Source organism: Macaca mulatta, chromosome 3 (assembly GCF_049350105.2).
Source record: "Macaca mulatta isolate MMU2019108-1 chromosome 3, T2T-MMU8v2.0, whole genome shotgun sequence".
NCBI classification, from domain to species: domain Eukaryota; kingdom Metazoa; phylum Chordata; class Mammalia; order Primates; family Cercopithecidae; genus Macaca; species Macaca mulatta.
The window spans coordinates 42,874,186-42,946,081 of NC_133408.1; the positions used below are offsets into that span (position 1 = coordinate 42,874,186).

At 53.4% G+C, this 71,896-nt stretch overlaps 1 protein-coding gene across 1 annotated transcript; it reads right to left on the minus strand.

The window, feature by feature from the left end:
* Positions 1-19,482: 19,482 nt before the first annotated feature.
* On the minus strand, positions 19,483-37,024 carry LOC106992329 (SH3 domain and tetratricopeptide repeat-containing protein 1-like). The gene is given in 10 exon segments (XM_077996073.1): positions 19,483-19,880; positions 22,654-22,850; positions 23,813-23,969; positions 24,670-24,792; positions 28,518-28,668; positions 29,843-30,023; positions 33,692-34,487; positions 34,490-34,808; positions 34,810-35,368; positions 36,734-37,024. Coding segments are annotated over 10 exon segments (2,886 nt in total). The 5' UTR covers positions 36,879-37,024; the 3' UTR covers positions 19,483-19,622.
* Positions 37,025-71,896: the final 34,872 nt, after the last annotated feature.

A 71,896-nucleotide genomic window follows, 5' to 3' on the forward strand; every position in this document is an offset into this window, starting at 1 on the left:
GGTGGGGACCAGTAGCCACCCCCTCTCCCCCCCTTGGCTATTGGGCGCCACCTCGCAGGGGGGTGAGCCACCCCCCGCGAGGTGGGGACCAGTAGCCACCCCCTCTCCCCCCCTTGGCTATTGGGCGCCACCTCGCAGGGGGGTGAGCCACCCCCCGCGAGGTGGGGACCAGTAGCCACCCCCTCTCCCCCCCTTGGCTATTGGGCGCCACCTCGCAGGGGGGTGAGCCACCCCCCGCGAGGTGGGGACCAGTAGCCACCCCCTCTCCCCCCCTTGGCTATTGGGCGCCACCTCGCAGGGGGGTGAGCCACCCCCCGCGAGGTGGGGACCAGTAGCCACCCCCTCTCCCCCCCTTGGCTATTGGGCGCCACCTCGCAGGGGGGTGAGCCACCCCCCGCGAGGTGGGGACCAGTAGCCACCCCCTCTCCCCCCCTTGGCTATTGGGCGCCACCTCGCAGGGGGGTGAGCCACCCCCCGCGAGGTGGGGACCAGTAGCCACCCCCTCTCCCCCCCTTGGCTATTGGGCGCCACCTCGCAGGGGGGTGAGCCACCCCCCGCGAGGTGGGGACCAGTAGCCACCCCCTCTCCCCCCCTTGGCTATTGGGCGCCACCTCGCAGGGGGGTGAGCCACCCCCCGCGAGGTGGGGACCAGTAGCCACCCCCTCTCCCCCCCTTGGCTATTGGGCGCCACCTCGCAGGGGGGTGAGCCACCCCCCGCGAGGTGGGGACCAGTAGCCACCCCCTCTCCCCCCCTTGGCTATTGGGCGCCACCTCGCAGGGGGGTGAGCCACCCCCCGCGAGGTGGGGACCAGTAGCCACCCCCTCTCCCCCCCTTGGCTATTGGGCGCCACCTCGCAGGGGGGTGAGCCACCCCCCGCGAGGTGGGGACCAGTAGCCACCCCCTCTCCCCCCCTTGGCTATTGGGCGCCACCTCGCAGGGGGTGAGCCACCCCCCGCGAGGTGGGGACCAGTAGCCACCCCCTCTCCCCCCCTTGGCTATTGGGCGCCACCTCGCAGGGGGGTGAGCCACCCCCCGCGAGGTGGGGACCAGTAGCCACCCCCTCTCCCCCCCTTGGCTATTGGGCGCCACCTCGCAGGGGGGTGAGCCACCCCCCGCGAGGTGGGGACCAGTAGCCACCCCCTCTCCCCCCCTTGGCTATTGGGCGCCACCTCGCAGGGGGGTGAGCCACCCCCCGCGAGGTGGGGACCAGTAGCCACCCCCTCTCCCCCCCTTGGCTATTGGGCGCCACCTCGCAGGGGGGTGAGCCACCCCCCGCGAGGTGGGGACCAATAGCCACCCCCTCTCCCCCCCTTGGCTATTGGGCGCCACCTCGCAGGGGGGTGAGCCACCCCCCGCGAGGTGGGGACCAATAGCCACCCCCTCTCCCCCCCTTGGCTATTGGGCGCCACCTCGCAGGGGGGTGAGCCACCCCCCGCGAGGTGGGGACCAATAGCCACCCCCTCTCCCCCCCTTGGCTATTGGGCGCCACCTCGCAGGGGGGTGAGCCACCCCCCGCGAGGTGGGGACCAATAGCCACCCCCTCTCCCCCCCTTGGCTATTGGGCGCCACCTCGCAGGGGGGTGAGCCACCCCCCGCGAGGTGGGGACCAATAGCCACCCCCTCTCCCCCCCCTTGGCTATTGGGCGCCACCTCGCAGGGGGGTGAGCCACCCCCCGCGAGGTGGGGACCAATAGCCACCCCCTCTCCCCCCCTTGGCTATTGGGCGCCACCTCGCAGGGGGGTGAGCCACCCCCCGCGAGGTGGGGACCAATAGCCACCCCCTCTCCCCCCCTTGGCTATTGGGCGCCACCTCGCAGGGGGGTGAGCCACCCCCCGCGAGGTGGGGACCAATAGCCACCCCCTCTCCCCCCCTTGGCTATTGGGCGCCACCTCGCAGGGGGGTGAGCCACCCCCCGCGAGGTGGGGACCAATAGCCACCCCCTCTCCCCCCCTTGGCTATTGGGCGCCACCTCGCAGGGGGGTGAGCCACCCCCCGCGAGGTGGGGACCAATAGCCACCCCCTCTCCCCCCCTTGGCTATTGGGCGCCACCTCGCAGGGGGGTGAGCCACCCCCCGCGAGGTGGGGACCAATAGCCACCCCCTCTCCCCCCCTTGGCTATTGGGCGCCACCTCGCAGGGGGGTGAGCCACCCCCCGCGAGGTGGGGACCAATAGCCACCCCCTCTCCCCCCCTTGGCTATTGGGCGCCACCTCGCAGGGGGGTGAGCCACCCCCCGCGAGGTGGGGACCAATAGCCACCCCCTCTCCCCCCCTTGGCTATTGGGCGCCACCTCGCAGGGGGGTGAGCCACCCCCCGCGAGGTGGGGACCAATAGCCACCCCCTCTCCCCCCCTTGGCTATTGGGCGCCACCTCGCAGGGGGGTGAGCCACCCCCCGCGAGGTGGGGACCAATAGCCACCCCCTCTCCCCCCCTTGGCTATTGGGCGCCACCTCGCAGGGGGGTGAGCCACCCCCCGCGAGGTGGGGACCAATAGCCACCCCCTCTCCCCCCCTTGGCTATTGGGCGCCACCTCGCAGGGGGGTGAGCCACCCCCCGCGAGGTGGGGACCAATAGCCACCCCCTCTCCCCCCCTTGGCTATTGGGCGCCACCTCGCAGGGGGGTGAGCCACCCCCCGCGAGGTGGGGACCAATAGCCACCCCCTCTCCCCCCCTTGGCTATTGGGCGCCACCTCGCAGGGGGGTGAGCCACCCCCCGCGAGGTGGGGACCAATAGCCACCCCCTCTCCCCCCCCTTGGCTATTGGGCGCCACCTCGCAGGGGGGTGAGCCACCCCCCGCGAGGTGGGGACCAATAGCCACCCCCTCTCCCCCCCTTGGCTATTGGGCGCCACCTCGCAGGGGGGTGAGCCACCCCCCGCGAGGTGGGGACCAATAGCCACCCCCTCTCCCCCCCTTGGCTATTGGGCGCCACCTCGCAGGGGGGTGAGCCACCCCCCGCGAGGTGGGGACCAATAGCCACCCCCTCTCCCCCCCCTTGGCTATTGGGCGCCACCTCGCAGGGGGGTGAGCCACCCCCCGCGAGGTGGGGACCAATAGCCACCCCCTCTCCCCCCCTTGGCTATTGGGCGCCACCTCGCAGGGGGGTGAGCCACCCCCCGCGAGGTGGGGACCAATAGCCACCCCCTCTCCCCCCCTTGGCTATTGGGCGCCACCTCGCAGGGGGGTGAGCCACCCCCCGCGAGGTGGGGACCAATAGCCACCCCCTCTCCCCCCCTTGGCTATTGGGCGCCACCTCGCAGGGGGGTGAGCCACCCCCCGCGAGGTGGGGACCAATAGCCACCCCCTCTCCCCCCCTTGGCTATTGGGCGCCACCTCGCAGGGGGGTGAGCCACCCCCCGCGAGGTGGGGACCAATAGCCACCCCCTCTCCCCCCCTTGGCTATTGGGCGCCACCTCGCAGGGGGGTGAGCCACCCCCCGCGAGGTGGGGACCAATAGCCACCCCCTCTCCCCCCCTTGGCTATTGGGCGCCACCTCGCAGGGGGGTGAGCCACCCCCCGCGAGGTGGGGACCAATAGCCACCCCCTCTCCCCCCCTTGGCTATTGGGCGCCACCTCGCAGGGGGGTGAGCCACCCCCCGCGAGGTGGGGACCAATAGCCACCCCCTCTCCCCCCCTTGGCTATTGGGCGCCACCTCGCAGGGGGGTGAGCCACCCCCCGCGAGGTGGGGACCAATAGCCACCCCCTCTCCCCCCCTTGGCTATTGGGCGCCACCTCGCAGGGGGGTGAGCCACCCCCCGCGAGGTGGGGACCAATAGCCACCCCCTCTCCCCCCCTTGGCTATTGGGCGCCACCTCGCAGGGGGGTGAGCCACCCCCCGCGAGGTGGGGACCAATAGCCACCCCCTCTCCCCCCCTTGGCTATTGGGCGCCACCTCGCAGGGGGGTGAGCCACCCCCCGCGAGGTGGGGACCAATAGCCACCCCCTCTCCCCCCCTTGGCTATTGGGCGCCACCTCGCAGGGGGGTGAGCCACCCCCCGCGAGGTGGGGACCAATAGCCACCCCCTCTCCCCCCCCTTGGCTATTGGGCGCCACCTCGCAGGGGGGTGAGCCACCCCCCGCGAGGTGGGGACCAATAGCCACCCCCTCTCCCCCCCTTGGCTATTGGGCGCCACCTCGCAGGGGGGTGAGCCACCCCCCGCGAGGTGGGGACCAATAGCCACCCCCTCTCCCCCCCTTGGCTATTGGGCGCCACCTCGCAGGGGGGTGAGCCACCCCCCGCGAGGTGGGGACCAATAGCCACCCCCTCTCCCCCCCTTGGCTATTGGGCGCCACCTCGCAGGGGGGTGAGCCACCCCCCGCGAGGTGGGGACCAATAGCCACCCCCTCTCCCCCCCTTGGCTATTGGGCGCCACCTCGCAGGGGGGTGAGCCACCCCCCGCGAGGTGGGGACCAATAGCCACCCCCTCTCCCCCCCTTGGCTATTGGGCGCCACCTCGCAGGGGGGTGAGCCACCCCCCGCGAGGTGGGGACCAATAGCCACCCCCTCTCCCCCCCTTGGCTATTGGGCGCCACCTCGCAGGGGGGTGAGCCACCCCCCGCGAGGTGGGGACCAATAGCCACCCCCTCTCCCCCCCTTGGCTATTGGGCGCCACCTCGCAGGGGGGTGAGCCACCCCCCGCGAGGTGGGGACCAATAGCCACCCCCTCTCCCCCCCTTGGCTATTGGGCGCCACCTCGCAGGGGGGTGAGCCACCCCCCGCGAGGTGGGGACCAATAGCCACCCCCTCTCCCCCCCTTGGCTATTGGGCGCCACCTCGCAGGGGGGTGAGCCACCCCCCGCGAGGTGGGGACCAATAGCCACCCCCTCTCCCCCCCTTGGCTATTGGGCGCCACCTCGCAGGGGGGTGAGCCACCCCCCGCGAGGTGGGGACCAATAGCCACCCCCTCTCCCCCCCTTGGCTATTGGGCGCCACCTCGCAGGGGGGTGAGCCACCCCCCGCGAGGTGGGGACCAATAGCCACCCCCTCTCCCCCCCTTGGCTATTGGGCGCCACCTCGCAGGGGGGTGAGCCACCCCCCGCGAGGTGGGGACCAATAGCCACCCCCTCTCCCCCCCTTGGCTATTGGGCGCCACCTCGCAGGGGGGTGAGCCACCCCCCGCGAGGTGGGGACCAATAGCCACCCCCTCTCCCCCCCTTGGCTATTGGGCGCCACCTCGCAGGGGGGTGAGCCACCCCCCGCGAGGTGGGGACCAATAGCCACCCCCTCTCCCCCCCTTGGCTATTGGGCGCCACCTCGCAGGGGGGTGAGCCACCCCCCGCGAGGTGGGGACCAATAGCCACCCCCTCTCCCCCCCTTGGCTATTGGGCGCCACCTCGCAGGGGGGTGAGCCACCCCCCGCGAGGTGGGGACCAATAGCCACCCCCTCTCCCCCCCTTGGCTATTGGGCGCCACCTCGCAGGGGGGTGAGCCACCCCCCGCGAGGTGGGGACCAATAGCCACCCCCTCTCCCCCCCCTTGGCTATTGGGCGCCACCTCGCAGGGGGGTGAGCCACCCCCCGCGAGGTGGGGACCAATAGCCACCCCCTCTCCCCCCCTTGGCTATTGGGCGCCACCTCGCAGGGGGGTGAGCCACCCCCCGCGAGGTGGGGACCAATAGCCACCCCCTCTCCCCCCCTTGGCTATTGGGCGCCACCTCGCAGGGGGGTGAGCCACCCCCCGCGAGGTGGGGACCAATAGCCACCCCCTCTCCCCCCCCTTGGCTATTGGGCGCCACCTCGCAGGGGGGTGAGCCACCCCCCGCGAGGTGGGGACCAATAGCCACCCCCTCTCCCCCCCTTGGCTATTGGGCGCCACCTCGCAGGGGGGTGAGCCACCCCCCGCGAGGTGGGGACCAATAGCCACCCCCTCTCCCCCCCTTGGCTATTGGGCGCCACCTCGCAGGGGGGTGAGCCACCCCCCGCGAGGTGGGGACCAATAGCCACCCCCTCTCCCCCCCTTGGCTATTGGGCGCCACCTCGCAGGGGGGTGAGCCACCCCCCGCGAGGTGGGGACCAATAGCCACCCCCTCTCCCCCCCTTGGCTATTGGGCGCCACCTCGCAGGGGGGTGAGCCACCCCCCGCGAGGTGGGGACCAATAGCCACCCCCTCTCCCCCCCTTGGCTATTGGGCGCCACCTCGCAGGGGGGTGAGCCACCCCCCGCGAGGTGGGGACCAATAGCCACCCCCTCTCCCCCCCTTGGCTATTGGGCGCCACCTCGCAGGGGGGTGAGCCACCCCCCGCGAGGTGGGGACCAATAGCCACCCCCTCTCCCCCCCTTGGCTATTGGGCGCCACCTCGCAGGGGGGTGAGCCACCCCCCGCGAGGTGGGGACCAATAGCCACCCCCTCTCCCCCCCTTGGCTATTGGGCGCCACCTCGCAGGGGGGTGAGCCACCCCCCGCGAGGTGGGGACCAATAGCCACCCCCTCTCCCCCCCTTGGCTATTGGGCGCCACCTCGCAGGGGGGTGAGCCACCCCCCGCGAGGTGGGGACCAATAGCCACCCCCTCTCCCCCCCTTGGCTATTGGGCGCCACCTCGCAGGGGGGTGAGCCACCCCCCGCGAGGTGGGGACCAATAGCCACCCCCTCTCCCCCCCTTGGCTATTGGGCGCCACCTCGCAGGGGGGTGAGCCACCCCCCGCGAGGTGGGGACCAATAGCCACCCCCTCTCCCCCCCTTGGCTATTGGGCGCCACCTCGCAGGGGGGTGAGCCACCCCCCGCGAGGTGGGGACCAATAGCCACCCCCTCTCCCCCCCCTTGGCTATTGGGCGCCACCTCGCAGGGGGGTGAGCCACCCCCCGCGAGGTGGGGACCAATAGCCACCCCCTCTCCCCCCCTTGGCTATTGGGCGCCACCTCGCAGGGGGGTGAGCCACCCCCCGCGAGGTGGGGACCAATAGCCACCCCCTCTCCCCCCCTTGGCTATTGGGCGCCACCTCGCAGGGGGGTGAGCCACCCCCCGCGAGGTGGGGACCAATAGCCACCCCCTCTCCCCCCCTTGGCTATTGGGCGCCACCTCGCAGGGGGGTGAGCCACCCCCCGCGAGGTGGGGACCAATAGCCACCCCCTCTCCCCCCCTTGGCTATTGGGCGCCACCTCGCAGGGGGGTGAGCCACCCCCCGCGAGGTGGGGACCAATAGCCACCCCCTCTCCCCCCCTTGGCTATTGGGCGCCACCTCGCAGGGGGGTGAGCCACCCCCCGCGAGGTGGGGACCAATAGCCACCCCCTCTCCCCCCCTTGGCTATTGGGCGCCACCTCGCAGGGGGGTGAGCCACCCCCCGCGAGGTGGGGACCAATAGCCACCCCCTCTCCCCCCCTTGGCTATTGGGCGCCACCTCGCAGGGGGGTGAGCCACCCCCCGCGAGGTGGGGACCAATAGCCACCCCCTCTCCCCCCCTTGGCTATTGGGCGCCACCTCGCAGGGGGGTGAGCCACCCCCCGCGAGGTGGGGACCAATAGCCACCCCCTCTCCCCCCCTTGGCTATTGGGCGCCACCTCGCAGGGGGGTGAGCCACCCCCCGCGAGGTGGGGACCAATAGCCACCCCCTCTCCCCCCCTTGGCTATTGGGCGCCACCTCGCAGGGGGGTGAGCCACCCCCCGCGAGGTGGGGACCAATAGCCACCCCCTCTCCCCCCCTTGGCTATTGGGCGCCACCTCGCAGGGGGGTGAGCCACCCCCCGCGAGGTGGGGACCAATAGCCACCCCCTCTCCCCCCCTTGGCTATTGGGCGCCACCTCGCAGGGGGGTGAGCCACCCCCCGCGAGGTGGGGACCAATAGCCACCCCCTCTCCCCCCCTTGGCTATTGGGCGCCACCTCGCAGGGGGGTGAGCCACCCCCCGCGAGGTGGGGACCAATAGCCACCCCCTCTCCCCCCCTTGGCTATTGGGCGCCACCTCGCAGGGGGGTGAGCCACCCCCCGCGAGGTGGGGACCAATAGCCACCCCCTCTCCCCCCCTTGGCTATTGGGCGCCACCTCGCAGGGGGGTGAGCCACCCCCCGCGAGGTGGGGACCAATAGCCACCCCCTCTCCCCCCCTTGGCTATTGGGCGCCACCTCGCAGGGGGGTGAGCCACCCCCCGCGAGGTGGGGACCAATAGCCACCCCCTCTCCCCCCCTTGGCTATTGGGCGCCACCTCGCAGGGGGGTGAGCCACCCCCCGCGAGGTGGGGACCAATAGCCACCCCCTCTCCCCCCCTTGGCTATTGGGCGCCACCTCGCAGGGGGGTGAGCCACCCCCCGCGAGGTGGGGACCAATAGCCACCCCCTCTCCCCCCCTTGGCTATTGGGCGCCACCTCGCAGGGGGGTGAGCCACCCCCCGCGAGGTGGGGACCAATAGCCACCCCCTCTCCCCCCCTTGGCTATTGGGCGCCACCTCGCAGGGGGGTGAGCCACCCCCCGCGAGGTGGGGACCAATAGCCACCCCCTCTCCCCCCCTTGGCTATTGGGCGCCACCTCGCAGGGGGGTGAGCCACCCCCCGCGAGGTGGGGACCAATAGCCACCCCCTCTCCCCCCCTTGGCTATTGGGCGCCACCTCGCAGGGGGGTGAGCCACCCCCCGCGAGGTGGGGACCAATAGCCACCCCCTCTCCCCCCCTTGGCTATTGGGCGCCACCTCGCAGGGGGGTGAGCCACCCCCCGCGAGGTGGGGACCAATAGCCACCCCCTCTCCCCCCCTTGGCTATTGGGCGCCACCTCGCAGGGGGGTGAGCCACCCCCCGCGAGGTGGGGACCAATAGCCACCCCCTCTCCCCCCCTTGGCTATTGGGCGCCACCTCGCAGGGGGGTGAGCCACCCCCCGCGAGGTGGGGACCAATAGCCACCCCCTCTCCCCCCCCTTGGCTATTGGGCGCCACCTCGCAGGGGGGTGAGCCACCCCCCGCGAGGTGGGGACCAATAGCCACCCCCTCTCCCCCCCTTGGCTATTGGGCGCCACCTCGCAGGGGGGTGAGCCACCCCCCGCGAGGTGGGGACCAATAGCCACCCCCTCTCCCCCCCTTGGCTATTGGGCGCCACCTCGCAGGGGGGTGAGCCACCCCCCGCGAGGTGGGGACCAATAGCCACCCCCTCTCCCCCCCTTGGCTATTGGGCGCCACCTCGCAGGGGGGTGAGCCACCCCCCGCGAGGTGGGGACCAATAGCCACCCCCTCTCCCCCCCTTGGCTATTGGGCGCCACCTCGCAGGGGGGTGAGCCACCCCCCGCGAGGTGGGGACCAATAGCCACCCCCTCTCCCCCCCTTGGCTATTGGGCGCCACCTCGCAGGGGGGTGAGCCACCCCCCGCGAGGTGGGGACCAATAGCCACCCCCTCTCCCCCCCTTGGCTATTGGGCGCCACCTCGCAGGGGGGTGAGCCACCCCCCGCGAGGTGGGGACCAATAGCCACCCCCTCTCCCCCCCTTGGCTATTGGGCGCCACCTCGCAGGGGGGTGAGCCACCCCCCGCGAGGTGGGGACCAATAGCCACCCCCTCTCCCCCCCTTGGCTATTGGGCGCCACCTCGCAGGGGGGTGAGCCACCCCCCGCGAGGTGGGGACCAATAGCCACCCCCTCTCCCCCCCTTGGCTATTGGGCGCCACCTCGCAGGGGGGTGAGCCACCCCCCGCGAGGTGGGGACCAATAGCCACCCCCTCTCCCCCCCTTGGCTATTGGGCGCCACCTCGCAGGGGGGTGAGCCACCCCCCGCGAGGTGGGGACCAATAGCCACCCCCTCTCCCCCCCTTGGCTATTGGGCGCCACCTCGCAGGGGGGTGAGCCACCCCCCGCGAGGTGGGGACCAATAGCCACCCCCTCTCCCCCCCTTGGCTATTGGGCGCCACCTCGCAGGGGGGTGAGCCACCCCCCGCGAGGTGGGGACCAATAGCCACCCCCTCTCCCCCCCTTGGCTATTGGGCGCCACCTCGCAGGGGGGTGAGCCACCCCCCGCGAGGTGGGGACCAATAGCCACCCCCTCTCCCCCCCTTGGCTATTGGGCGCCACCTCGCAGGGGGGTGAGCCACCCCCCGCGAGGTGGGGACCAATAGCCACCCCCTCTCCCCCCCTTGGCTATTGGGCGCCACCTCGCAGGGGGGTGAGCCACCCCCCGCGAGGTGGGGACCAATAGCCACCCCCTCTCCCCCCCTTGGCTATTGGGCGCCACCTCGCAGGGGGGTGAGCCACCCCCCGCGAGGTGGGGACCAATAGCCACCCCCTCTCCCCCCCTTGGCTATTGGGCGCCACCTCGCAGGGGGGTGAGCCACCCCCCGCGAGGTGGGGACCAATAGCCACCCCCTCTCCCCCCCTTGGCTATTGGGCGCCACCTCGCAGGGGGGTGAGCCACCCCCCGCGAGGTGGGGACCAATAGCCACCCCCTCTCCCCCCCTTGGCTATTGGGCGCCACCTCGCAGGGGGGTGAGCCACCCCCCGCGAGGTGGGGACCAATAGCCACCCCCTCTCCCCCCCTTGGCTATTGGGCGCCACCTCGCAGGGGGGTGAGCCACCCCCCGCGAGGTGGGGACCAATAGCCACCCCCTCTCCCCCCCTTGGCTATTGGGCGCCACCTCGCAGGGGGGTGAGCCACCCCCCGCGAGGTGGGGACCAATAGCCACCCCCTCTCCCCCCCTTGGCTATTGGGCGCCACCTCGCAGGGGGGTGAGCCACCCCCCGCGAGGTGGGGACCAATAGCCACCCCCTCTCCCCCCCTTGGCTATTGGGCGCCACCTCGCAGGGGGGTGAGCCACCCCCCGCGAGGTGGGGACCAATAGCCACCCCCTCTCCCCCCCTTGGCTATTGGGCGCCACCTCGCAGGGGGGTGAGCCACCCCCCGCGAGGTGGGGACCAATAGCCACCCCCTCTCCCCCCCTTGGCTATTGGGCGCCACCTCGCAGGGGGGTGAGCCACCCCCCGCGAGGTGGGGACCAATAGCCACCCCCTCTCCCCCCCCTTGGCTATTGGGCGCCACCTCGCAGGGGGGTGAGCCACCCCCCGCGAGGTGGGGACCAATAGCCACCCCCTCTCCCCCCCTTGGCTATTGGGCGCCACCTCGCAGGGGGGTGAGCCACCCCCCGCGAGGTGGGGACCAATAGCCACCCCCTCTCCCCCCCTTGGCTATTGGGCGCCACCTCGCAGGGGGGTGAGCCACCCCCCGCGAGGTGGGGACCAATAGCCACCCCCTCTCCCCCCCTTGGCTATTGGGCGCCACCTCGCAGGGGGGTGAGCCACCCCCCGCGAGGTGGGGACCAATAGCCACCCCCTCTCCCCCCCTTGGCTATTGGGCGCCACCTCGCAGGGGGGTGAGCCACCCCCCGCGAGGTGGGGACCAATAGCCACCCCCTCTCCCCCCCTTGGCTATTGGGCGCCACCTCGCAGGGGGGTGAGCCACCCCCCGCGAGGTGGGGACCAATAGCCACCCCCTCTCCCCCCCTTGGCTATTGGGCGCCACCTCGCAGGGGGGTGAGCCACCCCCCGCGAGGTGGGGACCAATAGCCACCCCCTCTCCCCCCCTTGGCTATTGGGCGCCACCTCGCAGGGGGGTGAGCCACCCCCCGCGAGGTGGGGACCAATAGCCACCCCCTCTCCCCCCCTTGGCTATTGGGCGCCACCTCGCAGGGGGGTGAGCCACCCCCCGCGAGGTGGGGACCAATAGCCACCCCCTCTCCCCCCCTTGGCTATTGGGCGCCACCTCGCAGGGGGGTGAGCCACCCCCCGCGAGGTGGGGACCAATAGCCACCCCCTCTCCCCCCCTTGGCTATTGGGCGCCACCTCGCAGGGGGGTGAGCCACCCCCCGCGAGGTGGGGACCAATAGCCACCCCCTCTCCCCCCCTTGGCTATTGGGCGCCACCTCGCAGGGGGGTGAGCCACCCCCCGCGAGGTGGGGACCAATAGCCACCCCCTCTCCCCCCCTTGGCTATTGGGCGCCACCTCGCAGGGGGGTGAGCCACCCCCCGCGAGGTGGGGACCAATAGCCACCCCCTCTCCCCCCCTTGGCTATTGGGCGCCACCTCGCAGGGGGGTGAGCCACCCCCCGCGAGGTGGGGACCAATAGCCACCCCCTCTCCCCCCCCTTGGCTATTGGGCGCCACCTCGCAGGGGGGTGAGCCACCCCCCGCGAGGTGGGGACCAATAGCCACCCCCTCTCCCCCCCTTGGCTATTGGGCGCCACCTCGCAGGGGGGTGAGCCACCCCCCGCGAGGTGGGGACCAATAGCCACCCCCTCTCCCCCCCTTGGCTATTGGGCGCCACCTCGCAGGGGGGTGAGCCACCCCCCGCGAGGTGGGGACCAATAGCCACCCCCTCTCCCCCCCTTGGCTATTGGGCGCCACCTCGCAGGGGGGTGAGCCACCCCCCGCGAGGTGGGGACCAATAGCCACCCCCTCTCCCCCCCCTTGGCTATTGGGCGCCACCTCGCAGGGGGGTGAGCCACCCCCCGCGAGGTGGGGACCAATAGCCACCCCCTCTCCCCCCCTTGGCTATTGGGCGCCACCTCGCAGGGGGGTGAGCCACCCCCCGCGAGGTGGGGACCAATAGCCACCCCCTCTCCCCCCCTTGGCTATTGGGCGCCACCTCGCAGGGGGGTGAGCCACCCCCCGCGAGGTGGGGACCAATAGCCACCCCCTCTCCCCCCCTTGGCTATTGGGCGCCACCTCGCAGGGGGGTGAGCCACCCCCCGCGAGGTGGGGACCAATAGCCACCCCCTCTCCCCCCCTTGGCTATTGGGCGCCACCTCGCAGGGGGGTGAGCCACCCCCCGCGAGGTGGGGACCAATAGCCACCCCCTCTCCCCCCCTTGGCTATTGGGCGCCACCTCGCAGGGGGGTGAGCCACCCCCCGCGAGGTGGGGACCAATAGCCACCCCCTCTCCCCCCCTTGGCTATTGGGCGCCACCTCGCAGGGGGGTGAGCCACCCCCCGCGAGGTGGGGACCAATAGCCACCCCCTCTCCCCCCCTTGGCTATTGGGCGCCACCTCGCAGGGGGGTGAGCCACCCCCCGCGAGGTGGGGACCAATAGCCACCCCCTCTCCCCCCCTTGGCTATTGGGCGCCACCTCGCAGGGGGGTGAGCCACCCCCCGCGAGGTGGGGACCAATAGCCACCCCCTCTCCCCCCCTTGGCTATTGGGCGCCACCTCGCAGGGGGGTGAGCCACCCCCCGCGAGGTGGGGACCAATAGCCACCCCCTCTCCCCCCCTTGGCTATTGGGCGCCACCTCGCAGGGGGGTGAGCCACCCCCCGCGAGGTGGGGACCAATAGCCACCCCCTCTCCCCCCCTTGGCTATTGGGCGCCACCTCGCAGGGGGGTGAGCCACCCCCCGCGAGGTGGGGACCAATAGCCACCCCCTCTCCCCCCCTTGGCTATTGGGCGCCACCTCGCAGGGGGGTGAGCCACCCCCCGCGAGGTGGGGACCAATAGCCACCCCCTCTCCCCCCCTTGGCTATTGGGCGCCACCTCGCAGGGGGGTGAGCCACCCCCCGCGAGGTGGGGACCAATAGCCACCCCCTCTCCCCCCCTTGGCTATTGGGCGCCACCTCGCAGGGGGGTGAGCCACCCCCCGCGAGGTGGGGACCAATAGCCACCCCCTCTCCCCCCCTTGGCTATTGGGAGCCACCTCGCAGGGGGGTGAGCCACCCCCCGCGAGGTGGGGACCAATAGCCACCCCCTCTCCCCCCCCTTGGCTATTGGGCGCCACCTCGCAGGGGGGTGAGCCACCCCCCGCGAGGTGGGGACCAATAGCCACCCCCTCTCCCCCCCTTGGCTATTGGGCGCCACCTCGCAGGGGGGTGAGCCACCCCCCGCGAGGTGGGGACCAATAGCCACCCCCTCTCCCCCCCTTGGCTATTGGGAGCCATTGTGGACTCACATCATGTTTTCGATATTGTGAGTAGTATCGTTTCTCTCTCTGGAAATGATTAACTCTTTCACAGACGGGTGTGTATCTTCAGAATATTGCTCAGAGAACAATGATAGAATTATTTATTAAATATTAATAATCAATTATAATAATTATCAATAATATTATCAATTAATATTTTCTCATTAATAGTGATGATTAATTTAAATAGATGATGATGGATGCCCAAAATTAATTTTTAATAATTATGTCATTTATTAATATTAATTCTTAATATTAATTATTGTGTTTTTGCCAGTATCACTTTGTATTCATTTAAGTATCATTAGTTATTGATATCATTATATTATTATTAATAGTTTTATGATTATTAATTATTAATACTAATCGTTAACATTTTGAATCAATATTAATATTTAGTATCTTTATTGTCATTATTAATGTTGATGATTAGTATCAATTTTTATTGTATTTATTAATATTAACAATTAATAGGCTTGTTCCTGATATCCGGCCTTGAGAAGATGATATTCCTCCCAATATCGAAGAAAGTGTTCACTCCTCTATGATGTTATTCCTAATAAGCAGGGGGTAGTGGCTGACATTAATGAAACTACCGCAGCGTGTATTCATCCTTTCGGTCATCTTGTTCCCTCTATCCAAGGTGCGAGAGGTTAATATTACTCCCAATATCACAAACGGCGTCGACCTCCACTGTGATATTTTCCCTCACATCCAGCCGGGGAGAGGAAGATATTATCCCCAATATCACAGGGATGTACATCCCCTTGTGATATTTTTCCTTATACCCTGGGATGGAGAAGATAATACTAGTGGCAATATCGCAGGGATTGTACACACCCACTGTGCTATTGTTCCGAATAACATCATATGACTCCCAGTATCACCGGGGGTGGGTACATCCTCCTGTGATATGGTTTCTTATATTCAAGGGGAGAGAATGATATTACTCCCAATATCACAGGGGTTGTACACACCTCCTGCGATATTGTTCCTAATATCCCGAAGAGGAGAGCATAATATTACTCTCGATAGCTCAGCGGGTGTATACCTCGTTTCTAATATTTTTCATAATATCCAAGATGGGAGAGGATGATAAGACTCCCAATATGCCAAGAAGTGTACAGCCCCCTGTGATATAGTTCCTGACATCCAGGTGGGGATAGGATGATATTACTGCCCATATCGCACGAGTTGTAAAACCCCTTCGACATTTAGCCTACGATTCTGAGGGGAGAGGATGATATTACTCCGAATATCGAAGAAGGTGTACACCCCGCTGAGACACTTCACCCAATATCCACGTTGGGTGACAATGACTATATGCCCAATATCGCAAGGGATGTACACAAACCCAGGGATATTGTTCCTTATATCTAGAGTGGGAGAAGACGCTATTACTCCCAATAACGCAGGGACTGTGGCTGTACACCCCTCCTGTGATATTGTTCTTAATATCCTAGGCAAGAAAGGAAGATACTACACACAGTATCACAGGGGGACTACACCCACCCAGTGATGTTGTTCTTAATGTACTCCACCTCCCTCCACCAGGGATATCGTTTCTAATATCCAGGGGAAGGGAGGATAACATTATGCCCAATATTGCAGGGGAGTGTACACACCCTCTGTGATATTGTTCCTAGTATCCAAAGGTAGACACGATGATGTTACTGGCCATATTGCAGGGGGTGTACACCCTTCTGTGATATCCTTTTTGACATTCAATGGGGGAGAGGATAACATGAATCCCAATATCGCTGAAAGTGTACAGACCCCTGTGATGTAGTTCCTAATGTACAGGGGAAAGAGAATTGCTCTCAATATCTCAGGGGATGTAACCAACCTGCCCCCTTTATGTTGTTTCTGATATGCAGCGCGGTGGAGGCTGATAGTACTCCCAATATCCCAGAAGTTGCACACACACCTGTGATATCGTTCCTAATATCCAGCGGGAAAGAGGCTGATTTTACTTTCGATATCGCAGTGGGTGTACACCGCCCCCAAACCTCGGGTATCGTTCCTAATATCCAGGCGGGAAAAAGATGACATGGCTGACTATATCGAAGGGGGTGGACAACTCTTCTGTGATATGGTTCCTGATATCCAGGGGGTGAATGGATGATATTACTCCCAATAAAGTAGGAACCGTACAGCCGCCCTGGGATTTTGTCCTTAATAACCACAGGGGAGAGGTGATATTACTACCAACATCGCAAGGGGTGTACACACCTCCTGTGATATTGCTTCTCATATCCAGGAAAGGAGAAGATGGTATTAGTACCAATATTGAAGAGATATACAACCCCCATGGGATATTGTTCTAAAGTTACAAGTTGAAAGAGGATGAGACTCCATCCAGTATAACAAGGGGTGTACACACCGCCTGTGATGTGAATCGTAAATCCTAGAAGAAGAGAGAATGACGTTGCTTCCAAAAACACACGGGGTGTACACCCACCCTGTGACATCGTTCCTGTTATCTAAAGGAAGAGATGATGATACTACTCCCACTACCAGAGAAGGTACACACCCCCCTGTGATATTGTTCCTCATAACTTGTGAGGGAGAGCATGATATTACTTCCAGTATGACAGTGGCTTGACACCCAGTCTGTGATATTGGTTCTACACACCAACTCTGTGCCCCTCGTTTCCCAGGCGTTCTCTCCACACTTTTGGAACCTCGGAGGAGGCTTTGTCTTTGGTTACAGATGAAGAGACGAAGGGTCTGAGAGCTTAAGCAAGTTTGTTACTGGAAAGCGGTTCCGATCCAGACCCCAAGAGAGGTTTCTTGGATCTCACAGAAGAAAGAATTCGGGACGAGTCCATAAAGTGAAAGCAAGTTTATTAGGAAAGAAAAGGAATAAAAGAATGGCTACTCTGGCCAGGCGCAGTGGCTCACTCCTGTAATCCTATAACTTTGGGATGCCGAGGAAGGTGGATCACCTGAGGTGAGAAGTTCGAGACCAGCCTGGTCCAACATGGCAAAACCCTGTCGCCACTAAAATACAAAACATTAACTGGGCGTGGTGGCAGGTGCCTGTAATCGCACCTACTAGGAAGGCTGAGGCAGGAGAATCGCTTGAACCCAGGAGTTAGAGGATGTAGTGAGCCAAGATCACGCCACTGCATTCTAGTTCGGCCAACAGAGCGAGACTCCATCTCAAAAAAAAAAAAAAAAAAAAAAAAAAAGAAAAGAAAAGAAAGAATGGCTGCTCCATAGGCAGAGTGGCCCCAAAGGCTGCTGGTCGCCCATTTTCATGATTATTTCTTGATCATACGCTAAACAAGGGTTGGACTCTTCATGAGTGTTCCAGGAAAGGGGTGGGCCATTCCCAGAACTGAGAGTTTCTGCCCTCCCTTCTGAGACCATGTAGGGTAACCTCCAGATGTTGCCATGGCATCTGTAAACTGTCATGGCGCTGGTGGGAGTGTCTTGTAGCAGCAAATGCATTATAATTATCACATAATGAGCCATGGGGACAATCAGAGGTCACTCTAGTGGCCATCTTCTGTTTGGTAGGCTTTGCCCGGCTTCTTTACTGCTACTTGCTTTATCAGCAAGGTCTTTATGACCTGTATCTTGTGCCGACCTCCTATCTCATCCTGTGACTAAGAATGCCTAGCCTCCTGGGAATGCGGCCCAGCAGGTCTCAGCCTCCCTTTACCCAGCCCCCATTCAAGATGGAGTCGCTCTGGTTCTCGTGCCTCTGACAAGTTGGCCTGGGTAGAGTGTTCTCTAGCGTGTGGTTGTTGGAGCTGTTCCTAGCAGTAAGATGGATTGTCAGTAGGAAACAGGTCTCTGTTAGCCCGGGGGCTGACACTCTGACCCAGTATGTCGGCCTCATTTTAGTGGTGGCAAAACTGGGGCTCAGAGACATCAACTCCCTCATCCCGAACCCCCAGACTGTCAGTGGTGGGCTGGGCTTTGAATGTGGGGCTTGAAGACCCATCATCTCCTCTGGTCCCCCAGTCTCTGCTGCCCAAGAGGAACAGGATCCCAGGATCCCGGCCCCTCATGGCACCAGCCAGGGTGGGTGGAGATGGGGAGGCACAGTTCCAAAGCCCCCCGGACTCTGAGGCAGGTCGGGGGCCGAGAGCAAGCCGGACCCGCGGACCCCACCCCGAGAAGAATGGCTGCAGACCTGGCCCAGCGGGCAGGAGGTCTGTGTCCTCAGTCAACGTGACAGCGCTTCCCACTCCTCCATCCAGGCCGTGCTGTCTTCACGTTTCCAATCATGCGGCCTCCTCTCCAATTCCCAAGCCGAACCCACAGACAGCGATCTGGGGTCTACATGAGGTTTGTCAGCAGCTCTGACCCGCTGCTTCCCGCCAGCCCCGCGGCTGGTTCTGTAAAGCTGATACCCCCTGGTGGGGAGGCTCGGGGCAGGGCTCTGGCTGCAAGCATGGGGTCCCAGAACCTCCTGGCTCTGTCACCTCTGCTGGGTGGAAAACCAACCCAGGATTGAACCAGCAGATGGGTGCCTGATTCCTTATTATCAGAGCTCCGCCCACTGGCAAGTCTCTCTCCGGACCTCAGTTTCCCCTTCCATTAAACGAGGGGCTTGGGGGATACAAAGGAGGGGTAACTGCTTAGTGAGGATGGGAGGTTTCTTCTGGGGAGATGAACACATTTTGAAACTAGATGGTGTGAGTGGTTGCACAGGACTGTGAATGCACAAATGCCACCACATTAATCGCTTTGAAATAGTTAATTGCATGCGATGTGAAAGTCACCTCATTTAAAGTGTTTAAAAGAGGGGCCTGGGAGAGTGCAGTGTACGTGAGAATCACGTGGGACACCCACAGTCTCTGAACCTCGGTTTCCTTGCCGTAAACTGGCAAAGAGTCCGTGTGAGCTGTGTTCCCTGGGGCCATGAGATTCCAAGAAGGAAAACCTGGGATTCCTGGGACTGGGATGAGGGCCGGGGGCCGGAAGGGGAGGGGCATGTAGGGAGGGCTGGGGGGCAGCCCAGATAAGGCTTTCAATACAGGGTAGCAGCGTCTACACAGGCAGAGATCCCAGCGTCTCACTTCCCGCAGGGCTGACCAGTGGCCAGAGGTGGGACTGGCCAGGCTCGGCCCAACCAAGTCTGGGAGCAGAGGACACTGAGTGAGGGATCCCAGGGGCCACCCTCACTGGCCTGTGGCTCTCCTGACACCACAAGAGAGGTCCAGGAGCTGACCTGGGGTCCTAATGGGGGACACCTTCCTGGCTGCAGGCTGGCAGGGTGGTGTGGTGGTCAGTGTACTGGGCTCTGTGTCTCCGCCCCTACCTGCTGTGTGACGGTGGGCCAGACACCTAACCTCTCTGTGCCTCTATTTCTTCAATGGCGAACAGGGACACTAGCAGCCCCCATACCTGATCACAGTGGCCTGAAGGTTAAAGGCAACAGCGGCACGAGACCTAGAGCAAAAGCTCTGAGCAGGGAGAGCAGGGAGCTGCCCAGGGAGTTCCACCACCATCTCCCGTCTGGCCGCCGAGGAAACCGAGGCTCATGGTGACCTGGCCCAGGTCTGTTAGACTCAGGGTCCTTCTCATCCCCAAGATCAGAGGGCTGCCACCAGGGAAGGAGCTGGCCCCTAGACACAGCCCAGGAAGCACACAGAGAAGGATGCCCTGGGGACTTCGGTATGTTATTGCAAAAAAAAAATTTATTGCTATTTGAACCCTGCTTTCATGCCTCCATTTCCCAGAAAATGAGCCACGGGAGACACCAGGAGAGGCAGGAGATCATCCTCCTTGCACAAAACCCGCTCCCTTGGATGCTGTCCTCAGCGAGGGTGGCTGGGGGCCAACCAGGGGGCCCACCGGCAGAGTGGCAGAGGAGGTGGGTTGACCCTGCGGACGTTGAGTTCTGTGGCGAAGGTCCTGGCATTCTGGTAGAAGAAGAGCGACTTCTTGCGGTCCAGGAGGAAGTTGTGGGAGATGGTGGCCGGCCGCGTGTAGATCTTCAGCTGTGCCTTCTTGTTGCCCAGGTCCACGGCAGCTGCCAGTGCCAGCTGGTAGTACCTGGCTGCATCAAACGGGTCCTGAAGGGGACAGGTCATGCTCAGCAAAAGGGGGACTCGGAGCCCGTCTTCCCAGAGGCCGTTCCTGTCTCCAGGTCATTCCACATGTCCAGCCAATGCTGGCTCACCCCATGAGCCCCGAAGCCTGTGACACTGCTGTGGTCTCAGCTGCAGGAGGTGGGGATGACCCTGACACCCCTGGAAGCCTTCCTGACTGTCCCTACGCCCCACTCACCCCAAGCCTCCTGCCCCAGTGCCACCCTCTCTGCAGGCAGTGGCTGCTTTCCCCATGGGCTGAGGTCAGGGCAGATCCTGCCTGCTCTGACAGTTCCATGCAGGACCCTTGGCTCCAAGCCACAGCAGGGGCACAGCGTTGAGTGACCCAGGCTCCCCTCTGGCCCCTGTCCATGCTGACCATTTCCAGGCCCTCCACGGGACAGGCCAGGTACAAAACCATCTCACAGGTGTCCTCTCTGGCAATGTTCCCTGAAATACTGACGGAGTGTGACTCCCCAGACATCCACTCCTGTTTTCAATGCATCTTTGGCTCAAACTCACCATCCCTGGGTTGGGATGCCGTCTCCCAGACCTACTCCTTGACCCTCCCATCCCCCACCCGGCTTCTCCCCAGGCACCTCCTCCACATGGGGGTCACCCAAGGGACCTCTCTAAGACCCATGCCTGGCCTGTTCCTCTTTACCATCTCAAGATGGCTCCCAGGGCCAATGAGAAAGTCCAAGATGCAGCAGTCCATTCCCTCACTGCCCCACCCCACACACGGAACAGGGGCGTGAGAAGGCCCCGAGTCACCGCCACTGCTCATCCAATGCCCCCCAGCCCAGCCGAACACTGGACTCTGTGCTGGGTGCATGGCTGAGCCTAATGTCCTCGCTCCCAGTCTGAGGGACCTGGGAGCGAACACTGACCACACAGGGTAGCCCGGGCTGTGGCAGAGGGAAGCCCAGGAGACCCCAGACTCAGCCGGGGTGGGCAGCAAGGGCTTCCTGAAGGGGTGGGGGCTTCCCAACTAAACAGGAAGGAGCCAGCCAAAGCATATGTCTCTGCGTGTGCCTGTGCATGTGCCTGTGCGTGTTTGTGTGCCTGTGTGTGCATGTCCCTGTGTGTGTGCGTGTGCCTGTGTCTGTGTGTGCATTTCCCTGTGTGCATGCCTGTGCCTGTGTGTGCGTGTGCCTGTGCTTGTGTGAATTTCCCTGTGCATTTCCATGTGCATATAGTGTGTGCAGCAGCTAGTGAGTGGCAGGCTGAGCCAGTAAACATCTAATCCACCCTATTCCAGGGCTCACTCTCACGTGTAGACTAAAGGGGACCCCATTTTAGAGGCAATTGGCAAAGATGCCCATTTACCCCTGCTTCTCTGCCAGCCTTCCAGGCTCCATCCAGCCCGGCTTTTTCTCCCACTCCTCTGGGCCCTGGGTCCAGAGTCTCCTATACAAGGAGGAGGGTGTAGCCTTGGAAAGACAGCCGCCCTTGGGGAATTCCAAGGGGGCCTCCCTGTGGGAAGCTGGCCCGCGCTGACAGCATAGTCACGATGAGGCCCAGAGGGCTGTGCATGGGAAGGAGGTGAAGGAGGCCTCTGCCCCTCGACCCCAACCGTGGACTTTGGCCTCTCAGGTACTACTTGGCCCTTTCCTTTCTCCTGGACAGGCGGAGTGGGTGGCAGGCTTGACCAAGAGAGATAAAGGCCTCTTCTGGGAGGCCCGTCCCCCTGGGTCCCAGGCAAGCCCCTGGGCAGTGAGCAGCGTCCCTCTGGGCCTGACACTTGGAACCTCCCTGTCTGGCTGGGACTTGGGAGGCCACGGGGACCACTTCTCACCACCAGGTGTCACCAGCACTGGGCTGAGGCCTCCCGGGCAGCCCCAGGCCTGTGGTGGGGAATACGGGGCAGGGTCTTAGGGCTGCCCCACCTCCTCATGTTGTTCTAAGGCTCACAAGATCTTGGCCCCTGGACTGGAGCGCCCTGGCCCCTCAGCCCATAAGGAGCACTGACGCGACGCCGGTGCGATGCTGAGGAGGGGTCGCGCCTGCTGGGCAGAGGGGTGGAGACACCCCAGGTCTGAGTCTGCCAGTCCCAGCTCTCCACCCCTGCAGGGCTGGGGGCAGAGGGAGCACAGCACCTCCCCTCGAGACACACCCAACCCAGCAAGGCCTCAGCCTGGCTGGCAGGAGCCCCACCCCACTGCCCCTGCCCTGAGCTGGGGTTTCCCTGTCTGTGAACCCAATGGTAAGACACTGGTCCCACCCCACCCTTCCTGGGTGGTGTGAAGATTCAAGGTGTCTCGGGACTCCAGGAAGGAGTTGCTCAGTGCAGGCTGGCACCCTGGGCAGGCTTCCTAGAGGAGGTGCCAGGATTTGGGTTGGATCTTGCAACGTGGATTCAATGTGAGGATGATGCCGTCCTCCAAAATGTCCTTCTCCCGACCTGTTTTCTTTGTTAAATGCAACTTGACACTTGACTGTCAAGTCTCAGTTTTGCTGTCACCTCCTCCAGGAGGGCCCCCCTGACTACAATCCCCCTTCTTTACCCAGAGGCCACCGTTGCCCACTCATGTGTCAGCCTCCCTGGCTGAGACTGAGTCGTTGAGGGTGAGGCCTGGCCAGCTTGGGAGCTAGGTTGTATCTGCTAACCTTGCCAGCTCCTCCAGCTGGGTGCAGGGCTCCAGGGAGGCCACTGGGTCATTCCTAAGGAAGGCTGGAACCCAGGCCTCTGGGGTGTGGGTGGAAATCCAACTCCAAGGGGGCCGGGAACACCCCGAGCCCTGCCCCTCCCACCCACCTTCAGGTCGTAGAAGATGATGTCACCGAGCACCAGGTACACCTTCACGTAGTAGAGGGTCTCCTCGTTGAACTCCAGCGGCGAGTGGCAGAGCTACAGGGCCTTGAGGTAGAAGTGCTCCGCCAGCTTGCCATGGCCCAGCCGGTGGTGCAGGGCAGCTAGCCGGTGGTAGGCCATGTGCTCGTTCAGCCGGTCCCCTGGGTGCAGGCCAAAGGGGCAGGTGTGAGGATGTGGCTCCCTGGGGCAGGGAGGACACATGCCCCTCAGGAGCAGGTATGTAGATCCCAGGCAGCACACCTGGCTTGCCTCCAGGCACCTGTGGTCACCTGGGCAGCTCTGGCCAGTCCCTTCCAGGTTCCCAGACTCACTTTCCCATCTGCAAAGCAGAACTAATAAGGCCTGCCCCTGTCTACTGTGAGGCTTATGGCAAAGTCGGACTTGGATGGCCCAGCTCTGTACCTACACATAGCCACCTGACTTTGCTCACTGGGTTTAACCAGGGGAGCCCAAAAGCCATGCTGTCCAGGTGCTCCCGGACACCCCCGCTCCAGGCAACCCACAGATGTGACATCCGACTCCTCCTGGGTGTGGCACGATCACAGCCCCCTACCTTGGGGAGTCAGCTGCACACCTACTGTGTACTGGGCTACGGGGCACAAGGCACTGGGGCATGTGGCCTGCCTAGGGTTCCCTGTCTCTGGAGGGGGACAGACGACCCTGGCACAGCACCAGGGGATGCCTGGCCTTAAGGGGCAGACTGCTGGAAGGGGAACTGGGGTTTTATCAGCCAGAGAGCCGTGTGGTTGATGAGGGTGGGAAGGGCACAAGAGAAAGGGAATGTGTCACTCAGCCTGGCACATACAGGGACCAACGAGATGCCTGGCATGTCTGGAAGGCAGAGGGCACACTGGGCGGCCCTTGTGGTCAGCAGCGGGAACAGGCAGAGGAAGCAGAGCTCAGTCAGGCAGGGAGCTCTGCACTGCGTGAGAGACCTCGGGCTGTGCCCCACAGCCGGACGGGGAAGCCAGCTGGGCAGATCTGCCTGCCTGGACAGGAGACCAGGAAAATCCAGCAGCTGTTTCAGCTCCTGGCCTGCAGACCTGGAGGCTGGGCTCTGGCAAAGTGTGGGTCCTGGCAGGGTGGGGCTCAGAGGACTTACCCAGAGTGATGCTGAGTGCTAGGGCCATGTAGGTAAACTCCAAGCCCTCCTGGGACTCCTCCAGCGTGGCCAGGAGTGCCACCAGCTTGTTGCACAGCTGTAGCTGCAGCTCCGCCTTGTGGTTGTCCGTAGTCACTGCCAGGGGCAGGGCCTGGTCCTACCACACAGGCAGGTGGGGTCAGGATTCCCGCAGCACCCACCTTGCCCACAGCCCTCCTCAGAGCTCAAACATGTACTTGGAGCTTCCCACGCCCCAGCTACCCCTGCACCTCAACACAGCTCTGTGCTCTGGGATAACACACAGTTCAGACACCCAAGTTGGGGGCTGAAGAGTCACCTGAGGCCCATCCAGCTACACTCGACAGCCTCAGACCAGCCTCTCCCACCTGGGCACCGGGAGTCTGACTGGGGGGAGCCAGCACTCCTCTCTGCTCTAAAAACACCACATTTATCTGTGCCCAGGGCTGAGCCACACCGTGAGCTCAGAGGAAGGGAGAAGCCGTCCCACTTCGGGGTGCATGCAGACCTGGGCCTCCCACTGATGCTGTGTGTCCTTTGACATGTCCCTGTGCCTCTCTGAGCCTCAGTTTCCTCATCTGGAAGATGGGGACAGGACTTCCCACTCATGGTTGCTTGAGGTCATCAGGTAGATGGGTAGAGCCATTGTCACGTCCAGGCCCCGAGCGTTTGTCCCGGGCAGGGGCATGGTCAATATTCCTGGTGAGACCACTTGGAAACTAATCATGTATATGGGTGGCCCTGCCTCCAGGTGGGAGGCCTCTACCCTGCCACACCTGTACCTCAGCCTCCAGGTGCCCCACTGAGGCCCACCCACATCAGCCCACAGGCCAGCTCACCCGGTAGAAGGACATGCCTTCCTCCCGCTCCCAGGCCCCATTGAAGAAGATGTCTCCAGCTGCCTCAAACAGCTCCAGCCCCAGGTTGGGGTCGCCTGTGTACAGGTCCACATTCTGTGCCACCTGAAAGGAGACAGAAGTTCCCTCAAGACCCACACCTAGCGAGGTGGCTACGCGCACCTTTGCCAGCCTCCTTCCTCTCACACACTACAGGTACACTTGAGTATTTTTCAGACCCTGCGCATGAGGGCTGCCCCTACCACTGGCATGAGGACAATGAACTGATGCACCTGAGTGCCAGGAGGTGACTGAGCAGCTGCAGCCCAGGAGCCCAACACCTGTGAATCCTACCACCAGGGCTAGCCCTAGCCCACTCCCCCTGCACTCAAAACAGTCTCCGTGGCCCCCAGATTGCTGGGAGCCCAGCCCCTGGCACCTTTCTGCGTTGCCACATCCCTGCCACATCAGCAGTGTTTGTGGGTGGGCCTTGTCCCCTCTTGGCCATGAGCTCTTGATCCCTCTCCTCAGCTCAAGGAGGTATACAGCAGGTACTCAATAATGAAAGCTTCACCAGGCTCGTGGGCTTCACAATTTGTTCCAGATCACACTGTGTTTGGGAAAGCCTCTGAAAACAGCCTCTATGATAGATTCATTTTGTAAGGAGATTTGCCACGTGTCGCTTGGAGCAAGCTCTTCTGTGTGTTAACTGAGTGTTCACATTATTTGAGCATGTGCTGTATACCAGCAGGTGCTGGGCACTGTGAGGGGCCGCGCCTCTGCCCTCAGGGAGAAGATGCTGGCCACTGGGGGAGGATGTGAGGGAACCAGTTGGAGGGAGGGAAAAGGCACACAACAGGTGCTCAGCAGTGGCTTAGGAATGAGTGGATGGATGGATGGATGGATGAATGGATGAGGAGATGTAGACACATGGATGGATGGATGGGCGTGTGGCTAGATTAATGCTTGGATGGATGGATGGATGGATGGATGGATGGATGGAATGATGTGTGTATGTCTGTACGTATGTATGGGTGGGTAGATAATGTATGGATGGGTGGAGGGTAGATGATGTATGTACATGTGGATGGATAGATGGTGGATAGACGAATGTATGGGTAAACAAATGGAGAGATAGATGAATGGAGGGATGGATTCATAGATTGATGGGTGGATGGATGAATGATGGATGGATGGACGAACGGTGAATGGATGGATGGGAGAAAGGATGGATGATGGAAGGATGGATGGATGATGGAAGGATGAATGAATGGATGGGTGGATGGATGATGGATGGATGGAAGGATGAACAGGTGGATGGATGGATGATGGAAGCATGGATGGATGATGGAAGCATGGAGAGATGATGGATGGATGGATGGATGAATGGATAAATAGATATGTGGATGTATGATGGATGCATGGAAGGATGAACAGGTGAATGGATGGATGTTGGAAGGATGAATGGACAGACGGATGAAACAACAGGTGAATGGATGGATAGACGGGTGAATGGATGGATAAAAGGATGGATGAATGATGGATGGATGAATGGACGGATGGATGAATGGACAGATGGATGGATGATAGATGGATGGATGGATGGATGGATGGATTATGGATGGATGGATTATGGATGGATGGAAGGATGAACAGATGAATGGATGGATGATGGAAGGATGGAAGGATGGATGGATGAATGGATAAATAGATAGATGGATGAATGATGGATGCATGGAAGGATGAACAGGAGGTGAGTAGATGGTTGATGGAAGGATGGATGGATGATGGATGGATATATGGACGAATGGATAAGTGGATGAATGGATAAATGGATGGATGGATGAATGATGGATGGATGAATGGTGGATGGATGAATCGTGGATGGATGGAAGGATGAACAGGTGAATGGATGGTTGATGGAAGGATGAATGGACGGATGGATGGATGAACAGGTGAATGGATGGATGATAAATGGATGAAGGATGGATGATAAAAGGACGGATGGATGAATGGACAAATGGATGGATGATGGCTGGATGGATGATGGATGGATGGAAGGAAGAACGGATGAATGGATGGATGATGGAAGGATGGATGATGGAAAGATGGATGGATGATGGAAGGATGGATGGATGAATGGACGAACAGGTGGATGGATGGTGGCTGAATGAATGGATGATAAAGGAATGAATGAATGATGAATGGACGAATGGATGGATGGATGGATGGATGGATGGACAGGTGAATGGAAGGATGAACAGGTGAATGGATGCATGATAGAAGGATGGATGGATGGATGGATGGATGGAAGGATGAGCAGGCGAGTGGATGAATGATGGAAGGATGGATGGATGATGGATGGATGGATGATGGATGGATGGAAGAATGAACAGGTGAATGGATGATGGAAGGATAGAAGAATGGATGGATGGATGAACAGGTGAATGGATGGATCATGGATGGATGGAAGATGCTTGGATGGATTATGGAAAGATGGATGGAAGGATGGATGGAAGGATGGATGGATGATGGATGGATGGAAGAATGAACAGGTGAATGGATGATGGAAGGATGGAAGAATGGATGGAGGGATGGATGAACAGGTGAATGGATGGATGGATGATAAAAGGATGGATGATGAATGAATGGATGGATGGACGGACAGGTGAATGGATGGATCATGGATGGATGGAAGATGGTTGGATGGATTATGGAAAGATAGATGGAAGGATGGATGGATGATGGATGGATGGATGATGGATGGATGGAAGAATGAACAGGTGAATGGATGATGGAAGGATGGAAGAATGGATGGAGGGATGGATGAACAGGTGAATGGACGGATGGATGATAAAAGGATGGATGATGAATGAATGGATGGATGGATGAACAGGTGAATGGATGGATCATGGATGGATGGAAGATAGTTGGATGGATTATGGAAAGATAGATGGAAGGATGGATGGAAGGATGGATGGATGATGGATGGGTGGATGATGGATGGATGGAAGAATGAACAGGTGAATGGATGATGGAAGGATGGAAGAATGGATGGAGGGATGGATGAACAGGTGAATGGATGGATGGATGATAAAAGGATGGATGATGAATGAATGGATGGATGGATGAACAGGTGAATGGATGGATCATGGATGGATGGAAGATGGTTGGATGGATAATGTAAAGATGGATGGAAGGATGGATGGATGGACGGACAAGGAGGTGAATGGATGGACGAAGAGGTGAACAGAAGAATGATGGATGGATGGATGGACAGAAGGATGAACAGTTGGATGGAAGATGGAAAGTTAGACGGAAGGATGGATGGACGGACGAACAGGTGAATGGATAGACGAACAGGTGAATGGATGGATGGACAGGCGAATGAATGGATGACAAAAGGATGGATGGATGATGGATGGATGGATGCGTGGAAAGATGAACAGGTGAATGGATGGATGATGGGAGGATGAAAGGATGGATGGATGGATGATGGATGGATGGATGGATGGAAGGACACACAGGTGTATGGGAAGATGATGGAAGAATGGATGGATGGATGGATGATGGATTGATGGATAGAAGGATGAGCAGGTAAACAGATAGATGATGGAAGGATGAATGGATGGGTGGATGGACAGGTGAATGGATGGATAGACGGGTGAATAGATGGATGATTAAAGGATGGATGAATGATGGATGGATGGATGGATGATGGATGGATGGATGATGGATGGATGGATGGATGGAAGGATGAACAGGTAAACAGATGATGGAAGGATGAATGGATGGGTGGATGGACAGAGAGTGAACAGCACAGGGGTCCTCCTGCATCCCTTGTCACTCACCTGGATGTACAGGTCCACCAGCTCGCTCTGCCGCAGGATGTAATAGATCTTCCCTGCTTGTAGCCAGGCATGTGCCTCCTTCTCTTTCCTCTGGAGGTCAATGAAAATCCCCAGACTTCGTTTGCTGTAGTCCAGAGCGGATTTGTAGGCCCTGGAATCAGACGCAGGTGTCAGAACAAGGGCTCTCATCCTCCTGGAACCAGTCTGCCTCCTCCCGTGGGTCTGGTGACAGATGAATCTGGCATGTGGGGACTGGGAAAGGCCCTCTCGTGTGTGCAGTGTTCTGCTCTTCCCAGGCTGCTGGGAGGGCCAGGGTGAACTCACACGGCATGGAAAAATGAAGGACATCGTCTGAGGGAATCAAGCATCATGCTGCCCTGTGGCAGGAGGAGTGTGCTAGTCCATCTCCCCTGCCTCCCAGACATGGCCTGTGTCTTCTCCAGATGCACCAGGAGCCGTTAGTGTTCAGAGGCTATCTAGGCCGATGGTTCTCAAGGTGTGCAGGCATCACAGTCACTCGGAGGCCTGACTGTAGAGCTTGCTGGCCCTGCCCCCAGAGCTCCCGGCTCCACAGGCCTGGGGCAGGCCCTAGAACTCCCACTTGCCACAAGCTCCTAGGTGACATGGATGCTGCTCTACTGGTCGAGGGACTACACTTTGAGAAGCATGGCTCTAGCCCACTGGCCCATTTTCCTTCTGTGAACCTGAGGCCAAGACTGGAGCCAGTCTCCCGGGTCCCCATGGAATCTTGATCCTTCCCTGCTCTCTCAGTAAGTCCAACACTCGAGGGGGTGTGACTGCAGCAATGTCACTGGGCCCTGTGGGTGGGGTGGCCAGGGCCATGGTTACCCCACCAGGTCAGGATGCTTGAGGGAAGCTGAGTAGGCCACATATGGGACGTGAGACCTTGAAACCCTGCCCCAGGGAAGCAGGTGACACAACTGGCTCTGTCTTCTGTGGAAGAGAAGCCACAGGTGGCTGCTGTGGTCACACTTAAGGGGACAGATGAAGACCAGGAATGAAGATTCGGGGCAGGCAGAGGTCAGATGACAAAAGTCACTATAGTAGGAAGAACAGCCCAGAGTGCACCTACTGCCTCTGCTGGGGTTGAGATGACCTTTGACCCAACAAGGGAGGCTCAAGCTGGGACTCACGGGCCAGCAGCAGCCCTGGGACGACCCCAGGCCCACCAGCTCAGAGCATCTGATGCCAAGGAACCAAATGATCAAAAGGAGAGGGGCTGCTGGCGCCCTGGGCCAGCTTCCCTGTGCCCCTCTCCCTGCCCTGCCCGCCCCCACCTCTACCACTGCAAAGCCAGCCCTTACCACTCCGTGCCCAGGGACAGGTAGAGCTGACTGATGGTCTCCAGGAGCTGCCCCTCCAGCACCTTGTCAGACACCTTGCGGGCCAGGGAGAGCTGGAGCTCGTGGTAGATGACACACTGGGCCTCGCTGGGCATGACGGCGCTGTATAAGTAGCACAGCCACTGGATGGCCGGCAGCTGGCCTGGGCAGAAGACAAAATGGAAGACGTTAGTCTCCCAGCATCGAAGCAAGGCTGGCTGTGCTCGGAGGCCCCTGCTTGCCTCTTTCACACCTCTGTGAGCCTGGGCCCCATAGGCGGGGAGCCTGAGCGCAGACAGGCCATGCACCCGTGCCAGGGCAGATGCCGAGCACACCGTGACATGGGCACACCTTGGTGCAGATGCTCATGGTACAGGCCGGCCTTCTTTACAATTCCCAGGGCCGAGGTCCTGGCCAGGCTCGGTCCCTGCACCAGGCCATCTATTTCTGCTTCACAAAGCCCCTCTGGCCAGGACCAGGGCCGCCTTCAGCCTGAGCGGATGAGGCCAGGGGCACAAGTAGCCCCTGTCGCAGATGGAACCCTGAGAGCAAAGCCAAGCGTCATGTCTGCCACACATGGCATCATGTTGGGGGAATGGGGTTCAAAGTCGGCCCCTGGTCTTCCCACACATGCTTCTCTCATGCAACCAGGCTCCTCCCAAAGCCAGGGCACTGGGAACGGTGGAAAGCTTCTGATTCTCTAGCGTCAGAAACATTCCGGAGATTAACACCGGAAACCAGGTACGCCGAATGGACATCTGTCACACACACCCCCCAACAACAGCTGAATACACAGTCCTCTCGAGCACCCATGGGACATTCCCCATGACAGACCATGTGCCAGGTCACAAAATGAGCCTCAGTGAATGGAGAAGGACTGAGACCAAAGCAGAGGTGTTCTTCAGCTGTACTGGCATGAACACTCGAAATCGACAGTGAAGGAAATGTGGGAAATTCAAAAATATGTGAAAATTACACACTCCTAAACAACCAGTGAGTCAAAGAGACCATCCGGGAAACCGAAAACTAATTTGAGAAGAATGTAAACAAATGCACAGCCAGGGCCAGCGCAGTGGCTCACGCCTCTCATCCCAGCACTGTGGGAGGCCGAGGTGGGAGGATCGCTTGAGTCCAGGAGTTTGAGATCAGCCTGGGAAACATGGTGAAATCCTGTCTCTATAAAAAAAAAAAAAAAAAAAAAAAAAATTCAAAAATTAGCCAGGTGGGTTGGTGCACATCTGTAATTCCAGCTACTCGGGAGGCTGAGGCATGAGAATGGCTTGAACCTGGGTAGAAGTTGCAGTGGGCCAAGATTGCACCACTGCACCCCAGCCTGGTCAATAGAGCAAAACTCTGCCTTAAAAAATATATATATAGCAGTGTATCAAAAATTCCAAGATGCAGCTAAGGCAGCGCTGAAAGGGAAATTTATAACTGTAAATGTCTACATTCAAAGAAAGAAGAAAAATCTCAAATCAAAAACCTAACCTTCCACCTTGAGAAACTAGAAAAAGAACTAAACACAAAGTGAATAAAAGGAAGAAAATAATAAACGTGAGAGTGGAAATGGGAAGTAAAAATACAGAGAATGGAAAAACAAAAGAGATAATCAACAGAACCAAAAGTGGATTTTTTGAAAATAATAACAAAACTGACAAATCTTTCACCAGACTGACCAAGAAAAGAAAGATGGGACACAAATGACTAAAATCAGAGACTGAGCACCATGGCTCAGGCCTGTCATCCCAGCACTTTGTGAGGCCGAGTTGGAAGGTTGGCTGAGGTCAGCATTCAAAACCAGCCTGGGGAAACATGATGAGACCCCATCTCTAATAAAAATGAATAAATAAAAAATTAAAAACCCAAGTTTCTAAAATCAGAAATGAAAGAGGAAACATTATTGCCAACCTGACAGAAATAAAAAGATTCCATGAAAACACTACAAACAATTGTACACCAAGAAATCAGACCATCTAGACACAACAGCCAAACTCCTAGAAGGACACAAACTACCGGAAATGACTCAAAAATGACTCCAAGTAAGCATGTGGGGTATCAACCCCACCCTCGGTCTCCTCGACCGTTCAGCTCAGGGTGGGGAGACAGGGAAGCATGATTCCCGTTCCCTGGCCTGCATTTCCAAGTCTGAATCCCCCAGCACGCCGGGGAGGGCCTCGTAGGAGGAGGTGCCACAGGCTGTTGTGCCAGGAGCAACAGGAGGCTGCAGTGGGGGCTGGGGCGCTGGGTTCCTGGAGGGTCTCCTTCCAGTCAGAGAATGCCCCTGGGGAAGAAGCCTGGGTCTGAAACCCCCAACCCTCCTTAGGCAGATGTGTGGGACCGGGGCCCCTTCACACGGTCCTTTCCAAAATCTCATCCCTCCTAGGGCCAGGAGTGGGTGCCAGGCCTTTGCTGGGAAATGGGCAGGTTTGGTCACAGCCCCTGGGGCTCTGGTCCAGGCCACAGGAGGCACCTCTGAGTGGTCTCACTATGCCATGACAAAGCGCTGCAAGGCAGAGGGGACTCAACAGTATCCCTTGTCTCAGCCATTTCCCTGGACTCAACTTCCTCATCTATCCTCTACAGCCTAGATTTCGGACAGCCCTGCCCACCTGCTGTCCGTTCACTGCTCAGTCTGCAGTGACTGTTCGATAGCACCCCATGGCTCCCCAGTGCTCTTGGGGAAAAGGCCAAGCCACAGCCTGAGGCCCCAGGCCCTGCTTAGCTCTCCAGAAGAGCTTCTCACCATCCAGCACCCAACCCACCCGCTCCCAACTCTGCACCTCCCTGCATAAGCCCTGCTCACTCACCCCTGCTCACACCCCACTCATCCCCGCTCACACTCCCGCTCACTCACCCCCGCTCACTCACCCCTACTCATCCCCGCTCACACTCCCGTTCACTCACCCCCATCACACCCCGCTCACACCCCACTCATCCCCGCTCACACTCCCGCTCACTCACCCTCGCTCACACCCCACTCATCCCCACTCATCCCCGCTCACACTCCCACTCACTCACGCCCATCACACCTCCACTCACTCACCACCACTCACACCCCACTCATCCCCGCTCACTCACCCCCACTCGCTCACCCCTGGGCCTTCACACAGGCTACACCTCCAGCCCCTCCACCACCACCAGCCCCTCATCCACCACCTATTACTTGACTAAATCCTCTCAACCCTCTGGTCCCAGACTAAAGAGGCTTCCCTAACCCGGGGCCAAGTGCTGCCCCGCCATCACGCCACTCACCCTTTTGTCGCTTCTGTGGCCTGAAGCTCACATTCCCACGCTCAGTCTCTGCCACCTGAGGACCCCACAAGCCCCATTTGTGGGTGGGGCCTGGCACACTCTGCACAACAAGCTGCTTTTGCATGAAATGCTCTGTGGCTTTGGGCAATCACCCGCCCCGTGTCCTCTGTGAAGTGGGATGACAGGTGCGCAGGCTGCCGAGATACCAAGCAGATAACACAGGCACAAGAACTGGTGTTCAGGGCCTGGCTCATGGAGGGGCCCCAAGTCCCAGCGTAGCAGAGCCTGCCTTGATCCCAGGGTTATGTCTAGGGATTCCCAGCACGCAGGACTTTCAATGCTCAAGGCAGGATGGTCCCTGGGCAAACCAGGAAGAGCTGGCTGCCTCAGTAGGGCACAGAGGGCCTGGCCCTGCATGGGAACCGCCTGTCTCCAGGGCGCTTGCCAACATCTCCTACTGGCCATGACTCAGCACTTTCGATGGTGGAAAAACCATCACTTGTTTCCGAATCACAAACCCCAGGTGTGCCCTGACCCATGTGGCCCCAGAAGGCTCACAAGAGGAACTGGGGCACTCACTCTCCACGTGGTCCATCTCCACGGTGACCAGAAGAGCCCACTCGTAGTAGCACTTGCCCTGCTGGGCTGGGCCCTGGCGGGTGCAGAGGTGGCCCAGCTACAGGTGTACGTGGGTGAAGTCCCGGCCACACTCCCTGCAGGGAAGCCTCGAGAACAGCCGCACAGCCCCCAGGAGGTAGTGCTGGGCCAGGCTGCTGGCACTCACATGCAGGCACAGGGTCCCGAACTTGGCCAGCACCACTGCCTGGTTCCTCCGCTGGCCCAGGTACCAAGCCGCCCGTAGGGCGCAGTAGTAGCCCTCGGCTGCCTGCCTCGTCTGACCTGTCCTCTTCAGAGCCACGGCCACCATGTTGGCAATCACACCCTCCTGGTCCTCGCTGGCCACCACTGCATCCTGGACAGACTGCAGGAAGTTCAGGGCCACCGGGCTCTGTCCATGAAGCACGTGCAGCCAGGCCAGGGCCACCAGGCAGTCCATGATGGCACAGACTCCGGCAACAGCACTGGCTTCCACAGCCTGCGTCATGAAGGTGACGGCTGGGCCGTGGTAGCCACGGTGGCTGTACGGCTGGGCCAGGCTGGCGTGAAGAAGGCCGCGCAGCGCCTGGCCTGTGTCCGGGGTTAGGGAGGCCAGCGCTCGCCTGAGGTAGTGGGAAGTCTGGGTTGGGAGGCTGTGGGGCTGGAGGGCGTTCTGGAGCACCAGGTTCACGCTTCTCAGCGAGCCGGCCAGTGAGTCCTGTGTCCTCAATGAGGCCACCTTGACACAGCTCAGCACCAGGTGGGGCAGGCACTTGCGGCCAGGAGTAGGAGCCAGGAGTAGATGTCAGCCAGCAGTAGGGAGCAGTCTGAGAGCCACGCAGCCTCTGGGGCTCCCGAGTCCCTGTGCAAAAGCAGCAGCCGCTCCAGGAAGGGCAGGGCCTCCTCGGGCTGCTTGAGGTGCACATGCTGCCTGGCCAACTGGAAGCAGGCCCGGGCCTCGGCCTGCAGGCTCTGGCCACCCACCGCCTGCTGCGGCGCCAGCTGCAGGAGCTCTCCCTCCACCTCGGTGCTGCAGATGTGGCCGGGCGTCCCCAGAAGCAGAGTCATGGCTTTGGGAACCACCTGTGTACACTTCTCCGTTCTGCTTCCGTTAAATGCTGGCCAGGTTGGCGTACACAGCCACCACCAGGAGCAGGTCCCCAAAGCTGCCCTCCAGGGCCCCCAGTGCTTCCTCCAAGTACACCCGGGCCTGGGACAGCTTGAGCCTCCTGCTGCACAGCCGCCCCAGGAGGAAGCAGAGTCTGGCCAGGGCCATCAAGAGGCCAGCTTTCTTGGCTGCCCCTCGGGCCTGTGCCAGGCACCCAGTCAGCTCCTCCTTGTCGCTAAAGCTGCAGAACATGCTGCTCAGCCATAGCAGTGCCAAGTTGTACAGGCCACGGAAGCTGGCCTTGTACCTGAGGGCGTTCAGGAACAGCAGCAGTGAGCTCAGGGCCTCTGAGTCCTCCCAGTCATCCTCAGATTCCAAGAAGAAGGAGGGCTCCTCGGGGTCCTGCAAGCTCACGTTGCTGGATGCTGCACAGAGATCCCAGGACGCTGGCTCCTGGGGACAGCCTGGCCAGGTCTTGCATTGTTCCAGAACATTCTTCACCTTCGGCAAGGTGTCCTGTGGCTCCAGGCCCAGGCAAGGTGGAGGTATTTCTGCAAGTCACAAAAACACCTAGACAAATTAGAGTCCAGCAGTGAGTCCTTTGTCCACTGGGGGCAGGGTCCCCACATCCCCACCCTCTGTGTCTCTGGCGCAGCTTGCCATGAGCCCTTGAGAATTATGTGCAATGCAAACCCGGGCCTGGAGCACGTAGAAACTCCGGCACTATGGGGACAGAGAGAACACTCGGGCCCGTGGCCCGACTCTCCTACAAAATCACCCTCCTATCCTGCTTTGTCACCCACCTGACAGCATGGATTTAGGAGACTATGTCAGCTCAGTGATCCCTCAGAGCATTCTACCTTCCACTCAAACATTTCAGAAAAAAAAAAATTATATCCACAGAGAGAGAAAAAGAAAGTAAAAATGGGGTGAAATGTTTGGGGAATCTGAGGGAAGACCATACGGGAATTCTCTGTACTATTTTTGCAACTGTTCTATAAGTCTGGATTATTTAGAATTCAAGAGTTAAACAAAGAAAAAAAAAACAACACTATCTCCCTTTGTGAATCCATCCTGTCTTTCCCCTGGCAACTTAAGGACGCTCTCAACTAACACATCTGTTTTTTCATAAACACTAAAAGAACCCTTGCCTAGTTTTGACTTTCTGTGCTTGGCAGAAGTGTGTGTGTGTGTGTGTGTGTGTATTTCATATATATGTGTGTGTGTATATAAGTATGTGTGTGTGTTGTGTATATATAGAGAGGGAGAAATATATACGTGTGTATATATATAAATCTATATTTTATATTTACTATGGTAATATGTATATCTGTGTGTGTGTGTGTACATATATTACATACCCCATAGCCTGTCCTTAACCAGTTCTAAACTTAGTGGGAAAAATACATACCTAAGCAGAGAATTTCAAAATAATATGATGAATGTTTTGATACAGGGATGTGTTGCTATGGAACACGCTGCTAAGACACAAAACCTCCTAGATGGGGCAATGAATGAACGAAGTTTTGCACCTGTAGTCACCCCCTCTGATATCCCCACAAATGTTTATAGTTATATGCATTTGCTTCCCCCAGGGCCCCCGATTCATAAGGGTTAGTCCTAGAGCCTAGCAAGTTCCTACTACAGCTGGAACACATATGCCATTCAAGAAACAGTGGCGGAGTGAATGACGAGTTAAGAACCATTTGTCAGCCAGTGCTCAGTAACACAACATGCACTGGTATGCAAATTATATTTTTGTTGAAAGCAAGGGCAGGATCACAAATTATCTTTCCAGAGAAAGCAAACCTCAAAAGCTTCTTTACCCTACTAAAGCACATTATAAGAAGCTCCCCTTATGTAAAAGAAAACCTCCTCGTTCATTATCAATGGCATGTAAACCAATAAGCCTTCACCTGTGATGACATCTCTTCCATCCCCAGGGCTAGATAAAGGAGGTTCCGGAAACCCTGGTAGTTGTGAAGGCAGCTCCCAGCTCTGACACTCTTGAACCCTGCAGGCGCAGAGGTCACACAGCAGAACAACCGAGGGAAGCATCATCAGGCTTCGAATATGTTTGAACCAGAGACGGCAAATAGGCTTCAACCAGCTGAAGACACCAGAGATTCATGGTGGCCACCTGAGGGGTTGTGCTCTTAAAAAACAAAAATTAAACATAAAACTAAAAAATTAAGAAAGGAAGGGGTCAAGAATCCATCAGGTCTGACTGAGATGCGTATCAGTGACTAACACCCCGTAAGGCAAAAGTGCTCTGGTGCGCTTTGGGTTCTTTTCAGCAGTATTCAAAGGCGTGTACTTCCCTAAGACTAAGCCACGGAATACCCCCAGCAACACTGCCAGGAGAGACGTCTCCCATGGATTTGGCTAGAAATACAGTTGTCTTTAACAAATTAACACTGAATAAATCCTGACTTATTAGAGCCTGCGAGAATGACCTTCTCAATGATAACAGTTATCACTACAATCTCCAAACATCTGCGATCCTGCAAGGAGGACCTGTGACAGCGCAGGCCACATGTCCAGAATGCTTCCCAGACTGCCTGTTACAGAATAAAAGAAATGAAACCCCCCCTAAGAATGTCTTCTCTCACATTTAGCCAGTTGTTCCTTTGTGTGCATCTCTGTGCTAAAATGGCTATTCTTCCCCACAGCCTGAAGTCATATGCTACAATAAATGAGACTCACATGAAACCAGAAACGTGCAGATGCGAGGAAACCAACACAAATGAAATGGGCTGGAGAGTGTGGCCAGGAGGATGGTACTTCCCAGGAAGCAATTACTTCATCTCTGCCCATGAGGCAGGCAGCTGTCACTGTCCCCCAGGCCCACACCAGCCACTCGAAGTACGTTCTAACCAAACTACCTCCAACAATCAACATCAATACACCACACAATTGGCTTCTGAAAGGACACCTTGCAACCAACAAGAAACTGTTAGCAGAACTTTGAAAACCTGTGCAACTAAAAACCTTGGAAAGGGATAAACACTGCCACATTTTGACTCAAATACTGTTACGGGGTGGCACCGCAATAATTCACTGAAACAAAAGAATGAATGAGGAATACTTTTATATAGGAATCAGAGGAAGCATTACTAAACATTTAAAGAAATAGGTAAAGAAACTGCTAGGTTCAAATGCTACCGTGAGACACTGTCAGGGCCTTAGGCAAATTCACTTCTCTTGGTCCTGTTTCTAGGTTCATCAAAAACCAGCTTTGGACTAGGGAATCTGTTGCTTCCCAAAGCCTTCCTTCTGTGATTCCAGCCCAGATTTTAGGACTGCTCTCCCACTTGGTATATGAAAGCACTTTCTAGTATAATAGCAAGAGTACATTTCTGTGTTGAATGCGGTTTGGGACCTACTGAAAGGAATGAGGCACATCCCCCATATATCTCCCAACTTCCTGAGCCCAGCACACATTCCTCCATATTTCTTTCAAACTTCAGAAAAACATCACCTGGGAGATCTCCGATAAGGAATGCTAAATGTATAATGTTAACCAATTGTAATGCTGTAACCAAGAGAATTACCTTGTTCCCTGTAACTTTACATATCCTGTTTACATCGGGCTATAAAAAGCAAGCACTCGCATTGTTCGAGGCCCTCTTGTATGCTGTGGAATGGAGGGACCAAGTTCGAACTTGTAGTAAAGATCCTTGCCGCTTCGCTTTGACTCTGGACTCTGGTGGTCTTCTTTGGGGAACAAACGGTCTGGGCATAACACTACTCTATGAGGCAGAATATCACCATGGAACTTTAAGCATGACGACAAGGCGCACTCTAGATAAGAATAACACATAAGATGTGGCCATACACCTGTGCGTGCCTGGCAGGGAGATGGAGAAGTCTCACTTAATGAAGCCGCGGTGCCTGTTGCACCTGAACATCCTCAGTCCACGTCAAGTTCACAATGTCCTTCTGACATCAAACCACATGTATCCCATACTTTTCCATACTTTCTACCCAAGATTAAAATATGCAGAGCACCGTGATAAAGACGCCTCCATCCCCAGCATGTTGGCTCTCGTTCTGTAGAATTACGTACTTGAGGTACAAAATGATCACCAGGCTGCAGCTGCAAGCAAGACTGGGCTCCGTGGGGACAGCCACTCCTGTCGCCACAGTCTGATGCAGCTGCAGAGAAGCTGTGGCTGAGGCCATTCACTTTGTGAGAGAACCACACAGGAGGGAAAAGGTAGGGGAGGTAGAGAAGAGGGCAATGTCAGGCCTCTGAGCCCAATCCAAGCCACCGCATCCCCTGTGACTTGCACGTATACACCCAGATGGCCTGAAGTAACTGAAGAATCACAAAAGAAGTGCAAATGCCCTGTCCCACCTTAACTGATGACATTCTACCACAAAAGAAGTGAAAATGGCCGGTCCTTGCCTTAAGGGATGGTATTATCTTGTGAAATTCCTTTTCCTGGCTCATCCTGGCTCAAAAAGCTCCCCCACTGAGCACTTTGTGACCCCCACTCCTGCCCGCCAGAGCCAGAGAACAACCCCCCTTTGACTGTAATTTTCCTTTACCTACCCAAACCCTATAAAATGGCCCCACCCTTATCTCCCTTCCCTGACTCTCTTTTGGGACTCAGCCCGCCTGCACCCAGGTGATTAAAAAGCTTTATTGCTCACACAAAGCCTGTTTGGTGGTCTCTTCACATGGAGGCGCATGACAGGCAGGTGCAGAGCCAGGGAAGGACCTGTGATGAGAACAGAAAGGAATGCGCCTGCCTGTACGCACACTCGGATTTTATGACAATGTGGGCATGGGGCTGAACAGGATGCCTGAGAACATGCCTCCAAGTTCTTTTGCTGATTTTCTAAATATTGGTGTAAAATCTGAACTCAGACAAATTTCTTTTTCAATCGTTTCAATCAACATCTTTGGTGCTCAGCATCATGTCTACATGATCATCTAGAAAACCAACTTCTGTTCTAAGGCTCACATCTTCTATTAAGTCCCAGGGATTTTACAAGGGAATGCACCTCTCATTCGCATCAAGAACACACACAACTACCATTCAAGAAATGCTTAATTTGCTAACATAATTTTTTAAACACCCAGATTTGAAATACAATAGAGAAGACAACTTTTTGATAGCTCTGCTTTCCAACTGCGAACTGCGGGTCGAGAAAATAACCTGCCATGATTTCTAACCAGTCAACAACCTGTCTTCCCTGGCTGCAGTAGGAGCAATCTTTCTGAGCTCAGGATGAAAAAGAACCCAGCTGTTCAGGGGACAGATAGTCATCAGTTCTCAGCGGGCTTCCTGGGTCCCAAATCCCCATGTGATACGTGGAAGTAAAAAGCTATCAATGACCAAGCATCTGAACTCTTATCCCACCTCGACATCTGCTTCTCCTGCCATGTAAATTTAAAATTAATAAGCCTGCTATTAGAGAACAGAGTTGGTACTGCATCTGTCTTCCTAAAATTATGGATAATTACCAGCCCACAATAGCTTCTAATCAGATTTGAGTAGTCCCTTACATAGGAAGCTAAAGTGCATCAGCCCTAAACTGAGAAGAAAACAGAAACTGGAATGTTCTAGATTTGATTTTCTCCCCCTTGTTCTAAAGTTGCTCTTCCCGAATCTCCTTCTACTGTCTTGTTTATAAAATGTATGAGAAACAGGGAAATTTAAAGACATGATAGAAATGGCCACTTTTTCTAGGTACAAACTCTGTGAACATTATTTTCAGCTGCTGGGCTTTTTCTCCACAAACTGTGAGCCTGGAGGACATTTTCCCCCTCGTGGTTACACATTCAGAGTCAGGGAAAGTGGCTTTAGCAGTAAAGAGGGGAGTGCACTGAGAAGTGACCGGACATTGAGAAGGGCAGACAGGGACTCTACCTCGGTGGCCTGCAGCACTCCTGGGCCTCGGCCTTTACTTTTCTATCTGTACAAGGGATCTAAAGGCCCGTGATTCTAGGCCATGACAGCTCTTCATACACACACACACAAACATCACATGCCTATGTGAAAAGCTGTGACACTTGGCTGATTTCCTGAAGAAGTTATCTTGTATCATTTCTACTCATGTACTCCACCTCCTTCCAGACAAGTATCTGAGGATGATGGGCTATCCCACAGCCATGTGTGTAACCTCTGCTGCTTACGATCCCTGTTCACATAGCATTTTCCAAAAGCATATGGTGTGAAGTGACAGAAGAAAGAAGAATAAGGTTCTTTCAGCCCATTCATTCATTCATTCATTCAACAAATATTGACTGACTATCTACGTGCCAGGCACTGGTGATATAACAGGGAACATATATTTTTGTAGGTAGAGACAGACAACCAAAAAGTATGTTAAAGAGTGATCCATGCTATAGAGGAAAATACACCAGGAAACAGGAAAGAAGAATACCCCTAGCCACCCTACACTGGGGTGACGCTAGTGTTTACAAAATGGAAACAGCGGCAGGGTGCGGTGGCTCACACCTGTATTCTCAGCTCTTTGGGAGACTGAGGCAGGCAGATCACCAGAGTTCAGGAGTTCAAGATCAGCCTGACCAATATGGCAAAACTCTGTCTCTACTAAAAACATAAAAATTAGCTGGACGTGGTGGCACACACCTGTAATCCCAGTTACTCAGGAAGCTGAGGCACAAGAATCACTTGAACCTGGGAGGCAGAGGTTGGAGTCAGCCGAGATCATGTAACTGCACTCCAGCCTGGGTGACAGAGCAAGACTCTGTCTCAAAAAAAAAAAATAAATAAAAATAAAAATAAAATGTAAACAGAGAATATGATACCAAATGAAAGAACATGAACGATTAATTGTAACAAAAGCCTTTGTAAGCTGATACTTTCCTTCCTGGATCCTTGTCCCTTACAAATGGAAAAAAAGAGTGGGTAGGGGGTAGCATCAAAATGATGTTTTAAGATGGCTTGGGGTTTCAGATGTCTGACAGCCATACTCATGTACTTCAAGGAAAAAGCTCTAGCTCTATAAGCCATCTGGGCAATGGTTTAATGTCTTTTTCTTTTTTTTTTCCCCAGAGAGTTTTTAAAATACAGGAAAATGTATGTGTTTATTTGGCTGCTCTGTGCCCGCACACGTGCAAACTGTGCTAACAGGTTTTTCCATGTTTTGCTGAATTTGCCAGCTTGCCATAAACAGGCTTCCATGTCTTAATTGTCTATAAATAGCACAAACACACGAAAATGCAAAGCAAGACAAACTGTTCCTTCCACTGCTGTTGCCATGATGACAGCGAGTGACAATTGGCCAAATCAATACCCAGAGACTGAAGCTGTCTGGCAGAGAGCACAAGGTCGACTGCTTTTCCCATAGCATTTAAAGAAACAAGCGGAAACGGCTCTCCACACAGGACAGACACGTCCTTTGTTCTTTGAATAAATACTGCCAATGCCCAAAATACTTTCTCCATCACACTATCTATATGGAATTCAAGTTCCTTCCAATACTATGAGTAACGCCAGTGATAGACTATGTTTAGTCATAATGACCCATTAGCATTCTTTTTCCTCTAAAATGTTGAAATAATAACATTGAGTGTGCACTCACAAACTCAGGCTCTGAGTTTGATCTCGTTTGGTTCTTGTTGAAATCCTGTAAGATCAGTACCATATTCTCTCATTTTTCATAGATGAGGAAACTGAGGCATAGAAAGGCTAAGTAAGTTGTCCATGGTCACAGGTTATTTAGGAACTTTTCTCCAAACTTTCAAAAGTTAACCACTGCCACTATTACAAATGGGTTTTTGTTTGTTTGTTTTTGTTTTTGTTTTTGTTTTGAGACAAGGTCTTGCTCTGACCAGGCTGGAGTGCAGTGGCGTGATGATGGTTCACTGCAGCCTTGACTTCCCAGGCTCAAGTGATTCTCACACCTCAGCCTCTCCAGTAGCTGGGATTACAGGCATGAGCCACCACACCTGGCTAATTTTTTATTTTTTCTAGGGATGGGGTTTCACCATGTTGCCCAGACTGGTTCCAAACTCTGGGCTCAAGAGATCCTCCCAGGTCAGCCTCCCAAAGTGCTGGGATTACAGGTGTAAGCCGCTGTGCACAGCCCTACAAATGTGACTCATACAAAGTCAGAGCAGTGAGCAGGAAGAGAACAGAGACTTCAGCGAGTCTTCTGGCTGTGGCAACACCATATCCCTCCTCCATATCGTAATGTGTCTACACCCATCAAGCTCCTAGATGTTGAAGGCAGGCCAGCTCAGAGACGAAACAGCAGTCAAGAAAGAGAAGATGCAGACACGCGTCTTGATTTCACCTCGAGCGTATCTCTCTGCCCTGCAGCTGCACAAGCAGAAACCAGGTGGGAACTGAACAATGAGATCACTTGGACTCAGGAAGGGGAACATCACACACCGGGGCCTATCATGGGGAGGGGGGAGGGGGGAGGGATTGCATTGGGAGTTATACCTGATGTAAATGACGAATTGATGGGTGCAGCACACCAACATGGCACAAGTATACATATGTAACAAACCTGCACGTTATGCACATGCACCCTACAACTTAAAGTATAATAATAATAAATAAATTAAAAAAAAAAAAGAAAAAGAGACAAACAAACAAACAAAAAAAGAAACCAGGGGCCGTGAGTCAGAGGCAGTGTGTTTGGTTCCTGGCAGGTAATCTTTTGGGAAACCATCCCATACAATTAGTGTTACACTTCTCAAAAAGAAAGTGTGACTTTTATAGAAAAATCGATTCCATTTGGGAGAAAGGCCTAATAAAACCACAAAAGGATAATACATTCATACAACAACAAATTCAATTCATCTGTCACAAACTGAAATCCCAAAGCCCTCTGGGCACACAGCTGCTTTTCTGAGCTGAAATTCAACTCCAGTTGAGAAGCAGGTCAATTTTTCTAAAAAGATTTCTTTTTCACATGCCTTAAATAAAAATTCCTTTCCCTCGCTTGTCATTTTCCAGATTTAATGGCTCTGTTGGTCTTCCTCTCATTTAGGCCATGAGCACTGGCTGCATGTCTGCTACGGCCCGGACTGCAAGGGAGGCGCCCTAGGGAACACAGATGACCTCAGCACAGCGACAACGGGGAAGGAGCACACACGGGGAAGGCAAGAGGATACAATCGCAGACTTCACACAGAAAAGAACGTGGCATCCATACCCTGTCCCATTTCTAGAAAACAACGATGCTGAGTCAGTAACATTTACCGAACAGCCTGCAGTGTGGAGGCAGGCACGAGGGGGCTCCATGCGAGGAAGAGCACCTTCAGAAGGGGGCGTGCAAACAACGTGGAGGCAGGAGACGCCCCCACGCACAAGGGCCAGCCTGGGGGCCTGCAGAAATGCCCATGCATCTAGGAGGCGGGAGAGAGGACAAGATACTTAAATGCTCCAAAAGGAATAGAAGCCTCCGAAGAACCTCCCCCGAAATGGGGCAGGGATTTACAAAAGACCAAACCCAGCATGCGCAGTTACCTGAGCATAGCGCCACCAGAGCGAGGTATCAAGGAAGAAACAGGGTCCTTAGAAGCCTGAGCCTCTACTCCCAGCTCTGCGACTCATTCACCCTATGACCTTGGTGAAGGCTCTTAGCTTCTGTGAGCCACAAGAGAATCACGGGAAAACAGAAGATATGAAAACTGCTCTGCCTTTTTCACAGAACTGCTGAGGGAATAAAATCAGATCATGGATTTTAAAATTCTCTGTGAGTTACGAAGTAAAATACAAACATATGAAATCATTCTTACCATTAGTAACAGCACTGTAAAATTAAGAGCAGAGGTAAGATCACAGCATTTTCCACCTCCCGACTCCCGAGAGAAATAGTGAGGCCAGCCGATGTATTTGGGCAACCCCAGTATCTAAGCTTTGAGAGCCTCAAACCGCTCATGAACTCTGACAGTATCACTCCAGTCCAGTGCTCATTAAGTTCTCCAAGACAGCCAACTGACCTAAAATACTACAGCTTTTTCAGCTGGGCTTGAAGCCCTCCAAGCTCACAGCACAGCTAAACAATGAAGAGGTTTTCTGCCACTAGACTCAAAAGCTGGCTTTTGTAGATTCCCATAGAAAGAACATTCAAGGCCAGGCGTGGCGGCTCACGCCTGTAATCCCAGCACTTTGGGAAGCCAAGGCAGGAGGATCACCTGAGGTCAGAAGTTCAAGAACAGCCTGGCCAATATGGCGAAGCCCCGTCCCTACTAAAAATGCAAAAATTAGGCAGAGCGTGGTGGCTCAAGCCTGTAATCCCAGCACTTTGGAAGGTCGAGACGGGTGAATAACGAGGTCACGAGATTGAGACCATCCTGGCCAACAGGGCGAAACCCCGTCTCTACTAAAAAGTACAAAAAACTAGCCAGGCGAGGTGGCGGTGCCTTTAATCCCAGCTACTTGGGAGGCTGAGGCAGGAGAATGGCATAAACCCGGAAGGCGGAGCTTGCAGTGAGCTGAGATCCACCCACTGCACTCCAGCCTGGGAGACAGAGCGAGACTCCGTCTCAAAAAAAAAAAAAAAAAAAAAAAAAAACACAAAAATTATCTGGGCAAGCTGGCGGGCACCTGTAATCCCAGCTACTCGGGACGCTGAGGAAGGAGAATCGCTTGAACTCAGGAGGCCGAGGTTGCAGTGAACTGAGATCTTGCCACTGCACTTCAGCCTGGGCGACAAGAACGAAACTCCATCTCAAAAAAAAAAAAAAAAAAAAAAAAAGAGCATTCGTTTTTGCTGATGTTCATGATCCTGTGCTTAACACAGAGAAATCATACAACACTGAAATCCTGAAAAACATATCATAAAAATCATTTACTGACTGTAAAGACTTTCAATATAACCTGTAACAGTGAGTTCCTCTCCTCTTTCCAGCCAGCTCCACTAACGTTCTGACCCTTAACAATGCTTCCACTAACAGAGAGGAAAATTAATAGGACCACTTACCCCTCTCAGCTGACAGCTAAACCAGTGCTTCTCCCTGGGCTCACTAAAGATGACCTTTACCCAAAACCAGGCTGCAAAGACCCCGTAAATGTTGACTAACAATTTCAAAATTCCCATGTTCTTTGTCCACTCCTAAGGAAGATGAACTGAAGCCAGGTGTCTCCAAGTCAGAACTAACAGAGGCCTTAAACATCAGATGGCCCATCCCCTTCTTTGACAACCGGGAGATCTAAAGCTGAGATTATGGAAGAAAACAGCCTGTTTAGTAACAAAGTGAAAACCAAAGTCTAGTCACCTAACCTCTGGTCCAGAACTCCTGCGATAATCCAGCACCCATACAGGATGAGTCTCCCTAACCAGAAACTCTGAAATCCACAACTTTTTGAGTGTCGATGTGATGCTCAAAGAAATGTTCATTGGAACAGCTCAGACTCTGGATTTTTGAATTCAGGATGCTCAAACAGCATGTACAATACAAATATACAAAAATCCAAAAATGTAAAAAAATCTGAGACACTTCTGGTTCCAAGCAATTTGGATGAGGGACATTCAACCTGCATTTTTTTTTTTTCCTCTAATGAAGGAAATTAAAAATGAGGCCTCAGCAAAGCCATTCAATCCATACTAAAGCCATTCAATAGTTTAATTAGTACCCATTTAAAGTTAAGTGCTACCCGCAGATATTTAAAAGGATGAATACATACATGCCTATAATCCCAGATCTTTGGCAGGCTGAGGCGGGAGGATCACCTGATGTCAGGAGTCCAAGACTAGCCCAGCCAGCATGGTGAAACTCCATCTCTACTAAAAATGCAAAATTAGCCACGCGTGGTGGTGCACACCTGTAATCCCAGCTACTTGGGAGGCTGAGGCATGAGAATTGCTTGAACCTTGGGGGGAGCAAGTTGCAGTGAGCCGAGATCACACCACTGTACTCCAGCCCAGATGACAAAGCAAGACTCTGTCTCCAAAAAAATAATAATAATAATAACTAATTTAAACTGTGTTTTCAAATGGAGCCCATGTTCTCAGAACACAAGCCCTGCTCTGTGCTCCAAGGGCACACAGGGTGCCCCTTTATCTTAATACTCACCAGATTCCATGGCAGCCATTGGGACGTGTGTCTCCATCGCACTAGACTTCCTGCGCATGAGGCAGGGATCATATATTATTACCTTTCTGTCCCCAATGTCTGGCCTAGAAGACACTCAGTAAATGATTCCTGAACTAAGTTAGTTACTAAGATATGTTAAACTTGTATTAACAAAATTGATTTAATAAGTTTGCCAATGCAGCGTTCATACCACACAGCTTAAATCTCAACCAATGGGTTTATCTTGTGTTCTGCTAGATTATCACCTATTAACATTCAGGAGGCACCTAGTATGTGCTAGGCATTACTAATTGCTGGGGACCTAGCAGTGACAAAACAACATTCCTTGTTCAAAGAGAATTTCTAGTATAAAGAGGAATAGAAGGAACAGGCTAGATTGATGAGAGAGCTAAGAAAAGGACAGGCTGCCATGGGAAGCACCTGGTCTTGTCTGGATGGTACATAGTTAACGAAGTCTGAGTGCTTCATATAGCGCAAGATCATCTCCTCCAAAGAAGCTAACGAAGCTTTGATTCCCCAGTAGCAGAAGTCACCACAAAGGTGTGCACAGCCCCATGCTTAGTGTAGGAAATGAAACCAAACAAACAAACAAAGCTCCAAATTCCAGAGGAAATGGTCCAATTATGAAATTCTCTGGCTACATTCAATTGAAATTCAAGGTATTGAAGAGGCCAATATTTAAGTGATAAATTAACCCAACCACTTAAAACTAAAGTAGTCTTTGGTTCAAGGGGTAAAGGTATAGTACCTTTTACAAATTTATTGGCTCCTAATATTTACATTTAAATATGATGATGGTGTAATAATAACTTTATTAAGTAGTTACTATGTGTTAGGCACAAAACTAAGCACTTTACACACACATTTGCATGATCCTGTGGGATGATAATGACCCCTTGTCATCCCATTTCATAGATGAAAGTCAGGTTTTTATAAGCTTAAAAATTTGCCCCAAATGACACAGCTAGTTAGCAAAACCCAGGCAGCCTGACTCCATAGGCCTTGCTTAAAGAAGTAATATTTATAAACTGTTCAGCACAGCGGTGGTACAAACAAGAGTTCAATAAATGCCTAAAGAGTACTTCATACCCAAAATCGTTTCCCGCCAATCAAACTAGACTTACTCTGGTTCTGCATAACCAACTGTCAAATTATTGTTCCATGAAGAAAAGGTGGAATGGGTAGAGATCAGAATAGAGTGAATAACTGGGAAATATACTTGATGACAGGTAGTAACAGGATGTGGCATTTAGGCTATTTCCACATTTGTTTGCATAACACTTTTTTTTTTCACAGTTCTAAAGCACAAGAGCCATTCTAAGCTGGTGAAAGCGTAAGGCATGTCTATGAGCCAGGACTCCAATTCACTGTGGATCAGAGCATCTCAACCTTTATGGTATATCAGAACCACCTGGGGGTTTTTAACAGCACTATAGCTGCGTAGGCTCCATTCCTGCGGATTCTATTTCAACTGGTCGGGAGTAAGCACGCATGCTTTTTTCACAGCCCCCCAGATGCAGCTAGGTTTCCAAACCACTGTCCAAGATGCTCTCACACTTCCGCTCAGTTCAACACACACTCACTGAGATTCTAAGCATTATGAATCGGGCTAAGTTAACAAGTCAGGCTCCACTCCCTAATACTGTTGGCAAAGAAACCAATATCAGAGATTTATTCCAGTCCAAACCAAATAAATTGCCAGGTGAAAAAAATGCCCTGGCATAGTTTGCCATACAGAACAGCTTCCTGTATCTTCCCGGTCAGTAGCCTAGAGACTGACTCTGAGCCATGAGAATTCAGAATCAGGGGAAAATGCCAGTCTGAGGCATCTGCCACACTCCTAATGTTATGCCCAGACCGTTTATTCCCCGAAGAAGACCACCAGAGTCCAGAGTCAAAGCTAAGCAGCAAGGATCTTTATTACAGGTTCGAACCTGGAACTCTCCCTCGCTCGTGAAACGAGACGGGCAGGAGAGCTCTCCCACTCAGCTCCGAACAATGTTAGATAGTCTAAGAAAAGTGGGCATAGAGTTATTATACAAATCAGATATATGATTGGCTAGTGTTTGAACAAGGCGATTTGGCTAACTATGATTGGTTCCTGCCATTTCTGATATTTTGGTTCAAACTTTGAGGCGGGAGAGCAGGTTTATGGCAGCAAGAGTTTATCTTACTTAAACACGTCTTGTGACCTTGCCTCAGAACTTACAAAATCTCTGGTATGTGCAAAACAAAATCTCTGGTACGTGCAGAAAACCAGGTACTCACAGAACTTATGAAATCTCTGGTATGTGCAAAGATTAGAGAGCCGAACAAGGGTGTAGCGGGTGGGGGGCAGGTACACATCTATCTTTGTGTCCTTTCATTTCCCCCTTCTCATAAGCAACTGGATGTCCAATCTTGGATTTCCAGAGTCTTATAATATAGCCTCACTTTCTGGGTGCAGGAGAGGCTGGTGATGGCTACGGAGGACCATTAGTTGGATGGTATCAAACCTTTCTCTGACAAATTGTAAAATTTTATTTACCACACAGGGGCCTATAGTGAATAGAAGTAGTAAAGACATTAGGGGGCCTAAAAGGGGGTGCCAGAAGGGAAAACATTGAAGAGCTCCACCAATTGTTAGCGGCTGTAGTGAATTGTTGCTTTTTCATTTCTAAGCTTAGTTCGTGTAGGCGTTGGACTCTTTCCTCAACTAACCCTGACTCATTTATATAGAAACAGCATTCTTCTTTGAGGAACATACAGGTACCTCCTTTCTCAGCCGTGAGTAAGTCTAAGGCTCTGCGGTTTTGAAGGGTGACCTGTGCTAGGGAGGTGAGCTGCCGCTGAAGGGAGGCTAGGGAATAGGCGGAGTCTTCCATAGCAACAGAGAATTGTTGTAACAGCTTGTCGTTTTCTATCATGGAGTGTTGTAGGGCCCCTCCTGCTAACCCCGCTGCGACGACAGAGGTGGTTAAGGATATTCCGGCAATTAGTGGTAGAAAAACTGCTCGTCTATGTCGCGCAGTTTTAGTTGGGGCGGTCCCTGCCCAGCCTATGAACTCTGCCAGGGTTAGCAGTGTCAGTCGGGGAACTAGGGTAACAGGGATACACAACTGTCCGTCAGAGATGCTTTTGGACAGAGTTTTTAACAGAGTCATATTACACCAGAAGAACACACCAGGGGGAGCATGTATGGGACTATTAGGGTATGTAGCCGATTGGTTACAGAGGCTGTTGCTAAATGCTGAATAACAATAGGGGTATTTCTCTTGGTATGGGTCACGGTACAGGGCCACATCGGGTATCGTGACTATCGATGAGTTAAAACCTGTATAGTTTGTGGGAGGGGAGGATAGAGGAACAGCCGTTAATGGTGGTCTTCCTAGGGTTGCACACATAAAGCAACAGGACAGGTCGCCTAAACCAGTGAGGTTGGCGAATGCTAGCCCTTCCCGTAATAGAGTTAGCCAGGAGAAGGGCTGCAAGTCTTGTGATAGCTTGGTTTCCTGCCTGTGGATTTGTGTGTGGATTAAGGGTTGAATCTGGACTAGACTTCTCCACAGATATAAATGGCTACTGGGCCAGGTACTAGTTGATGAGTAATATACTCCCCCATGTTGTGGGGTTGTCCACCGAGAGTCCCATGGGTCTCTAATTATCCAAGTGTAAGTGACGGGAGACTCAGTTTTGTAAAAATACCACCCTTGTCGTTCTCTCCAGTATCGGACAGAGTGCGTCTTACAGTAGCTATATGGGCAACCTGCACTCTGGTGCCACCAATAATTTTTACAATTATATTCAGTTTGATCATATTCAAAACAGATCATGGGTATTGCTGGTTGGGCAATCTGGAACCTAGTGAAATTGAGGTAAACTATAGTATTACACCCTGAGGGGGGGCAGTCTGCGCTAGCTAGCAGTTTACCCGCTTGGGGGGTTTCCCCGGGGTGAGTTTTGTTCTCATAGAGCCAGAACCTCCAGACATAGGGATTAGATGGCGCAGCAGTGAGGAGAGTCAGATGCATAAGGCATAAAAGCATAGGTAAGCTAGACATGGTTACGGCTATGGGGATGACGGCGCAGGGTTAGCTTTAAGGGATTGTTCTTAGCTTTGTCTATAGTCCATGTAACCGGTGCTCCAGACGGCTCGAGAAGGTCGGATGTTGGGTCCACTGGTTTGACGTGTGTGTAGTGGATCCACGAAGCGATGCCTTCTACTTTGAGAGCGGTGGGAGTAGTCAGGAGTACTTGCAGTGGTCCTTTCCACCTGGGTTGAAGAGTTTCTTGCCGGTGGCGCTTGACTAGGACCCAGTCTCCCGGCTGGAACGGATGAGGCGTCGGCGGAGGTCCTGCCTCGTACAGTTCTCGTAGTCTGGGCCAAATTTCCTGGTGAATTTTCTGTAAGGCTTGTAAGGAGAACAGGAGCTCAGAGACATTTTCAGTTTCAGGTTTGAGTAAGTCATCTTTTAGACTGGGGACCAGGGGTGGGGGTCTGCCATACATGATTTCATATGGTGTGAGGCCTAGTCTGTAAGGGGTATTTCGGGCCCGGAACAGAGCGTAGGGGAGAAGTACTACCCAATTAGCGCCAGTCTCCATGGTCAATTTAGTTAAGGTCTCCTTCAGAGTCCGATTCATCCTTTCTACCTGTCCTGAGCTTTGGGGCCTATAAGCACAATGTAATTTCCAATTTGCCCCCAGAATGGAAGCCAAATCCTGACTTACCTTAGCAACGAAGGCTGGTCCATTGTCTGACCCTATTTGGACAGGAAAGCCATACCTGGGGAGGATTTCTTCCAAAATTTTCTTTGCTACAACCTGAGCAGTTTCTCTCTTAGTTGGGAACGCTTCTGTCCATCCTGAAAAAGTATCTACAAAGACAAGTAAGTACTGATACCCATATTTTCCAGGCTTTATCTCAGTAAAGTCTATTTCCCAATAGATACCAGGCCTAGTTCCTCTACACCTAACTCCTGCGGTGGTCTGGGTTTGGGGGCAAACGTTGTTTAGTTGGCAGGCTTTGCAATTTGTTGTGACATCGCTGGCCAGTTCAGCTATGCGCCTGATTCTAAACTTGGCGTGCCTGATTAAGTCCATCATTCGCCAGGCACCCAGGTGGGTTGTCCGGTGGATGTGTTCCAACACCTGCCATCCTAATTTTTCTGGTAGGATGGTTTGGTCATTTATATCAGTCCACCACCCATTTTTAACCTGTTTTAGGGGAAGCGTGTTCATCCATTCGCGATCCTGTTCGGTATAGTCGGGAAAACATGGCAAATTTCGCGGGCCAGGATCGGGGAGCTGGAGCGCGAGGAGCTGACTGGGAGCTTTTGCTATGCTCCTTGCGGTTTGGTCGGCTAAGAAGTTGCCTCGAGCAATTGGCGTAGTTGGTTTCTGATGCCCAGGGCAATGTACGATAGCCAATTTCTTTGGTTTCCACAAAGCAGTTAATAGAGCTCGGATCTCTTGCTTGTTTTTTATTTCTTTGCCTTCGGCTGTTAATAGTCCCCTTTCTCTGTAGATGGCCCCATGTATGTGCGCAGTAGCGAAAGCATAGCGGCTATCCGTGTACACTGTTAGTTTTTTCTCTGCCCCTAGGGTGACGGCCTGTGTAAGGGCTATCAGTTCGGCTCTTTGGGCCGATGTCCCTGGAGGCAAGGGTTCCGCCCAGATTACCTCAGTCTCTGACGTTACAGCCGCTCCTGCATACCGCTGGCCTTGGTGGATGTAGCTGCTGCCATCAGTGAACCAGGTGAGTTCTGTGTCGGGGAGCGGACGATCTTGCAGGTCCTCCCGCACCCCATGCACCTGAGCCAGTATCTCAGTGCACTCATGGGACGGGGCGTCCAAGTCTGGATTTGGCAGCAGTGAAGCAGGGTTTAAAGAGGTTGGGGGCAGAAAAGTTATTCTGAGGGGGTTTAACAGCAGTCCTTGATAGTGGGTGAGCCGGGCGTTACTCATCCATCGGTCCGGCGGCTGCCGGAGGACGCCTTCAATGGCATGCGGGGTTATAACGCGCAACTCTTGCCCCATGATAAGTTTATCAGCGTCTCGGACCATTAGGGCGGTCGCCGCGATTATCCGGAGGCAGGGTGGCCAGCCAGCAGCCACTGAATCTAATTTTTTTGACAAATAGGCAACTGGCCTCTGCCAAGGGCCTAGGTACTGTGTTAACACGGCTTTTGCAACACCCTTACTTTCATCCACGTATAAGTGGAAGGGCTTGGAGACATCAGGGAGCCCTAGCGCGGGGGCTGATAACAAGGCAGTTTTGATTTGCTGAAAGGCCAGCTCAGCCTCTTCCGTCCAATTGAAGGGCTGCCGTTCCTTTGTTGCCTGGTATAGGGGCTTGGCTAACTCAGCAAATCCGGGTATCCATAACCTACAGAACCCTGCCGACCCCAGGAATTCTCTCACTTGCCGTGTTGACTGGGGTCTAGGGATGCATAGGACTGTTTCCTTTCGGGCCTTGGTTAGCCAGCGTTGCCCCCCTTTTAATAGGTACCCCAGATAAGTTACCTCCGACTTGCAGATCTGAGCCTTTGTTGCTGAGGCTCGGTAGCCTAGCTCCCCCAGAGTCTTCAGGAGGTCCTCAGTCCCTTGAACACAAGTTTCCGGGGACCTGGCCGCTATTAAGAGATCATCAACATATTGCAAAAGAGTTATTTCAGGGTGTTGCCGCCGGTACTCACCCAGATCTTCATGAAGGGCTTCATCGAACAGGGTTGGCGAGTTCTTGAACCCTTGTGGCAGTCTGGTCCATGTTAGCTGACCGTTGATGCCCCTCTCAGGATCCGTCCATTGAAATGCAAAGAGTTCTTGACTTTTGGGAGCCAGAGGAAGGCTGAAGAAAGCGTCTTTTAGATCAAGAACGGCATACCACTGTTTTCTGGGATGTAAGGCACTCAGAAGGGTGTATGGATTGGGCACAGTGGGATGTATGTCCATGACCCTTTTATTAACTTCTCTTAAATCCTGTACTGGCCTGTAGTCCGTACTGTTGGGTTTACGAACAGGTAACAGTGGAGTATTCCAGGATGAGTGGCAAGCCCGTAGGACTCCCTGGTCTAGGAGTCGGCGGATATGGGGCGTAATTCCTTCTCTTGCCTCCAGGGGCATAGGATATTGCCGAACCCGAACCGGGTCCGTCCCTGGCTTAACTTCCACAAATATGGCAGGTCGATGTTTAGCTAGACCCAAGCCCCCAGTTTCTGCCCACGCTTCAGGGAAACGCTGGAGCCAAGAGTCAATTCCCTGATCGGGGGGCTTTTGCTCTTGATGGAGTCGGTACTCATCTTCTAAGGTGACAGTCAGGATAGATATTGGCCTGTTTTGGGAATCAGTTATCTTGGGCCCTTCTGGCTCAAAGTGGATTTGGGCCCCCATCTTTGTCAGCAAGTCCCTCCCTAGTAGAGGGCAGGGGCTCTCTGGGATGACTAGGAAGGAATGGGAAACTTTTCCCGTTCCTAATTCTACAGTCCTCTGGGTTGTCCAGGGGTATTTTTTGATGCCTGTGGCCCCGTGCACCCAGGATGTTTTCTTAGACATTTTTCCAATTGGTTTGGTTAGGACTGAGCGTTCCGCCCCAGTATCGACCAAGAAGCGAACGGGGACCCCTCCACTTGCAAAGTTACCCTGGGTTCGGGGAGGGGGTCCGAACCCCGTCCTCCCTAGTCAGAGTCCTGGGTAACGAGTACGGAGGTAGGGTTAGCTGGTCTCCGTTTCTTTGGGCAGTCCTTAATCCAGTGGCCACGTTCCTTGCAATAAGCACACTGATCTTTTTCTAATCCTTGCCTAGGGCCTTGCTTTTTCTGCTTTCTGTTTTGGCCATTTCCTGCCTGGGGGAAAGCTGCTACTAAGACTTTGGTCATTTCTTTGGTTGTCTTGAACTGTTTTTCTTCTGGAGTATCCCTATTATTATAAACTCGCTGGGCCATCTGAAGGAGGTCCTGAATCTGCTTTCCCTCTAAACCTTCTAATTTCTGGAGTTTTCTTTTAATATCTGGTGTTGCCTGGTTTACAAAGGACATTACTACCGCTGCCTGATTTTCTGGTGCTTCCGGGTCCATAGGGGTAAACTGTCTGAAGGCTTCCATTAATCTCTCTAAATACACAGCGGGGCTTTCTGTCTTACCTTGTAACACAGAATATACTTTAGCCAAATTGGTGGGCTTGCGAGCTGCAGCCCGGAGACCCGCCATTAGAGTCTGGCGATAAATGAGCAGTCGTCCCCTACCTTCTTCCGTGTTGTAGTCCCATCTGGGCCGGGTCAAAGGGAAAGCCGCATTAATGAGGTCAGGATTTGCAGTTGGCTGGCCGTCATCTCCTGGAACCAGTTTTCTGGCCTCAACTTGGATTCTTTCCCGCTCCTCCGTTGTGAACAGGATTCGGAGGAGCTGTTGACAGTCATCCCAGGTCGGCTGGTGAGTAAACATGACACTGTCTAACAACGAGGTTAGATCTTTGGGATTATCTGAGAACCGAGCATTTTGGGACTTCCAATTGTATAAATCACTGGTGGAAAAAGGCCAATACATGAGACGGGAGAGCCCGGTATCATCGAGTGATCCTATTTCTCTGAGAGGCAGGGCTACAGTGGAGTCAGGGAGTCGGGAAGCTTGGTCCCGCTGTACGCGGCCTCGTGTTCGGCCAGCTGGTCCCCCCAGGTTACTTTCGCTCTCAGCTGCTTCCGCTTCTCGGTTTCCCTCTACGGAAGCACCACCCTGGGGGACTGGGTCCTGCGGGATAAGGTGCGGATATGGTGGGGGAAATGTGGGTTCTAACGTTAGGGGGTCCTGGCTGTCCAGCAGCACAGGGGCCGAGGGAGCAGAGGGAGTCTTTTGTCTTGTAGGTCGCGTTACTAGGACTTTGCAGGGCTCAGGGATGAATGGAGTTATCCAGGGTGGTGGGTTTTCCACAAGATCCTGCCACACTAGAATATAAGGAATTTCATCAGGATGTCCTGACTGCCCTGGCAGGAAAATCTTAGTTTTTACCTTAGTAATAATAGAGAGACAGAAAGTTCCTTCGGAGGGCCACCCTACGCCGAAAGAGGGCCACTCCGAACGGCAGAAAGTAACTAGCTTTCCCTTCTTTAGTTCTACGCTTAAGTTACGCCCCCGAGCCTTCACATCCTTAAAATTGGTAACAAGGAGTGAGAGCGGCGTGCTCTGGTTGTTGCCCATCTTTGGACTGCTCCTACAAAGAGAAGGGGGGACGAAAATGAGTGTGAAGCAGAGGGGAGTATCCGACAGGTCCGGTCCTGGAAGGGGAAGAAAAGGTTTTATGTTTCGTTTTGGGCTTACACTTAACACTTAACAATAACGGACAGACAGTAATAACAATGAGCATTCGCGAGCGCGTGTCGGACTTCCGACCTGAGTCAGACGGGGCAACCAAGGATGGAGGCCCCCAGATGGGCACTGGGGAACGTCTCCCACCAGTCCCGAGTGGCTGTCTTCTAGCGCGTCCGCCAAGACCGTGCCACTTACAGAACAGACCAATACAGATTACAGATTACGGATTTCGCGAAATTTCAGGGAGACAGACAGAGACAAAGACAGAGACAGTGACAAAGCCGGCTTACCTACAGATTAAGATCCGTTGACTTGGGGGTCTGGTGGGCTTGGGGGAAATCCCAGACGAGCCCCCATTTGTTATGCCCAGACCGTTTATTCCCCGAAGAAGACCACCAGAGTCCAGAGTCAAAGCTAAGCAGCAAGGATCTTTATTACAGGTTCGAACCTGGAACTCTCCCTCGCTCGTGAAACGAGACGGGCAGGAGAGCTCCCCCACTCAGCTCCGAACAATGTTAGATAGTCTAAGAAAAGTGGGCATAGAGTTATTATACAAATCAGATATATGATTGGCTAGTGTTTGAACAAGGCGGTTTGGCTAACTATGATTGGTTCCTGCCATTTCTGATATTTTGGTTCAAACTTTGAGGCGGGAGAGCAGGTTTATGGCAGCAAGAGTTTATCTTACTTAAACACGTCTTGTGACCTTGCCTCAGAACTTACAAAATCTCTGGTATGTGCAAAACAAAATCTCTGGTACGTGCAGAAAACCAGGTACTCACAGAACTTATGAAATCTCTGGTATGTGCAAAGATTAGAGAGCAGAACAAGGGTGTAGCGGGTGGGGGGCGGGTACACATCTATCTTTGTGTCCTTTCACTAACACACCCCCAAAAGCGCCCAGCTACATTTCACACCCACTGTCTTAACAGGGGTCGAAATAGAGAAGAGCAGTGCAATACAGAAAACAGAGCCTGCTGGGCGTCAAAAGCCTGGGGAATTCCAGTCCTAGCCCTGCTACCAATCAGTCTGGTCACTTCTCTCTGGTTCTGGTGTGGCCAACAGTTATGCAAGAGGATGAGGCATAAAAACACAGATGTCAGGCAAACTCCAACATCCAAAATACATAGAAATTAAAAAGCATTAAGGTGATATCAAGGAATGTATGGCATCAACCAGAACAGTACTGAAGTATTCGTTTTCCCATTCTTAAGAAATCAAAAGTGGAAGCAGAAAATTGAGCAATCGGCCTACCAAGTTGACTGGGGCAACAGAATACACTCACGGATTCTGCTCATAACAGCGGGGTGACAGACCAAAAGAAGAACTGCAGAGCGTCCCTCTCTCCTCTGTCCACCCATGCCATGAGCACGTGAGTGCATCCACACGCAGTGCCCAGTCTCCTGTTCCACTGACGCCAGCGTCCACTCACCACAAGCCTACCAAGTGCCACATGTGCTATGATGCTCCCTCATCTCATCACCATAGACATCCCTGCTGGAGGTGAGTATGTGACAGACGAAAATCACGGAGGCCTAGGGAGGTTGAGACCCGCATTCCCACTGTGGTGAGGGCGTGCTTGAGAGGGACCCCACGGCTGGGCCCTCCATGCCGCTCTACTCAGTCATCACTCCCAGACCAGAGCAACGAGGGGGAATTTTCTTCCTCTCACTATTTTCAGCCCCTTGGCTGACCCAGCATTCCCCAGAAAGCTATCGAGTTCGGGCAGCTCTGAGGCCACAAACCCATAAACGCACGGGACACACAGCCCATCTGTCTCTAATGGGTCTTTTACTTGTCATGCTGGTCATTTCTAAGAGCAGATGGGTTAAGAAAGACTTGGCAAGTTACCACGAAATGACCCCTCCACTCCTCCCTGGGGGAAGGCTGACTAGCGAGCAGTCAGGCCGGCTTTCTTCCCCCACTCCTGCATTCCTGTCCCTAAGGAGCCACAGACAATCCCAACAAATATAAGCAGGAGACAGCTGCCTCCTTCCTACAGCTGGAGGGGGGAAGGGTCCTCTCGGGTCTTTCAAACTGAATGAAAACCAAACTGTGAGCTGTACTGACCCGGGCCTCACCCATGTTGCAGGCGTGTACAACCCAGGTGCCCAGTGGTATCATCAGGCAGAACTACGAATGTACTTTCCATCGTTTTCATACACTGATTCCAGAACAGCTATCCACACAGCTCCACTTCTCACACATACGACGTGCTTCAACGGATTACACAGCATGTTCACCATGGCCCCTCATCCGCTCCTCCCAGCAGCCTTGTGTGATCCCTTGAGGATGCTTCCTCATACTGAGGTTTGAAACCAAAACTTTCCCAAGAACATCCAGCTAGTGTTAGAACCAGGAGATGAGGGCTTCTGATTCTAGAACCAGTATTTGTGCCACTATTCCACATGGGCGCCTCCAGGGATTTCTGCCTGATCTTAAAATGCAGACAGCAAATCCATCTCTCTACAGTCCTGAGGTTCCCTATAGACAAGAAGTCAAACTTCTAACAGAAAGCTTATACTTATTTGGAAGGCTACCTGGGATATTTCTTTTAAGTTAGTTTGTTCATGTTTTGGAAAGATTGTTCCAATGGCAATGCGGGGCATGAAGTGAAGAAAGGATTCCATGATGAGGCAGAGAAACAATTCGGTGGCTCTTACAACAGTTCAAATGAGGCTTGAGGCGCAACCAGAAAGGACAGAGGCAAAATGCACTGGAAAGAAATGCAAAATGAAACCCACTCAGACCCAGGATGGATAAAAGGGGATTAAGCATGATGGTGGTTTCTAGTTTGAAAGGCTGATGAACAAGGATGTCATTAACTACTGCAGAGTGGTATCTGGGGCCTAGGTTCACCAGTTTGTTTAACCATTCACCTGCTGAGCAGTCTCTGGGCTGTTTCCAGTTTCTAGCCTCTATAAATAATGCTGCTATAAACAGATACATATAGGCTTTTGTGTGAACATAAGTCTTCATTTCTCTGGGATAACTGCCCATGAATGTGAGTGCTGCCTCCTACAGCAATTGCACATTGAGTTTTTTAAGAAACTGTCAAGCTGTTTTCCAGAATGGCTGTACCATCTTCCGTTCCCACCAGCCAAGTGTGAGTGATTCCGTTTCCCCGCATCCTCACCAGCATTGCTCTTGTTACTACTTTTTATTTTAGGCATTCTGATAGGTGTGTAGTGACGTGGCTTTAGTGTGCATTTTTCTGATGGCTCATGATGTTGAACATCTTTTCATGTGCTTATATGTTATCTGAAATGTCTCTTCAGGTGTTTTATTCATTTTCAAAGTAGATGATTTGGTTTCACAGCTGAATTTGGATAGTTCTTTATATATTATAGACATGAGTCCTTTATCAGACATGTGGTTTGCAAATAGTTTCTCCCAGTCTCTAGCTCCTCTTTTCATCTTCATTTTGCATTTTACATTTTAGTCCATGATCCATTTTGAGTTAATTTTTGTATGAGGTATGAGGTTTAGATCAGAGTTCAGGTTTTTTTCCTAGGAATAATCAGGTAGCCAGTAACTTTTTTTAAGAGACAAGGTCTCACTCTGTCACCCAGGCTGGAATGCAATGACAAGATCAGAGCTCACTGCAGCCTCGACTCCTGGGCTCAAGTTATCCTCCAGCCTCGACTCCTGGGCTCAAGTTATCCTCCTGCCTCTGCCTCCTAGAGTAGCTGGGACCACAGGCAGGTGCCACCATGCCCAGTTAATTTTGTTAGTTTTTGTAGAGACAGGGTCTTGTGCCATGTTACCCAGGCTGGTGTGGAACTCCTAGGCTCAAGTCATCATCCCACTTATATGGGACCAGGCAGTGGCACATGCCTGTAATCACAGCACTTTGGGAGGATGAAACAGGAGATACACTTGAACCCAGGAATTCCAGACCAGCCTGAGCAGCAGAGGGAGGCCCTATCACTGCAAAAAATTTTAAACATTAGCTGGGCATGGTGTTGCACACCTGTGGTCCCAGCTACTTGGGAGGCTGAGGTGGGAGGATCTCTCAAGCCTATGGGGCTGAGGCTACAGTGAGCCATGATCACACCACCACACTCCAGCCTGGGAGAAAGTGAGATGCTGTTCCAAAAAAAAAAAAAAAAAAAAAAAGGCAAAAAAAAAAAAAATGCTAGAGCATCACCCATATTAAAGACAGGCATTGTCTTTTTGAAAATTTAATTTCAGTTATATAATGGACATGTAAAATATCCAGTTTGAAAGATTGAAAAATACATAACTCTAAGTACTCTTACCTTAAAATTCTGATTCCTACCTAAGATATCACATACTGTTTACATAAGTATCATAATACCTGGACAACAACTAAAAATGTGTAAGAGGGAGAAAAATGAGCATGTATGCCTACAAAAGGATATTTCCCCCTTATTACATAAAAAAGTCATCACTGCAAACCCCTGTGACTGTATCTAAAGCAAGCCTACTGTTTTACTTCTCTGTATTATAAAATGCAAGGCTAAAATTCAAATACTACACATTTCCTGAAGCCAAGGGTAGTTTACTTAAAATAAATGCCTAGGATCTATATCAAAAATATGAAAAAGCTAGCTACTTCATAACCATTCCAATCTAAGTTCAGCTTTTTCTTTTTTAATTGATACATAATTGTGTATTGTACATATGTATGGAGTACACATAGTGATGTTATAATACATGTAATGTATGTGATCAGCATAATTAGCATATCCACCATCTCAAACATTTATCATTTCCTTGTGTTGGTAACGTTCAATATCCTTCCTCTAATTATCTGGAACTATATATTCTATAAATATATATATTTTTTGAGACAAAGTCATGTTCTGTTGCCCAGGCTGGAGTGCAGTGGTGCCATCTCGGCTCACTGCAACATCTGCTTCCCAGGTTGAAGCTATTCTCCTGCCTCGACCTCCCTTATAGCTAGGGTTACAGGCACCCAGCACCACGCCCGGCTAATTTTTGTATTTTTAGTAGAGACGGGGTTTCACCACGTTGGCCAGGCTGGTCTCAAACTCCTGACCTCAGGTGATCCACCCACCTCAGCCTCCCAAAGTGCTAGGATTACAGGCATGAGCCACCGCTCCCAGCCTGAAACTATATATTCTTGTTAACTATAGCCATCCTATGTTATAGAACACTAGAATTTATTCTTATCCAAGTATAATTTTGTATCCTTTAACAAATTTCTCCCTATCTCCCTCTTCCCCCACCCTTCTCACGCTCTAGGATCCTCTGTCTACTTTCAACTTCCATGAGATCCACTCCTTTTTACCTTCCACATAAGAGAACATGTGGTGTGTAACTTTCTGTCCCTGGCTTATTTCACATAATATCTTCCAGTTCCATCCACGTTGCTGAGAATAACAGGACTTCATCCTGTGTTATGGCTGAATAGTACTCCACTGTGTATAAGGACCACATTTTCTCTATCCATCATCTGCTGTTGGACACCGAGGTTGATTCCATATCTTGGCTATGGTGAACAGTGCTGTAGGAAACATAGAGGTGCGGATGCCCCTCCGACACTGATTTCCTTTTCTTTCGGTATCTACACTGTAGTGGGACTGCTGGATCAGTCTGTAATTTCATTTGCAGTTTTCTGGGGACCCTCCATACTGTTTGCCATAGTGGGTGCCCTAGCTTACTCTTACTCTTTTTCTTTTTTCTCTTTTAGACAGAGTCTCACTGTTGCCCAGGCTGGAGTACTGTGGTGTAATCTCGGCTTGCTCACTGTAGCATCCGCCTCCCGGGTTCCAGGGTTCTCATGCCTCGGCTTCCAGAGTAGCTGGGATTACGGGCACTCACCACAGCACCCGGCAAATTTTTGTATTTTTTAGTAGAGATGGGGTTTCACCACGTTGGCCAGGCTGGTCTTGAACTCCTGGGCTCAAGTGACCCGCCCACCTCAGCCGCCCAACAGTGCTGGGATTACAGGTGTGATCCACCGCTCCCAGCCAATTTTTGTGTTTTTAGTAGAGACGGGGTTTCACCATGTTGGCCAGGCTGGTTTCAAACTCCTGACCTCAGGTGATCTGCCCGCCTCGGCCTCCCAAAGTGCTGCGATGTCAGCGTGCGCCCCGCGCCCAGCCAGCTGCTCTAGTGTACACCCCACTACAGTGTGTAAGAGCTCCCTTGTCTCCATAGCCTCACCAGCACTTGTTATTTTTTGTCTTTTTGATAATACCCGTCCTAACAGGTGAGATGATACCTCACTGTGGTTTTGAGTTGCATTTCTCTGATTATAAGTGATACTGAGCATTTTTTTTTCACATATTTTTTGGCCATTTGTACATCTTCTTTAAAGAAATGTCTGTTCGGTTGGGTGTGGTGACACAAACCTGTAAGCCCAGCACTCAGAACGCTAAGGCAGGAGGACAGCTTGAGCCCAGACCAGCCTAGGCAGCATAGTGAAACCCTAGCTCAAAAAAAGAAGAAGAAGAAAGAAGAAGAAAGAAGAAGAAAGAAGAAGAAAGAAGAAGAAAGGAGAAAGGAGAAAGGAGAAAGGAGAAAGAAGAAAGAAGAAAGAAGAAAGAAGAAAGAAGAAAGAAGAAAGAAGAAAGAAGAAAGAAGAAGAAGAAGAAGAAGAAGAAGAAGAAAGAAATACCTGTGTCTGTTCAGCTTTTTGACCTCCAAAAATTAAGAGCCCATTTTGGAATCTGACGACCTGCCTGATTCAGAGACAATCTGTGTTTGGTTCTACTCTGCTACTTCCTATGTGACTTTGGGAAGTTCCCTTAGCCACTTTGAGCTCAACCTCCTCAACATTAACCAGGAATAAGTACCACCTGCCTCTGCTGGTTAACGCTGAGGACTGAAATGAGAACCTCCACAACGCCACTTGACAATGCCACCTGGCAGGAGCCCCTCAATGCGGGGCTGGTAGGATCATCTGAAGCTAAGTATAACTTTCCTTTCCACTGTCCCAGGCTCACTCTGCATACGATTAGCAAAGAATAGTGAATAAAGGAAACCAAAATACTTGCTTAATTTTTAATAAGAAATTTTTAAAAAGTGGGGGTGGTGGCAAAATAGGAGGGAGAGGAGAGGAAGGAAAAGCAGTCGATCACAAGTTCTAGTCCAGGGCTCATCCCTGGCCTCCTCACTCAGGAAATCACCAGTCCCCACCTCCTGGGGAGGGGTACTTTCTCGGCTGGCTTCACCCACATGGAAGGCACTGCCACAGGTGTTCAGAAACCAGGAGCACCTTGAAATGGGCAATGTGCTTTGGGTAGGAGACATACAATTTTCCCGAAGGAAATCACAGCACAAAAGTGACCCACATGGAGGCACCAACGGCTGTAAATACTTGGTGGCAAAAACTGATGTCATACCTTCTGTACAGGAGACACACACCCAAATAAAACTTGCCAAAGTAGCAGAGAAAAAAATACAGCAGACAGCCAGTGCCATTCTGTTACAGAAATATTTATATCCCAAAGCCAGGGACCTCTCTGGAACACTGTCTTTATTTCCACGTTTCATGGAAGATATTTGAGTGCACTTACGTGTGTCTCAACAAACTTCCAGTCCCTGCTCTAAACCCTGTGGCTGCTCAGCGAAACCCAAAAGCAAGTATCAGTTTTCCTTCCAAGTGGGAAATTTCCTGACCTAGCGAAACCAGCATCAAATCCACTTATTATGAGAGAGCTGATTACAGGCGAAGCCCTCTAGTCCCAGGATGACTCCCCTCCTGCAGGAGCGGGAGGGATGGGCATAGCACTGGCCTGTCAGAGCACATCTCCAGGCAGTTTGAAACCATGGTTGCTCAGCTGAGCCATGATAAAAACCAAAACCAAGTATCTCTGAAAAGTGTACATGTCAAGAACCAGACCTCGGACCAGACTCAGCAGAAATGGATGTTGCAAGGTTTGTTCAGAGACCTCCTCTCCATGCCCCCTCTCCCCGGGACCTCCCTCCTTGCACTAGGAGCCCAGGGACAATGGACCACTCCCTTACCTCTAGCGCAGAGCATTTTCAGGAACAACTCCCAGACTGTACCAGACCCTGAAATGTATTCACTGAATGCACTATTTCTTGGAATGATCGTAAATCACCTGATTATAACAACAACTGTTTTAAAAGTGTTCTCTCTCTCTCTCTCAGGAATCGTGCCATGAGTTTGAGCAAGCAGCTTTGCTTCTCTCTACTGCAATTCTATCATTTGCAAAATATTAACAAATATTGTGTTCACCCATAGCATTCTTATAAAAAGCCTTAAGACCCACTTCATGTAGCCTGTCTGGAGCACAGACTCTGTCACGTGGTAAATGCCCACTGAAGGTGAGTTACCTCTAGCTATTATAACCTGCCACTCCAGCGAACAAAAGGAGTCGATCAGGCCTCACCGTATCACCATGAAAGGATGTCCATGTAGACTGCGCAGTGGGAGTAGGGGGACTCAATGTTGATCAGGTACTATTTTGTTTTTTACAATGTGTACATATATATTTGTAGGTACACTGGAAAAGATCTAGAAGGAAATACACCCAGTGTTAATAGTGACTACCCCAAAGACACATTCATCCAAACACACAACAGAAAATCACTCAGTATCTTTCTGCCTTCCATATCATTTGAACTATTTTCAATAAGCATCTATGGCTTTTGTAAAGTTTTTGAAAGGAATTTATTGCATTTTTTTCTGGAGAAACAAGTAGGAGCATGAAAAAGGTGGAAACAGAAGGTAAAATGTACCTGGTTGTGTGTACTTGCCCGGGGCTGTTAGCTTTCCTCCTGTGTCTTTGCTGGCCTGTAATCCCCTAGTGGTGGAAATGCACCCTGACACTTAGCCATCATCCCCACAACACTCAGCACCGCATAGAGACCAGGGCAGTGATGCCCACTCGGACTGTGATTCTACTTATAAAGCAAAGGACCAGGGGCCAGATGCGACTTGTCTTTGGTAACTCACCAGCTGTTGTTTGAACCAGAACAAAGCCAGGTCTCCTGATGCGCAGAAAAGAGCTAGTGCCTGTCCCACTGGAAACGTGGTGAAAATGTTTTGCTTGCTGTGAAAAGATGCACTACTGGAGAAGATGGGTGCAACTTCTCATGGAGACACTCGGCCCAGATCACCAGGAAACAGGTCCGTCAGATGAGACACTAAGCCCATCCACCGGAAAGGAAATCTGGCTGGTCAGTGGAGGGAAATTCACACAGCCCAACAGCAGCAACAGCATGAACAAAACAAAAAACACCTGACTGGAAAGCCATAGCCTGCGTAGCTTATTCGAAACAGAGCCACAATCCTAGCAGCACACATCACTGCGACACAGAGCTTCAGTCAGTGTGCGCACACTTTAAGTAGAAACGTAAAATGTCCATGTTTTTGGAACAAGGAGGCTATTTGTGTGTGTGTGATGTCAAAGAAAACAGCTGAGAAGAAACTGTTGGCAAGGAAATAGAAATAGGCACCCTTACACATTGACAGTGAGATAACGGTATGGACCTAACGGAATGGAATCCGGCAACACCCATCAATATTTAAAATGTGCAGAACCCTGGATCCCACAATTGCATTTCTAGTAATGCATCCTATGAACATATTTACACAAATATGCAAGAATTATGCACAACTCAGCATTGATTAATAGAAACGGTTGGGAACAACCTAAATACTTACCGGTGGACAACCGTGTTTATCTTATGCCAACATCTGTGTTTTTAAAAACAAGACACATAGGCTGGGCGCAGTGGCTCACGTGTGTAATCCTAGCACTTTGAGAAGCTGAGACAGGTGGATCACGAGGCCAAGATATCCAGACCATCCTGGCCAACATGGTGAAACCCCGTCTCTACTAAAAATACAAAACTTATCTGGGCGTGGTGGCGCACACCTGTAGTCCCAGCTACTCAGGAGGTTGAGGCAGGAGAACCGCTTGAACCCGGGAGGCGAAGGTTGCAGTGAGCTGACATCACGCCACCCTGGTGACAGAGCAAGACTGCCTTGGAAAAACAAACAAACAAACAAACAAAAACTGGCAACAGTGGTCACAGGGCAGTGATGGGGGTAGGACTGCCTTTCACTCTCCAGGACCTTTTGAATGTCAGTCATATTACATATTCAAAATATATGACTACAGCAAATATTTTCAAAGTAACTATGAAAAACTGGGAGAATAATAATATCTAACACATAGGACTGCTGTATAATTAAAGGATGAAAAACATTAAGCACTATCAGAGTTCAAAGGAAGAAAGATTAATTCTAGCTTGGATGTCAGAGTGGGGATCATGTAAAGGAAGTGAGTATTTCAAGTCTTGAAGGATGGAGATTTAAAGAGGCAGAAGTGTGGAGATGATGTCCCAGATGGAGATAAGAACATAGGCGAAGACGATGAAGAGATGAGAAGGTATAAATTCTAAGTGCAGCTCTCAGGCTGGGCCTCAGAACAGGGCTTAGGCAACAATCTGGAGTGCAAGGCTGATGGCGGGAATGGAAACACTGAAACCCAAACTTGCATATCACGCCCTGATCATGAGCCTTGAATGCCAAGCCAGGGAACCCGTCCTTGATCTTAACAATGAAAAATCACTGGGCCGGGTGTGGCGGCTCATGCCTGTAATCCAGTCCTTTCAGAGGCTGAGGCGAGAGGACTGCTTGAGGCCAGGAGTCTGAAACCACTCTGGACAACACAGCAAGACTCTGTCCTTACAAAAACTTTAAAAATTAGCTAGGCAGGATAGCACACCTGTAGTCCCAGCTACTCAGGAGGCTGAGGCGGGAGGATCACTTGAGCCCAGGAATTTAGGGTTACAGTGAGCTGTCATGGCATGCCTACATTCCAGCCTGAGCAACAGAGCAAGGGCATGTCTCAAAAATCAAATCAAATGAAATAAAATCACTAAAAGTTTGTATAGACATAAAGTATAAACTCATACCATATATGATTTAATCAAGATATATAATATAAATTAGAGGGGGAAAAGAGAAATTAGGAAGCTATTATAAGAAAACAAGGCTCAACTAAGACATGAGCAAAGGCCCTGGGATCACAGCGCTATCTTTATATAAAGGAATGAACTACCACATTTATTTTCATGGCATCACCAACTTAGATACAGGCTACAGTATTCTGGAACCATCTCTATATCAGTCAAATCAGATGGCCATAATACCGTAGGCAAATACCAGAAAAAACACCATAGGTTGTGTGGTTTAAACATTAGTTTATTTCTCACAGCTCTGGAGGCTGGAAGTCCAAGATCAAAGTGTTGGCCAACTCAGTTCCGGGACAGAAACCTCTTCCTGGCTTGCAGACAGCCACCTTTCTTCTTGTTTCCTCACACCAGGGCAGTGGGAGCTCTCTGCTTTCTCTTTTTTTTTTTTTTTTTTTTTTTTTGAGACAGAGTCTCGCTCTGTCACCAGGCTGGAGTGCAGTGGCACAATCTCAGCTCACTGCAACCTGACTCTCTGGTTCAAGCAACTCTCCTGCCTCAGCCACCCGAGTAGCTGGGATTACAGGCACGTGCCACCACACCCAACTAATTTTTGTATTTTTAGTAGAAACAGGGTTTCAGGATGGTCTCAATCTCCTGACCTCGTGATCTGCCCACCTTGGCCTCCCAAAGTGCTGGGATTACAGGTGTGAGCCACCACACCCGGCCTGGTTTCTCTTCTTCTAAGGGCACTAATCCTGTCAGACCAGGGCACACGCTCATGATCTCATCTAACCCTAATGACTTCCCAAAGGTCCTAACCCCTAATACCATCACACTGGCAGTTAGGGCTCCAGTACAAGAATCTGGGGGAGACATAAACATTCAGTTTAGAACAATGTCTTTTCAATCCTGTTGAAAAAAACAACCAAATGAGTAGGCGACAAAGTACCTTATACGTAAGCAAGTCAGGACTTTTCATATTTCTGCTAACACATTAAGGTCAATTCAAAATATCTGATAACAAGAGTCAGAAGCAGAGATAAATGAAAGTTAGTTACTCTGCATTTTAGGCCCGCATTGAGCTGTCTTCCAATGACATTGTGGCACAAAGGACACTGCTTTCTATTCCTGGTTTTGCCACCAAAAAAGATGGAACATTTCCCTGTATTTCCGTTTATCTTGAAAATCACTGGGCTGACCTAGCAGACCTCCAAGGTCCCTTCCATTCACAAATTCCACAAATAACTTCCTACCAACAGATGCTACACAAATAAACTACACTGACGAAGGGGAAAGCTAACACTAGCAAACAATGAGATGCACACAAGACAAGACGTATAGAGAACTGGATCAACCACAAAACTGGTGGACGATGAGCCGGCGGTGGATGAAAACACATTCCCTAACGGTGGACAGAGAGGCAATGGCGCCGAGGTAGTATTGTTGAGGATTTCCTATTTTAAATCTTCAAGATCAATGGCCCAATTGTTTATATTCATTCTGATTAAATGTGAACGTGAAAACTTCCTCCAGGGGACACAGACATCTAAAAACTTCCCAATGTATCCAATTTGTCATTTGATATTTTTACTGACAAGAAGAATGCGGGACTGAATATACAAACAGACCATGCCTGATCATATGTATAAAGACAGAACTCAGACCACAACCTGTAGCTGCCCACCCAGGAAACCAATCCCCTATCTACAGTCAACAGCCAGGAGGCCAGCCAGGCTAGCACATCAGACAGGAAGCTAGACTGCTCTCTCTCCACAACCCAGAAACTAAACCACAACTCTGTCCCACGTGGCCAGGACTTGACTCAAAACTGACAGCCACCCTAATTTTGGCCCCTGTTTCCAGTTAGGATAATCCAGAGAAAGCCAAATATGCCCCTAACCAATCATATAGGACACCCCACTTCTGCACAGCTGCCTCCAGCCCCCACAACAGCCTCCAATGGGAGCCGTTCTTTTCCATCCTGAAGTTTCCCCACTCCTCATCCGCCACTCACTTGCATGTCAGTCTCTGCCACACGCAAGTGACGGTGCCCACTCCCTTGCCACAGCAGCTCTGAGAAAGTCGCCTCTGCCTGTCTCATGCGGGCGGCCTTCCTTTATTTCCCCCAAAGAATAAGTCTTAAATGAGGGGCTTCTCTCTATATGGCCAAGCTATACAATTCAGAAGCCCAGCATGGCAGATTCCAAGCCTGGAAAGACCATACACCCCTCAGGTCCTCTTTCCACAAAACACAGCTTCCTTGAGTTCTTCAGTCACTCCCCACAAACCAGGGAAGGAACCACGTGTTATGGAAAGATCAAGGGCCTTGAAGTCAAACTTCTGAGTTCATCAAATACTTCATCTTTCCACTTAAGAAATTACATGGCCTTGGCCAGGCGTGGTGGCTCACACCTGTAATCCCAACACTTGAGGAGGCCAAGTTGGATGGATCACCCAAGGATGGGAGTTCAAGGCCAGCCTAACCAACATGGAAAAACCCCATCCCTACTAAAAATACAAAATCAGGCAGGGCGCGGTGGCTCAAGCCTGTAATCCCAGCACTTTGGGAGGCCGAAACAGGTGGATCACGAGGTCAGGAGATCGAGACCATCCTGGCTAACACGGTGAAACCCCGTCTCTACTAAAAAATACAAAAAACTAGCCGGGCGAGGTGGCGGGCGCCTGTAGTCCCAGCTACTCGGGAGGCTGAGGCAGGAGAATGGCGTGAACCCGGGAGGCAGAGCTTGCAGTGAGCTGAGATCTGGCCACTGCACTCCAGCCTGGGCCACAGAGCAAGACTCCGTCTCAAAAAAAAAAAAAAAAATACAAAATCAGCCTGGCGTGGTGGCACACGCCTGACATCCCAGATACTCTGGAGGCTGAGGCAGGAGAATCACTTGAACCTGGGAAGCAGAGGTTGTGGTGAGCCGAGATCACGCCATTGCACTCCAGCCTGCGCAATAAGAGCAAAACTCTGTCTCAAAACAAAACAAAACAAATGACGTGACCTTGAACAATTTTCTTAACTTCTCTAAGCCTCTATCTTCTTCTTCAATAAAATAGTTTTCCCTCCAAGATTGCATTAAACGGAATCACACATGTAAACCAGCTGACAAATATCAGGGGCCCAACAGCTGTGCGCTCCTACTGCCACCCCACTTTACCCCAAGGGAGAAGCGCAAGACGTCCAGAGAAAGCCTGTTGATCCCTACACCTCAGCATCCTGTCTTCACACAAGGCGCAGTGGCATCCAGACTTACCGGGGTCACCCAAATACAAGACATGTTTTGATTTTTCAACTTAGGTACACATGGCTTCTAACGTTCACCATATATCATCCATAATTTAGAAGAGATTTTCCTACACTACCCCGTGGTTCTATTTTAGCAGACTTAGATGTGCCATAATAGCTCACTCTCTTAAGCCCTCTTCAGTATCAAAAACAAAACTTTAATCTGTAACACAGTTATCAGCAGTGAAAGTGGAAAAGGTACCTATGAGTCAAAATCACCCTCTGCCCCGCCCAGCCTCACCCTACAAAAAGCTGTTCAGGAGTATTTGGGCTGCTTATGAGAATGCTGTCTGTATTCCCAGGGACAGACCAACGCCTACCCTGGTTAGAAGCCGCGCTGCTCAGCCTCCAGGGTAGAAAGCTCCCCACACCCTCTACCCAAGGAGAAGAGAAGCAAATGGGGTGGCCAGGCTCCAGGATGTGGATGTTTAGTGTGGTTTCTGCAGTCTAGGTCACCGCCATGGGTGAAGCTCTTCCTTCCTTCTTTTCCACCCAAGTGGCCAAGGTCCTACGGCTGCTGTAGGGCCTCTTCCCTATGAGTCAGCCCAGCCATTCCCCTTCCCCATTCTTCTTTTTTTTTTTTTTTTTGAGATGGAGTCTCACTCTGTCACACAAGCTGGAGTGCAGTGGCGTAATATTAGCTCTCTGCCACCTCTACCAACCGGGTTCAAGCAATTCTCCTGCCTCAGCCTCCCAAGTACCTGGGATTACAGGCACGCACCACCACGCCCAGCTAATTTTCATATTTTTAGTAGAGACGGAGTTTCAACTTGTTGGTCAGGCTGCTCTCGACCTCCCGACCTCAGGTGATCCACCTGCCTCGGCCTCTCAAAGTGCTGGGATTACAGGCATAAGCCACTGCATCTGGCCGAGTCAGCCCAGCCATCCTGACTTTGTTCTGGCAAAATTACTCTCTTCCACGTCTACCTTCCAAGTAGCTAAATCAGAGATCTGGCCCTTGGGGCAGGCTTGAAGAATCCCTGTTTTTGGTCCTCAAGAGGTCCTACCAGGGTCTGGGACAATTTCAAGACTTGTGTTCTTAAAGAGGAAAGAAACCTCACATACACGGCTCTCGCAGAGCTCAGGCAAGCTCATATCAGAGGCAAGGCTTGGGAGGCGGCCCTAAGGTTTGGGTGTGCCATCTATGATACCAGCTAAGAGATCTGAAGCCAGCTGTCTGGGTTCAAACCTGAATTCCAACAGCACTGGCTGTGTGATGTTAGACAACGTCCCCAGCCTCTCTGTGGTTCAGGTTCCTCACTGTAAAAGGGCCACAATAATAGAGCTGCTCTAAAAATTAAGCGAATTAGTGCATATAAGGTATTCAGAACAATGCTTGGCACATGGGGGAGTTCAATAAACACATATTGAACAGAGTAACTTAGCAATTAGTAAATATACTCATGCAGGTCAGGCGCGGTGGCTCATGCCTGTAATTCCAAAACTCTGGGAGGCTGAGGCGAGAGGGTGACTTGAGCCCAGGAGTTTGAGACTAGCATGGGCAACAGAGCAATATTCCATCTCTAAAACTGTGTGTAACATACATGTCTATATACACTCAAATGTTCACAGTGTATTTATAGTAT